The sequence below is a fragment of the Pestalotiopsis fici genome (assembly GCF_000516985.1).
Source record: "Pestalotiopsis fici W106-1 unplaced genomic scaffold PFICI_Scf_3, whole genome shotgun sequence".
Classification (NCBI taxonomy): Eukaryota; Fungi; Ascomycota; class Sordariomycetes; order Amphisphaeriales; family Sporocadaceae; genus Pestalotiopsis; species Pestalotiopsis fici.
In genome coordinates this window covers 3,263,765-3,333,758 of record NW_006917093.1, presented here as the reverse complement: position 1 = coordinate 3,333,758, position 69,994 = coordinate 3,263,765, and the positions used below count along the sequence as shown (strand labels likewise).

General features: G+C 49.4%; 12 protein-coding genes across 12 annotated transcripts in view; 6 read left to right on the top strand and 6 right to left on the bottom strand.

Annotated features, from left to right (window-relative positions):
- Positions 1 to 6,001: 6,001 nt before the first annotated feature.
- Positions 6,002 to 7,332, top strand: PFICI_05155 (uncharacterized protein; the record flags this gene model as incomplete). Its single annotated transcript, XM_007833736.1, has 3 exons — positions 6,002 to 6,045; positions 6,124 to 6,965; positions 7,019 to 7,332. 3 exons carry the CDS (start codon positions 6,002 to 6,004, stop codon positions 7,330 to 7,332), a joined length of 1,200 nt encoding a protein of 399 aa, XP_007831927.1.
- A 948-nt stretch (positions 7,333 to 8,280) lies between these two features.
- Positions 8,281 to 9,240, bottom strand: PFICI_05154 (Mitochondrial import inner membrane translocase subunit tim-21; the record flags this gene model as incomplete). Its single annotated transcript, XM_007833735.1, has 4 exons — positions 8,281 to 8,469; positions 8,549 to 8,603; positions 8,679 to 8,863; positions 8,968 to 9,240. 4 exons carry the CDS (start codon positions 9,238 to 9,240, stop codon positions 8,281 to 8,283), a joined length of 702 nt encoding a protein of 233 aa, XP_007831926.1.
- A 600-nt stretch (positions 9,241 to 9,840) lies between these two features.
- On the top strand, positions 9,841 to 11,488 carry PFICI_05153 (uncharacterized protein; the record flags this gene model as incomplete). The annotated part of the gene is made up of 4 exons (XM_007833734.1): positions 9,841 to 9,912; positions 9,977 to 10,112; positions 10,174 to 11,085; positions 11,148 to 11,488. The coding sequence occupies 4 exons, from the start codon at positions 9,841 to 9,843 to the stop codon at positions 11,486 to 11,488; spliced, it is 1,461 nt and encodes a 486-aa protein (XP_007831925.1).
- Positions 11,489 to 28,023: 16,535 nt separating this feature from the next.
- PFICI_05152 (uncharacterized protein) lies at positions 28,024 to 29,286 on the top strand (the record flags this gene model as incomplete). The annotated part of the gene is made up of 1 exon (XM_007833733.1): positions 28,024 to 29,286. The coding sequence occupies one exon, from the start codon at positions 28,024 to 28,026 to the stop codon at positions 29,284 to 29,286; it is 1,263 nt and encodes a 420-aa protein (XP_007831924.1).
- Positions 29,287 to 39,993: 10,707 nt separating this feature from the next.
- On the bottom strand, positions 39,994 to 41,136 carry PFICI_05151 (uncharacterized protein; the record flags this gene model as incomplete). The annotated part of the gene is made up of 2 exons (XM_007833732.1): positions 39,994 to 41,049; positions 41,122 to 41,136. The coding sequence occupies 2 exons, from the start codon at positions 41,134 to 41,136 to the stop codon at positions 39,994 to 39,996; spliced, it is 1,071 nt and encodes a 356-aa protein (XP_007831923.1).
- A 2,972-nt stretch (positions 41,137 to 44,108) lies between these two features.
- PFICI_05150 (uncharacterized protein) lies at positions 44,109 to 44,722 on the bottom strand (the record flags this gene model as incomplete). The annotated part of the gene is made up of 3 exons (XM_007833731.1): positions 44,109 to 44,465; positions 44,547 to 44,618; positions 44,669 to 44,722. 3 exons carry the CDS (start codon positions 44,720 to 44,722, stop codon positions 44,109 to 44,111), a joined length of 483 nt encoding a protein of 160 aa, XP_007831922.1.
- Positions 44,723 to 45,424: 702 nt separating this feature from the next.
- On the bottom strand, positions 45,425 to 46,132 carry PFICI_05149 (uncharacterized protein; the record flags this gene model as incomplete). The annotated part of the gene is made up of 1 exon (XM_007833730.1): positions 45,425 to 46,132. The coding sequence occupies one exon, from the start codon at positions 46,130 to 46,132 to the stop codon at positions 45,425 to 45,427; it is 708 nt and encodes a 235-aa protein (XP_007831921.1).
- Positions 46,133 to 47,552: 1,420 nt separating this feature from the next.
- Positions 47,553 to 48,644, top strand: PFICI_05148 (Deoxyhypusine hydroxylase; the record flags this gene model as incomplete). The annotated part of the gene is made up of 2 exons (XM_007833729.1): positions 47,553 to 48,025; positions 48,128 to 48,644. 2 exons carry the CDS (start codon positions 47,553 to 47,555, stop codon positions 48,642 to 48,644), a joined length of 990 nt encoding a protein of 329 aa, XP_007831920.1.
- Positions 48,645 to 48,816: 172 nt separating this feature from the next.
- PFICI_05147 (uncharacterized protein) lies at positions 48,817 to 49,121 on the bottom strand (the record flags this gene model as incomplete). Its single annotated transcript, XM_007833728.1, has 2 exons — positions 48,817 to 48,835; positions 48,892 to 49,121. 2 exons carry the CDS (start codon positions 49,119 to 49,121, stop codon positions 48,817 to 48,819), a joined length of 249 nt encoding a protein of 82 aa, XP_007831919.1.
- A 981-nt stretch (positions 49,122 to 50,102) lies between these two features.
- PFICI_05146 (uncharacterized protein) lies at positions 50,103 to 56,184 on the top strand (the record flags this gene model as incomplete). The annotated part of the gene is made up of 3 exons (XM_007833727.1): positions 50,103 to 50,316; positions 50,498 to 50,678; positions 50,805 to 56,184. 3 exons carry the CDS (start codon positions 50,103 to 50,105, stop codon positions 56,182 to 56,184), a joined length of 5,775 nt encoding a protein of 1,924 aa, XP_007831918.1.
- A 2,975-nt stretch (positions 56,185 to 59,159) lies between these two features.
- On the bottom strand, positions 59,160 to 62,966 carry PFICI_05145 (uncharacterized protein; the record flags this gene model as incomplete). The annotated part of the gene is made up of 5 exons (XM_007833726.1): positions 59,160 to 60,981; positions 61,031 to 61,102; positions 61,159 to 61,184; positions 61,290 to 62,578; positions 62,642 to 62,966. The coding sequence occupies 5 exons, from the start codon at positions 62,964 to 62,966 to the stop codon at positions 59,160 to 59,162; spliced, it is 3,534 nt and encodes a 1,177-aa protein (XP_007831917.1).
- A 4,419-nt stretch (positions 62,967 to 67,385) lies between these two features.
- The window catches only part of PFICI_05144 (pyrABCN), a gene marked incomplete at both ends in the record, with an annotated part of 6,819 nt that continues 4,210 nt past the window's right edge, over positions 67,386 to 69,994 (top strand). Inside the window, 2 exons of the mRNA XM_007833725.1 lie at positions 67,386 to 67,995; positions 68,047 to 69,994. The exon at positions 68,047 to 69,994 is cut by the window's right edge and continues 4,087 nt beyond it. Of these exons, the coding sequence (XP_007831916.1) occupies positions 67,386 to 67,995; positions 68,047 to 69,994 (2,558 nt within the window). The remainder of the gene's footprint in view (positions 67,996 to 68,046) is intronic.

The following is a 69,994-nucleotide window of genomic DNA, read 5'->3' as shown; positions in this document are numbered from 1 at the left end:
TGCCATAGTGAGGTCTGATATCGCCAGCGACACATACTGATGCTGTTATATGACCTGCTCGACGTGGCAGGCGCATGTTATTATTCAGATTTTCCTACCTTTTGAATAATCCTGGCGTGTCCAGATACTAGCACATCTGTGGAAGCGACGCATATGACACGGACTATGAGTTATAATCCATGCATGTAGAGTATATAAGATCGGAAAGTCATCTCAGCCATCTGCTGCAAGATTTGTCAAACCATTGATAGACACTGGAAAAACAAATTTTCGCCTTTGTGCTTCACACCATGATCATTTGTTGTAGAGGCACGACATCGTTATACTCCATACACCCATTCGTACAGAAGAACCCTAGATTGTTATGCCTGTGTCGGGTGGACGGAGCAGTCAAGATGGGACGCTATGCTTCTGTGGAATTCGTCTCCTCACCCGCGACGCCAGTCGCTTTGGAGTTAAGGTATGTTTCAGTCTGCTGCAAGATTTGAGCATGTGAGAAGCAGTATGTGCAAAGCACATGGTGCAATATCAAGTGGGCATGATTAAGCCCGTTGCAGCTTTTGGTATATCTGTCCGAGATGCCCACCATCTCGAGTACAAGCTAAACAAGATCCAGGAGATAGGAACATTATAGACGCTGCTTACCTGGTTTTTGGCGGTGCGGATAAGGTCTCGTCCACCGGGACATGATCCGGTCGGAACTCGCTGGTCTTATCGTCAACTTACCAGGATACTCCAAAAATGTCATAGGCTAACATGTCAACTTTATGGACTCATTAGCTCCAGTAAAGGTAACCGACAATATGGTAATGACATCAGTCCCATAGACGTTGGAGACTTGTTGCCAGTTTCCCCAACTCTGCCCTGGTTGATTCAGGGGCAGAATACGGCACCGCCCGAACAGTTCAAGATTTTCCACAAATCACGACCTTCAAACCAGGGTGTTCGCAGCAAACCCAGCAGGGCTGATCGCTGGGGAACCACACGAGATCTATCACGGATGGAAGCATATGATTTCTCAAAAGATGGTGTCACGAAGGCAGCCCAAGTGAATGATTTCGCAATTATAGATTATACATGGTAAGTTCCGACCAAATTGGATGCGAGTATTGTCAACCCCACACAAAGGAAGCACTCACACCATGAAGTCTAGACTGCCACAATGTCCATTCGGACAAATCATCAAATGCTACCCGATTGATCAATATTCGGGCTACGCCTAGGGGGCAGTCACACACAGTCCTACACACACATTTAGGACAATCGATCAATCCTTACTCTACACTGCAGAGTATGAGACGACTATCTGGTCTGCCCAAAATGGATATAGCAGCAATCTTTTTTGGTGCTTATAAACTCGCCAGCGAGACTCTTGACTAACTAAGCTGACCTAGGGCTTACGGCGACGCTTGTCCGCGATACCGAACGAGCTGGTGTATCGGCACCGGAGCATGTGTTTGCAGCCATAGAGTTCATTGGTGCAATATACACCCGATTAAACACAATACACTTTGGCTTAGCGCAATGAACCGCCGCGGTAGTACTTTTATCAAACATCCAAGCAAGTACACTACTACTATCCCTACGTCAAGAGCCTCATGTTATGATCCACATGTGCCGCCCTGGGGCCGCGGTGCAGTCCAACTACAATGTACCTAGGTTATTAGGCTACTTTGTGTTATCAAGCCGAGCTTCTCAGAGTGGCTCCCGACCACATGCCGTCTCATTCCGATATTAGAAATACAATTTCTATAATTCACATGTTCCCTGGTGGCTGTCAAGTTTCCGTTGGTAGTGCTCGTCCAAGAAACCTCGGATTCCGTTTCCGTGATAGATACCTTGCAAAAAAGGCAATTTCGTCAATGAGGTCAAACAACACAGCTAACTTGATAGCCTCGGGTAGAATTGAAGAGATAGAGAGAAAATAGATCGATCTAGAAAATGACCGGAGTAATGCTGTAGGTGCAGCCCCCGTTACATTCTTGCTGCATCCCTTGAGGGTCCAACTTCCTGCTTCAGCCGCGTGCCGCCGAGGCGATGTCTCCCTACCCCGGAATTTTGTTCAACAAGCGAGCGGCACTCGTTCGATGTGCCCTGGAGAATCCCTATATGCCCAAGGTTGCAACACATAACAACGTGAACCACACCAGGCACAAAGCAAGCAGGGTGTCAGTAGGGATGGATGACAGGGCCTCGACATCCGCGGCCGACTCGGTCAAGAGAGCGACAAGCTTTAACATCCCTGGTTGCAACCACACCTCCCCCTCAACGACCCGATCTCCGACCTCACCGTTGTCCCTGTTGCATAAACTACGAAAAACTTGACATGTTTTTTTTTTTGTTCCGATTCACTCACACCACCCCATAATTGCTCTACTCCGCACACTTCGTAAAAAGATTAATGCAGAATAACGTTTGGGGTAAAAGGAAAGGGGAAAGGGAGGAGAAAAAAAAAGACGATCCCTGCTCCGGTGGCTCTGTCTAGGCCAGACCGGCCACGAGGTGCGCATATTGATGCATAACCTTATTCTGTACCTTGACTAGATACTACGCTCTTATTCTTTTCTACTTTCTCTCATGTGTACATTTATCGCAGGTTGGAAACTCGGCCCGTGGGAGGGGTTTCTTTGCTGGCATAAAACAGAGTTTCATGGTTCTATCTGAACAAGTTGCTTGCGAATATCTCTACGGATTGCAGGTCCGCCGTAACAGCAGAATTAAAATCCCGTCGGGGAAAAAGGGCGATGATCTGATGTCGAACCGACGGGGCACGGTCGCCGTTCCTCCTGACCTTGTGTGAACGATACTTCTACTTCCCATGGCGGGCGAAGTGCCGGGAGGTTTTCCGCCTACGTGATTCCACCATCGACGTCGGCTTCAACCTCACCCTCCGGAGAATGTAGTCTGAGCAGGCCGGATCGGGTTGGCCGGGGAAAAAAAAATTGAAGGACATATCCCCTCACTTGTTATCTTGTGTAATGGCTCCCGGGGATTTGCTCGCTGTGGTCAAAACGTATATCTACCTTGTCACCAAAAGATAACGGGCGTGCGTGGACATCACTTAGTCTCACGTTTTACGCTTGGCTATGGGTTTTTTTCCCACCTAAACGGCGTGTGTGCAATGTACGGCCGGCCTAATTTTACTGGCGAATGCGACCCTTGACGGGGCCAACTTGTCCTGTTGGTGAGAGGGTATCAGCAACCATTACTGTTCTGCATCCGCAGGTGTGACGCTTAAAAGAGTCTATAGCCACCAATGTATGGAGCCTGTAATCGCCCAAAGACTGTAAAAGCGGCAATCTCTCCCAAGCTATAGCGTAGTAATACACGTTGCAGCTCGAATGCAAGCTAATCTCTGCTCTTGTCAGAGCTATTCGTAAGAGCCATTCCACCGTTGGAAACAACAGAATACCGTATCTTTGGCCACGCATCATGAATCGTGATAGCTAAACCATTACAGGGCCATTAAGAAGCTCCCCCTCACTATGTTGGTTGTGACAGGCCCGAGGAAACCGTGCTTCGACCTGCAATAGTTCATGAGGTCAAATCGTTCCAGGGACAATGGCCGGCCCTGGAGATATGATACTGGAGTGCACATATTGATTAATATAACAGCTTCTGTTAAAGATATCTCAATATCCCGTTAGCCTAAAACACAGTAGAACTCATGGGGTGGGATGGTTGAACAAACGCTGACTTTGAAGAGCTTGTCACATCCGTAAGAATTGTTTCATTCTATACATATGATACTTGTCCACGCCTGACAAAGTGTCCGAATGAGAGCAACATCTTGCAGTATACTTGATATTCAGATGCATATGGATACTAATCATTTTTGACATGCGTTTCATAAACATTATACATAAGTTTCGAGGCTCTTACTTTCAGGATACACACCTCTGTTTCTGTCAATCATGGTCCTATCAAAGTATGTAGATATGTGCTAATGAGTATTAAAAAACCACACTGATGATAAACCAAACAGATTGAAGGAGCCGTCAATGACTTATAGTCCTGTAACAAGAATGAAATGTCGTTGCAGATGTAAAGAAGCCAAGTGCCTCAAGAACTAGAATGAGATATGATTTCGAAAGTTCCACCTTCCTCAGCCATACATCTATAAGATAATGACGCATCCTGGGACTTCTGACTGGGTATAGTCTCAGGGTAGCTGAATTATCGGATAATCAAGAATTGGCGAAGAGATTGAATTACTCATAATGAAGTATAAGTTAAGAAGTGGTACCAAATGGTCCAGCTCATTATGGGACGAACCAGTCACCCTATTTATTAAACCTTCAGAACTAAACTCCTGGCTCTCATTGAATCGAAGACATGATTCATACTTCAATGCTCTAAATTATATCCAAAACAAATGACCAAGGTTTTCATGACTTGCTGGAAGACCAAGCATGGTGAAATAGAGTTGTATCAGTAATCTCGCTGAAGGTACTTCACTCAAGCCTTTTCACTTACCTGGTGTGTAATGTTACTTCGACGAGAAAGCCGACAAGATGATACTCTTATAGTTTCCATAAGCTTCTTGATCCCAATCGTGTGATGTATCCACCATGATCAACAGATATGCATCGCGATGCAGAACAAAAAATGCATGAGGATTTACTTTTACAGTGATGCTCAGTTTGTAGTCGCTGGCTTCACCACAAAATGCCTTGGAAGTTCATTGATGTGAACATGAATAATTTTTCCTCTCTGGGCATGATCCATTTATAGTGCCATGATCTCGTATTCACTTTGACGTCTCAGCAACTTTATGATTTATAAACTGGAGCTCAATGTGTTTGATGATCCCTGAGCCACCCTAACTACTATAAGAGTGTCGAAGAAAGATCCACACCCAGTGTATATCAAATGAATGAGATCGGTATAAAATTACAATTAGATTTCTCATATTTTGCAACTAGGAGCAAGGACAATGCATGAGGAACCATTTGTCCGAGGTAGGCTGAAGGGCTGTTTACAAAGGCCACTCACTTTGCAGACAGAGTATCTAGTAAAGCTACTTCTAGTATGGTGATAGTCTACACATAGCATGAGAATCATTATGATATCAACGCAATAAATACTTATCTTTGAGCCACATGAATTCATATGCACAAATTCAGTTGGTCCAAAGGGACGACGACGACCATGTTTTTGTTATTCATGACCATTGATTATTTTCCAACTGCCCAGCCGGGCGATTGTGGGGACGTGTTAGGGCCCGTGCGCTTTCCCGGGCGTCAAATCACCCACCCATAGTGGGACCGACCTCCCTTGTATTCCCGTACCTGGCCTCCACCAATGCCAAATGCCACCAAATCTCACAACCAACTTCAGCACTGCTTTTGCTGCCCACAGGCTCTCTTGTTGTTGCAAGAGCCAACATCAATATCACGACCCATCGCGCGGCGGGTACTCATCGTAGATTGAGGCGCAATCATCTGCGTAGATGCAACACCAAGCAGCGCAATCGAATTCACTGATTTTCTGATGCTTCTTTTCCGCATACACTCATTCTTTTGATAAAAACCACATTGCTCCAGGCTGAAGCTGTGCTTGCTACCTTGGTAGCAACGATTCACCATCCAAGCTAGGTGTAGTAGCTAGGCCAACTCTAGCAGTGTAGGTCCCCATCTCACAGGTAAGGACAGCCACGCTCATCTACCATCACTTTCACATCGCTGCCAGACGATCCAGAGTCAATTCATCTCATGAAGATGAAAGAAGGGGCTCTGAATAGCCCTTGATCATTGTGTTGCTCTCACTACCCTTCATTCTGGCGCGTCCTGCGAGTTCAGTATGCCAGCTTAACTTTATTTGGTCCTCACCATCGTGCCACATCCCCACACTTTTGCCCTCTGATCAAACTACAGCACGAGTACGAGTTCTATCATTCCTGTCATCCATTGACGCTCCAACTCTAGCTAACCTGCACATATTTGTGAGCTCACCAGACCCGTTTCGCAAAACTAACATTCTTGAAATAGGGACATACACAATGTCAGTTCAAGACATGGAGCAAGCTGCAGGCTTCTCCTGGCTGTAAGTTCATTGTCATCACTGTGGTGTGATTGCCCTCAGTAGCGACTACCGATAGCTAATTCTCATATCTTCCACCAGTGATGCCCACCCCATATTTGTCATTATTCTCGTCGGCCCCAATGAGAAGCCCTTTGGTATACAGAAAGACTTTCTCTGTGCCAAGTCATCGTATTTCCGCAAGTACTTTATCGAAAATCCCGACGACAAGGTCGAATGCATTGTGAAGCTACCCACCGCGTCCGAGGACACCTTTGGCCACGCTCAGAACTTCATGTACACTGGCAGACTTTCGGACACGGCAACCATGCCTGGCTACGATGTCCTGATTGACGCATGGAAGCTTGGCAACCAGCTTGATGTTGAGGGTCTCTGTGATGCTGTGCTGGAAGCCATGAATGAGTGTCGTCGTAACACCCACACCATCCCGGCCACCCCCCTTCTTGTCGAGGTCTGGAATGAGACACCTGAGGGGTCTGACATTCGTAAGCTGCTACTTAATTGGGCAGCTGAATATATTCGCTCGTCCGAGTCTCGAAGCGAGTTCAGCAAGTCCCTGCCGCAAGAGCTTCTGAGCGAGCTGGTTGTGGCCATGAGTCACTTGAATTCAGCTCCGGTCATTCGAGTCAGCAATCAGTCGCCCGTCAACGGCGGCGCCCAGCGCAAGAATGTCCACTATTTAGAAGACGATCACGAAGATGAACGCAGGGCCAAGGCATCGAAGCGCAGCCACTCGGAGGCGGGCTCACCCGTGGAACCAAAGCCCAAGGACGTTAAGCCTCGCGCCAGATCTTCATTACCCAATTTGAAGGTTGTGAAAAGCCGCAAGAGCCACGGAAGTACCAACGGCAACGTTGAGCCTACAAAGGAGGATAAGCTCGTTTTCTGTGCTGATCTTCTGACCCGAATGCTTAGTGGGCCGGGTAAGTTGGGCTGGCTGGCAACTTGATCAATCAATAATATTAATATATCACAGGTTTTTGGACGCGCCTTGTCGGTCCCTTCCGCGAGCCTGTCAATCCAGTTGAAGACGGCGTTCCAGACTACTTGGACAAGGTCCAAAAACCAATGGACCTTGGCACAATCAAGAAGAGGATGGACAGCGCCGGATACAACAGCGCTGAAGAGTTTGCCGCCGACGTCCGCCAGATTTTCAAGAACTGTTATACTTACTGGGACCGTAACACACCCATGTGGGCGACATGCGAGAAGTTTGAAAAGACATTTGAAGAAAAGTACTCCGGAATGAACAAGTGGATCGCTAAGTTCGATGGGGAGGAAGTCGGCTAAGCCACTCTTCTAAATCGTTTCGACCAAGTCATGTCTTGTTCAACTCTCACCAATGCAGGAATAAGCTTGCAGAGTTAAAGTTGTCTTGTCATCCTGCTCGTGTACCTGAAGATAGGCGTTTGTGGGTTGCAATTTTTTTTTTCGGTACGGATAAAGAAAGGCATCTGCAATGGACATTCGCCTTCTGCAACTAATGATCACCACGAAGAGTCATTGCTATACGCATTCTGCAATTTTTGTGGATGGGAGACAGTTTTCCCAAGGGGACTTCCTACGCCAGGATCAAAAAGCAGATGTGCCCAAATTAATCATGTATAGTAGAGGAAGAAAAGGTTCCGTCTTGGAGGACAGAGCAAAACTCATGTTCACGTGTAAACTTATAATATATGAGATTTGGGCATGAATTGGTCCTGTGGCTCGACTGGTGACTGTCTAATTGCTCAGATCCATATCAGTGGTTTTGGAAATTGAGTTGGGCAATTGATCCAATGACCATTTGTCTTGGCTGATTTGAGCAAAGTATGAGCCACCTTATTTCAATATACTAAAGACTAATTCATAGCGCAATCAAGGTTGGCGCGGGGGCCGTTACTGGGCACGTCCATTGACTATTGCATCCGTCAACTAAAATGCACGGCCGTGAGAGAACGACCCTGGTCTGCTTAGCATAAGTCAATTCTTGTTGTTGTGTCCATCTCACAGGACCATCTGATACATTGTGTTGTGGGCATATCCTTTTTTCAGTCGTGTGCGCCTCGGGGCACCGCAATCAAACTTGCAATGCTTAACGCATGGCCTCATGATTCAGTTTACACTCTCGCCACTTTTGCCAAGGTAAAGAGAAAGATGACGACCCAAGATTGACTTTGCGTTCTCTGGTCCGGGTATATCGGTCTTGTTCAATCCATTGTATAATACATAATCATACACGTTTCTCGTCGCGTAAATTCAGTTCCAATTCACACCAAGGAACTTGTACTTTTTCGAAGTCGAGGAAGACTTGGAATCGGCATTCTCCAGCCAGATGCGCTGATGTCCGGGTATGTCAAGGTAAAAGTACTTGTACTCGAACTCGGAGGCGCCAGCCCGTTTCGTGAGGTGGACATTAACCGTGGCTCTATTGCGAGGTCCCTCCATCTGGAATATGAATAGATTTCAGTTGAGACACTTTTGATTCTTTGCTCTCACTTGTCGGGGGAGAAGAAAGGCAACCTACGTAGAAATGCAACATGATGTGCTCGGTACCCTGATTATCCGTTGTGTGCGAAGATCTAAATAGAAGAGCAGAAATATCAGCCTCATGTTCCTGCGCATTCCCAAGGCATATACGTGAAGTGAATCCTTACGCGATCGGTCTCGCACGGCGCCACTTGTTGTAGGTTTCCTCTCCGTGAGCCGTGAGCTTCTTTGCGTCTCCCAGCAGCGTGAGACAGTCGGGGTCCTTCTTTATGCGGTCGACGGCGCGATTAAAGTAGGCAGTCTTGCTATCGGGAGAAAAGACATCTGTATAGAGGAAATATGCGACGCCGCCCTGTAAAAAGGTGAAGCACGATTGCTTATTAGCGCTCCGTTTTATACTTGATGTTTGATCCTTTTTTTTTTTCAAGCCCATGTATAGTAGAGGTCGCTTCTCACTGTCAGTACGGCACCGACGACGACCAGACCAAAGTTGAAGGTCTGTTGGGTCGCTCTGGCTGTCTTCTCGGCACCTGATAGGTCTTGCCAGGGCACATGACCGTCGTCGTTGAATGGTGTTACGGATCTTCGCTTGGACGTTGAGCCTGGATTATTCTGGGTCGCATAGCTTCTCTGAAAATGTAGCGGTCGTGACCGGGATAGCAGGGCAGCGGTGGCGGTGGCAGTACTACAACTACTACTGATGGCCGTCGGGCGGAGTATGAGCTTCATGTTGGAGATTGAGAGTCCATCTGAACCAAATGCTGTGGGTTGGGCAGATGGAGGTTGGCTGGTTGGTTTATTTGGTAAGGCCGGTGGGAAAGCAGCAGTTTTCTGCGATGCCGAAGCTTGTGCCCAGGTTCCCCGTCTAAAAAGCTATTTCCCTACTGTAATGCAAATATCAGTGCTCCCCAACGTACCTACCTACCTACCCACCCACCCACCTTGCTGCTTGGATACCTACGCCTTGTGCCTTGTGCTTGAGCTGCGCGATCGTCACTTTTTAATGTGGGGTGAATACTGCTAAGCCTTTTGAGGATTAGCTCAACCTTTGGGCCTGGCCTTGGGTTGGTGGGTATCAATTCTTTGAAGTGGGTGGCATTTCCGAGTGAATATCTGGCCGAACTCCTTAATCAACCACCAGACTACGACCAGCTACTACTTGTTAGCAACCCTCCTCTTCAGCAACAATCCACCGCCAACAGCATTCTTCCCCCGGTGCCCTCACGCATCTCTCCCAGTCTACCAAGGAGAGCGCATCATTGGACTCAGGAGCGCGCAATCTACAACATCAATTAGCTGGGCAACACATCCCAGACCAACACCTTCACAATGAGCGGACTCGCGACAAAGCAGCAGTCGCAAAAGCTGTTCGAGAAGCTGAAGACCAAGCAAGCAAATAAGGTATGATTATGGGACTCGCATGCCCCTTTCCAGACTCGCAATGCTAATAGCGCACCTCTACCAGATCTGCTTTGACTGTGGCGCCAAGAATCCGACCTGGACATCAGTGCCCTTTGGCATCTACTTGTGTCTGGACTGCTCCTCGAACCACCGAAACCTAGGTGTTCACATTTCCTTCGTCCGATCAACCAACCTCGACCGTACGTACTGCAACCATATCCCGGGCCATCACAAACCTCCGTGTATACTGACCAACTGTAGAATGGCAATGGGATCAGCTCCGCATCATGAAGGTGGGCGGAAATGAGTCCGCCACCAAGTACTTCCGTGCCAACGGCGGCAGCGCTGCCCTTGCCAGCAAAGACCCCAAGACGAAATATCAGTCCCCAGCCGCTACCAAGTACAAGGACGAGCTCAAGAAGCGCGCAGCAAGAGATGCTCTCGAATTCCCCGATGAGGTCGTTATCACTGATGCTGCCGACGCCGATGGCTCATCCACACCAGCTGGCGAGCCAAGCGACGACTTCTTCTCCTCTTGGGACAAGCCTGCCATCAAGAAACCCACACCGCCCGTTTCAAGGACCGCGACACCTCCTGTAGTCGGAAGGACCCCATCACCATTCCTCACTGCCGGATCAAACGGCAAGGATATCTCGCGGTCGGCTTCGCCACTATCCAAGACTGATGCAACCGACGCCAAGCCAGCTGTCAGCCGTGTCACCACATCTGCCGCATTACGAAAGACTACCACTGGTGCCGCTGGTGCTCGCAAGACTAATGTTTTGGGAGCCAAGAAAAACACAAAATTGGGTGTCAAGAAGGTGACAGGCGATGTCATCGACTTTGACGAGGCCGAGAAAAAGGCAAAGGAGGAGGCCGACAGAATTGCGAAATTGGGATACGATCCGGAGGCAGAGGAGGCAGAGACCAAGAAGGCCGCAGCTGCCAAGACCGAGGCCAGCAACGTCGTCTCCCCTGCTCCCGTCAGCCCCTCGTACGGATCTGGCCACACGAGGCAGAAGTCGGCAGCCGAGGTTGAGCGTCTCGGCATGGGCTTTGGTAGACTAGGCTTTGGCCAGGTTGGTGGAAACAAGCCTGCCGCGGCGCCGCAGACAGCCAAGAAGAATGCTGGCGGGTTTGGATCCGTTGGCCCCGTAAAGGCTGCTGTCGAAGGTATTATTGTTCTTTCCCTCCCTTTGAAGTATATGGAAACTTGAAACTAAACATTGTAATAGACGACGGCGAAAAGTATGCTCGCAACAAATTTGGTACTCAAAAGGGTATTTCGTCAGACGAGTTCTTTGGCAGAGGTAGCTTTGATCCCAACGCACAGTCAGAGGCCAAGACACGTTTGCAAGGCTTTGAGGGTGCCAGCGCTATCTCTTCGAATGCTTATTTCGGCCGTCCAGAGGACGAAGAGGCTGCCGAAGATTATGGTGACCTGGAGACCGCAGCCAAGGACTTTGTGCGCAAGTTTGGTATCACTGCTGGAGATGACCTCGAAAACCTTACCAGTGCGTTGGGCGAAGGAGCTACGCGGCTGCAGGGTGCTATTCGAAACTATCTCGGCAACTAATTGTCGCAAAACGAATCAAACGATGCTCTTGTAACGATTGCTTTCTGTAGAGAAATTGAAGCACAAACAGAGAGCATCGAGATAACACCGGCCAGTCTTAATCGGATTTCCAGCCGTGGAGCACATTGAAATACTCCACCAGATCAGATATCAGAGTTAAGGAGTAGTCATCGGAACGACGTCAACGAAAGTATGAGGCGGATGGCAAAAGCAAAGTGTGCGATAGGGCAGAAGAACAAAACCAGGAAATTGCTCTGCGTCGGTTTTTGGGAATTAGATAGAGATGGGCGTCTTTTAATATAATTCATGTATTCGCAGCTGAGGAAAACCAAGCCCCCGTCTTTCGTCAAGATGGCATTGGTATTCCTACGTAAACGGGAGAAATCCCCCCTCACAAAACCAGTAATATGGATATGGGAATATGTTATCAGAAACAAGGACTCGCCAGTCTCGAGAGTTCTTCACGCTCACTAAATCAGTGGCCGGCATGGCCCAAAACCACACAGGTCAATCTCAAATCTACCGCTACCAAAGCCTCACGTTTCGGGCAGCCAAATAAGAAGACATCATGTTTGGGCGAAGCCAATCGGGATACCCTATCATACAAGACTCTGAAATCACTTCTTCCGCCGAACCATCTTTTCGCCCGGCCAGAGCTGCGATGACGCAAAGGAGCCGATGACATGTAGTAGTTCCAGTCTAGGTTGAACAGGAGAAAACAAGAACTCTGAGCTAATATTGGAACTACGAAAGAAAAGAAAAGGAAAAGAAAAAAGAGAGAGGCACATGGCCAGGCTGGTACACCTAGAAACAGTGGGCGCTGGCAGGTATATCCCCCTTCACCATCTGTCGATGCTAGGAAATGACTATGCAAGGTGAAAACCCATCGAATGAGCACATGAACATCATGTATAATACCCGGGATAAACGCCCATGCCCAAATTTCACCAGGAGACAAATATGCCATGGTAGAAAATTTGTTTTCTTTTTCTCTTATCAAGACTAATCACATGGAAATTTGCAGACATAGGTACGAAATCACATCAAGACGGACAGTCTGGGTGGGGTGAACACTGTTTTTGTCCTCGGATTGAAAGATTCGCCTTCTCGGAATTATCTGTTTACAAAATACAAATCCTCATGAATTTTTCTTTTCTTTTTTCCTTTACAACAATCCGAGTCAAGCATGGAGATAGTGTATGCTGACTTTTGCAATCACGTCCTTTTGTCATTACAAGTACCGAAAGGAAATAGCGTCATTGTGATGATGCTTGTTTTCGCAAAGTACTACGCGCGCATGGTGCACAATAACAATAGAAAGGGGCCCGCTCGATCCATTTTACTGCCAGATGGAAGTCTACATCTAACCTGCAGGTTTGACCTGGGCATTCTCGTGGATTTCGATCGGCTGTCATAGATGCTCATGCAGAACGGGCAAGGCTAGTTTCGAGAATGCCTATCAAAATCTTTCAACACGAATTTCGGTCTCTATCTCGGTCTGCGGGTGGTAATGAGAGAGAGGATCGACACTAACTATAACGGACAACAATAACAACAACAATATACTCGGAGTAACCTCATTGGGTCTATATATTTTGACGGGAGGGGCGGCAACGTTTCTTCTTTTCTTAATTTTATTTCATTTTAAAGAGGAGAAATATACACCGAAAATACCTCTACAATGCATGTAGGGCCCAAACGAGTTTCATAACTGAAGCAGTAGCTACTGAAGCTGTGTTACTGGGACTGTATAAATATAGACTGGCTACATAGGTCATGGAGTTGTGGTGATCGCCAATGATAGATACCTTATTTGCCTCCCCTTGAACCATGCGACAGCAAACCAGACGGACCATCCTAGGGGAGACGGGACCGAGTGTGTGCATTTTGGGGGGCGGCGCGTATGGCTGCATCTTTCCTGTTTTTGAAAACGAGGTGGCACACAGGAGCACAGGGCCATGTCCCTCCTGCTGGGTTCAATCATGATGACCTCGCAGATCTGGAGAGATGGAGAGAGAGAGATGTGGAGGGAGTGTGTGTGTGTGTGTATGTGTGTGTGTGTGTGTGGTAAAAAGTACGGCTCTCTTGTCTCCCTATGGTCCGGGCAGAGAAAAGCCCTACCTTATCCTGTACATGCAAAGACATGCAACGCCCCACCGGATTAAGGTTCGCGCATACTCAGTGTTCCCGTTCGTCCATTGGCCGCCAAGCGCCGTATGGCAGGGACGTCAACATACGACTAGAACTGCAGGGTCTATAGGGTGGAAGAGATGACGAGAGATAAGTTTGGGGGAGTAAAGGTGCTGTAGGCTGAATAGGTATTCCGTGGGGCTCGAGAAGAAGAGCGATCACGTTACTTGTACATGAGTGATCTCACATTGGACCGTGGCAACTACCAACCGACATCAGTTGAGCAGGCATAGAGTCGGAGTGGTAGTGAGAGTGAGGGAGTAAGAGGGAAAGTAAGCAGAGAGGCAAAACGGGGCGATCACGATTCAACCTGCCGGGCCCGAAAGACATAATTGCGTCTGCCCTACATCCATGACCAAAACAGAAGGAGGCGGCATCCGATGCTCATCTTCTCGACACGAGTCTGGGCACTTGACTTGCTTCACGATGTCTACCCGTCTAGTTTCAATGGCCAAAGCTTTTTGCAGGAGCACTAGGAAACCCACTCTGCACCTCCTGCACCGGGAATTCGCTCGCATTCTGTTGCTTGCATATAGCAGCGAGGTCTCGGGTTCTGCTGGACGTTCAATGGCCGTGCTCACGGGACTTGCAGAGGTGAAATGTAGAAACCATTGGAGCCAAGCCATTCTCGTGAAGTAAACAGCTGCTGATGAGTTTGCTGCTGAGACTTGAATTTTGTCTCGACGACATGGTCGATAGCCGGGAAGTTTTACTAAAAGCCCAGTCTCGGTGTTGCTGACCTTGTGCAAGGATCAGGTAATGATCTGACGTTGACGGTCATTGAAGTCGAAGTTTCTGACGGAAGAGTCTCCGTAGTAACATGAGCTTAACGAGGGTGGAATCGGGTAGGCATGAGTGTCAAGGAAAAACAGTACTGGTACAAGACACCAACCGTAGCTCAGTAGAGATACAGCGGGTTTTCCAGTCCCCATAGATACTCTTGGACTGTCCATGTTTACCTACTTTAGATGCTCTCACTTGACCACCCTAGACTCCAATACAGCCATGTTAGAGATTTCTGACTCGCAAGACTTGCATAGTGTCGTTGATTGGCAACCACAGATCTCATGGCTGGTTCGGGTCCGAGCATGAAAGACATGCCAAATAAGCGCCACCGTGAGTTGGGTGACACTCCAACATTTGTATCGGCATGAATGGGACAAATTGATCATCTTTTCGATAAGTGTTGGTGATATCTTGTCGAGGCTGCATGATATTGCAGCTCAACCGGCATTTATTGGCGATCAATATGACCTAGTACGTAGCGTGGATTGCCCAGGGGCTTGTTTTGGCCGAACACGGCCAGTTCACGACATTTTCCGGCCCAAGTAATCGTATGATCCTGAAACTCACGCTAAGGGAGATATAGATTAGGCCTCCAGGCCTGAAGCTCAATCAATATATACCACGTGCAATGGCCATCGGCAACGGCTGCCTTCCGAGTAGTCATGACTCTTGATCGTTTTTGAGACCATGTTGTACTTCTGTGGCAATCAACAGGATTTTGATAGTTCAACTTGACTGCATACACTATTCTCAAGCTACGCTTCGTCGATCTACAGCCAGAAGATATGAAAATTCTCGGTGGATGATTCGGTTCCTGGGAGGGTATAGTGCCTGGAAGAGTACGTATACTTGAAGTAAGGTCTGAAGAATATGTTTTCTCGGAGACAGTAGCATGGCGAATCCATCGGCAACGCGCGTCTTTGAAAGCTTAATGACGTAAGGAGGTTGCTGCTGGAGCATTGCGGACCGAATAGCGCGACCGACTTCACATCGGTGGCTTTGAACGGCATCTACTGTAACGGTAGTTCTGGTAATGCTGACGATGGTAGGTGATATCTGGAGACACCGAGTCTATAGGCCCTTCTGGCTCCCTACCGCAACACTTAGCGTCCTGGAGAAGCATGGAGAGCTTGACGTCAATATTGAAGGAGCGAGAGGACGTGTTTGTCCTACGTTACAAAAATCTCTAAACAGTCATGTCAGATCGCAGGCAGTTCTTGTTGGTATCATTACCAGCCTTCGGCATTTGAGGCCCTGGGACGCGAGTTTGCTTTGAGGAGCAAGACAGACGTGCTGGGAGCCCCTTGCTACCAACCAAAGGTCCATTGGATCCAAACAAAAGCCATATATCGCCACGTATTTTTTTTATGCGCGTCATAGGCCCGTGTGGATCATCAGTGTCGTACAGCAAAGCCGGGAAGATGAAGCTCAGAATCGCCCAGCCCACTGTTTCCACCAGAAACTGAGACTTCCCAGCTACCTCCAAAGGATGGACCTTGAGGGTTGCTGAGTTCACAGCATGAAGAAGAACGATCTCAAGGCTAGTAAAGCTCCACGATGGCCGGTGAGAAATTGGAACTCCTAGGCGGACTGGAGCACTTAGATGGCCCCAATATGGAAACGGGAAGCGAACGAATCCGGAAAGTTATTCGCTTGTGAATGTACGTTTGATGCAAGTAGAGGATCTTGAGGAACGTCAGGTACCAAATGACTCTAGAAAGTCTCGTGTGACATATGTGGTCTCCCCGAGCCTCTCCTAATGACTGGTGACCGTAGTTCAGTATGGCGGAATGAGCCGTTAATGCAATGGCAAGCCCGGGAGTCTGGCTGAATGCAACTGGCAGCAAACCGTGCTTGAGGACAATAAAGAATGAGGAGGAAGCTGCCGGGAAACAATTAATACGAGCGCCCCATGGTTCGGAAGGGCTGATTACTTATTCCCCGCGCTCACCTTTGTTCCAAAGCAAATATTATGCCATGCTAATATGGTAGCCGTCGGAAAAGCCACAAGCTTCTATGGACATACAGTGGCAGCAGCGAATTCGCCGTCGGAACCCCAACCACTATCGTACCATGAGGTTGAGGTTTAAGTAGGTTATGCCTGCAATGGTGGCTTCGGATAGTGTTCTCTCGGCCACTGGGCCATGATGGGCGGTCAGAGCATATTATTCTCGAACATCTTCCGAGCATAGTTTAGATGTGATAAGATCTAGCCTGATTCGACGACGCACATCTGCAAACAGTCGAGGATCATACTTGACCCAGGCAATCATGTTGCCTTGCATTTGCCCCGTGCCCAATGAATCCAAAGCCGTCAGATTTTCCCATCCTCAGACTCTCAGCCGTAGCCAACCAAGTCTAGGATGATTCGTTGAAATATTCGGCGAAAGACAAAGGAACAGGAGTCCACCCCGATACTGACCACTTGAGTACCACTAGAAGTTGAACAGAGTAGATATTCCTGATAAACAATAAATGCATAGGCTTGCATCTTGTCACAAAATAAGTACCAAGACTTATGCATCCATATGGCAGTAAAAGGCCCAAAATGCACAAAGGAGTGCTCTTGTGTACGAAATATGTGTTGAGAATAGTAGCCAAGTTGGCTGCGCAACTGATCGGGGGCTTCGAGCCTCAGTACGCTGTTGCACGCGACTCTGTCAGGGTGAAGAATAAGATGTAGAGAAAGACCTGGGACGGGACTTGGGGGGACAGCCCTGTCAGCAGTGCACGCGCAGTCGGTACTCTGAAGGGGGCGCGGAGGTGTGAAGCTGTGCTGTGAAACTGAGGGATGATTGCATACCAAATTGCCACTCGAGGTCATGGTTCGGCGCCTGAAAGATGCGAACCATTGAGCGGCCAGAGTTCGAGTCTGTTCCCAAGGCGGTGTTTCACTTCTTGGCTTGGTAGATGGCCTATTTTTTGCCCCCAGTGCTGCCGAGATAGCAAATTCTTCGTCATGGGGAGACCAGGCTTCAGTAAAAGAGGCCCCTATTCGATAAATAGACATACTATAGGGGGGTAGCATGGAGAAAACTGAGAATGATCAAGGATAATCACGTTGTAGAGTGACTGCTGGGTCATGAATGAGAGACTTTCCTGGCACGTTGAACGGAGCTCTTCGCTGTGAAATTTGAGCTGCGGAGCTGTAATGCTGTAGAGTAGTGCCGTGGGCAATCAGTAACAAACCTGGGTATTACTTACTTGGTTGCTCCCTTGCTCATATGATGTGGAATTCGTTAGAAGGGCTCGCCTTGCTGTTCCCCAGTACCCGTCAAGCATAAGGCATTGGCCCTTGTTGTTTGAGCACTTAGTGGTAAGACTAGAGAATCGAAGACATCATGCTGGTATTGATTAGGTACCTGGCAGCAAACAAGATGTCAGACATGGATCAAAATCCCATGGGGCAGGCAGACCGCCTTTACCGAAAATACCTGTTGGAAAATGCAATTTGCGGAGAAGGCAAGAATAATGTTGTGATTTGCGCAGATAAACAGATGAAAGGACAATTACGGGAAACCAAGAATCAGCCAATAACGTGTGGTAAACGAAAAGGGGGTTGGCATCAACTCGCTGAACACCATTCAAAAGAGCGAAAACAGGCACAACCAAGAATCAAGGGGGGGGAGGGGGTGAAGGGGGAACTGGAGCGCTCGTCACACTGCTAGAATCAGTTGATCTCATCCTCGGTGGCTCTTGCTTAGAATCCAATACCCGGCAGGTAGGTAAGTTGTGAGGAAGGCACGAACTCGTTTGGGTCTGCCCAATTTCATGTACCTTGGGAACAGGTATCCGTTTTCCAAGCCCCAGCCCGATTGCCAACAGAGAGTATGTAATTCGGAGTCTTTGGGGGGTAAGATCGACTTCTGTTTTCTTGATCTTTGATGGTTTCTTTTCTAGGCCTGCTGCTTCATCGAGGGGACGATAGTATCGTCTCTATTGCAGTTGTGGCTTGTGTCGAGAGGCTGTATGATTTAATCAACCTGTGATCTGTGATTTAATTTATATGCATACATGAGAGCAGCCAACATGATTGGAAATCATCACGGTAGAAGCCTGCAAATTCTGGTATTCGATGTAACAGGCCATTTTCGGGGTCCATCCGTTGGTCGTCTCCCAGGTCAGTACCTAGACAGGTAATTTACCTGGCGTTGGATTTACCTGTACGCAAGATGGAAATTGCCTGCATCAAGCGCTAAACAGACTTATTATGTACTGGACAGCAGTTGTGGTGAAAACTCGAATGACGTGCTGCTCGCGTTGAGCAATATCATACCTACTTGTCCAAGTAGCTTGTCCAAGTAGGATACATTAGCATAGGTAGTCATCTTTACTGGCGCCAGGTGACATGTGGTATTGGGTTATACATCACGCATTTGATTGAGCCCGTAGTCGCGGGCGCTCTCCATGCCCCGTCTGACTTAGCGCAGATAAAATAAACTATGTATACCATAATGTAGTAGTATGCGGGACGCATCTCGGCACCAATCAGCCTGTCTAGTACTTATTGGGCTATAACCTAGGACATTTCGGCGGCACCTAGAAATAGATTGGTGCTAATACCACCCTCAGGCGCTGATGGCCCTGGAAGATCGAGAAGGGGGGTGAGAAAGAAATCCAACTAAACCCGGTCTGTGATCCGTTTTTGACGGATGGGTGTTAGGGATTGGCGGCAGGGCTCCGACCAGGGGTGGGCTGCTGATGCGGCAGCCGGTCAGAGCACAAGACAGCACCGAGGAGGGCCTTCAATCAATTCTCCACCCTAAGGTATCTGACCTAGCTACGTAGGTACCTACATTACCTACATCAACATACATCATTGATACACACTTCTTTTCAAGGTCGATTATTTGTTTTACTATATGCATGATACGTACCGTACTCGCTCATACCATTCGCCATTGACCCTGGAGCATTCGGGGCATCCATACACTACGAGCTACACGCTGAACAATGAATGGGTCGCAATTTTCAGCGTACATGCATGCTCATGTGCCTCCGGATCCTCTCCCAAAGCTTTGGGCATCGAATGGGCTGGCCGAAATGGTTGCTTCCAGTCTGGCTCGGATTCCAAGAGCTGTTCCAGCGACCTACATCTTATACTACTTGACTTGTCTCTCGCGGCCAGTTGACGACAAGCTGAGTTTTGGGTCTAGAGTTGAAGCATGTCTTCTTGAACCCTCGTTGGGCGTAGTGGGATGCAGGGCACCCTGCGCTGTACAGTCGCCCAGAAGATGCCGTGAAAGTAGGAGATCCTGCCTCGCACCGGGCCCATGGGCGGCTGTGGTGTATGTCGAAAAACCTGTAAGGTACCGGCAAAGAGGGAGAACCTCTAGTATGCCATGTCTGTCTCAACCCGCGGTTACACTTCCATGTGATACCCCTGTTGCGGCAAATAAACTGCATGCATCCACTCGCTCCTGGCCGGCTTGCTGAGTACTCCGTACGCCATATATCTTTGTTTTTTTCTTCAGGCAAGTTGCTGATGTAGGACGTGGCTTGATCTGCTTACTACCCACCTACAGCCTCCACTCACAGGCAGGCTCAAGTCGGAAGCCACGGAAACGGAGAACAAAGGACCCATGAGCCATCCAGGCGGTTCTTAACCCAGAACTTCAATAACTTGTCATATCGTACAAGATCCAGAAGACCTGCGTGACAAGCACAATGACTTCGATCTGTCGAAGCCTAAACCGTTGGTGACAGCGTTCTTCGGGCAGCCAAGGCCTGCGGCTCGTGGACGTGCCATACGTGACGATTTTTCTGCCTGGAACAAATGTCGACCTTCTCGGTACACTCAGCTGCTCACCACTTTTCTTGGAGCAAGATTGGTGAGGGTGCCCAATGTAACGGCCCGATCCGATACGTGTTCGCCATCATGAGGGCGAGGGCGAGGGCCACCCCCTACGGCCTTTGGGGCCAAACCATGGAGGGCGCTTCGGATGGGGCATGACACCCCTCAAGGACTCCAAAGCGCTTTTACTGGCCAAGGTATAACGAGCTCGCAATGATGGTATCTCAGCAACTTCATGGACATGCACTCCGAAAGAACAGTTCCTGCAGTTAGTGGGCACAACCTCGAGCGATTTGCCCATCGTCTAAACATGGACCGCGGCATTATACATGCTGTGAAGCATGAAACGGCCTAAAAAGGGTCGAGATCTGAAACAGATGGAACATGGACGAATTTCGTTTGCGCCTGGACACTCGCAAAGATTGGTGGTTGGACCATTCGAGGAGTGCATGGCAAAACGGCAACCTGCACAAGAGAAAATTGTAGCTTTTGGCTGGAAGACGCTCGTAGGGACCCGAGATTCTAGGGCCTTTGACCAAACCAAACCTGAATGACGATTGACACAATACATGACTCTACGGGCCACTGGCTCCAATGAACCGCACAGCAGCTGATCATTGTATGGACAGGATATCATCCCTCACCGGAGGCGACTCTTCGGAACCCAGCCCCAAGTCTCGGGTATGGGTGACCCTCATTGGTCCATCTAAACCAGCTTATGCAGCAGTGACCGTGGACTAAGATGTTGAGGAATCTGCTGCTCTCCGCACTTTATCTGACCAGACCAGAATGCCTACGTCAGGGTACTCATCACAACGGATGGCACTGACACTAGATAACACATCAGCCAGTTCGATACGGTAGGAAATTACTTGCTGGACAGCGTGATTCGATCGGAAGCAAAATATCATTGACTAAGGTGCAGATGCTAGCAGGAATCGGCATGCCCGAGCTGGTCCAATGGAAGCCCTTTCCAAGGCTCCGGCATGGCGTTCCGGCCGACACGGTGGCGCTCGGCCGTTGCCTTCTTTGACAGGAACTCCATCCCGCATACTTCGCGCCTATGAACCATTCAGGAGCCCTCCCTCCTTGACATGGCATTGAGTGGCGGAGGAGGGCAAGTCCACAGAAAATGGTTACAGCATGGATATTGCCAATACTATGCCCGTGCCTGAGGAGTTCAAGCACACTTACATGACCGGTCTGATGCGCTCAATCTGTGACAGGCACTTCTAACGGGCACAAACAAAGCCTTGTCGGCGCCGCTTATTCGTTACCGAAAAGTTTGCCTCAACAGGCCTATTTAGACTTGCGTGACAAAAGATCCAGTTTGGGGGGAGCAGCCAAAAGCGCTTAGATCTTCTGGTCCAGGTAGGCCCGAAAGCTAAATAATGTTACCAAGTAGTACGATACGCGAGTAGACGCTAAAGTAAAGAAGAATGTAAAATGTTCAGCTAAATAGGTAGGTACCCTGCAAGCAAGGTGAGGCTTTTCGCGCTTCCAAGTACATATTGTATATTCTCACCTTCAACTCCCTATACTCTGTTACAAGCGTCTAAACCTTGCCCAGGCGTACCGTGAGATGACTAATGTACTCAAATGCGCACAACGTCTCGTGAAGGCTTGAACACATAATCGTTCAATGCTCCACGGGAAGTATTCCGGAGGTGATATCGTGCCAGGCGGTTATTTAGCGTCTGCTAGACAAAGATGGATCTTTGTTTCTGCATCCTTTACTTGAAGCTATATATTTGTGCAAACGCTAAGCCGATTTGTGCCATGATTATGACGGCTTGGAATAAAATGGTGTTAATGTGCAAGTGGTGGATATATTCGGCAGAGCATGCAGACTTTCGGCAATTATTTCTCTACGCTGAATCAGAGCGGAAAGAAGTAAACAAGAGCACAAACTGTAACTTATCTCGCCTTGTCGACTCCATTGACTGACTTATCCACCCCATCTACGCAACTATCTACCGACTTCACCTACAGAGAAACATTACCTTGACAGACAGGACATTGTGGGCTAAATAGGACTGGCATTTGGATTCACGTCAGCACAGTATGCAGGTTGCCGCAATTTGGACGCTGCCTTGCCCAGGCGGAACCCTTCCAAAATACTAGCAATGTTTGTGGCGTCTCGTAGAGCTCATTGACGGTAGGGTAGCTGCAGATTCTGACGCATGGAAATCTGCGGAGTCTTCCAAGAGTCGCAACACACACACAAACATACGTTACAGACTCAGCATACATGATCATGTATCAGGAGCTGCCAATATTCGAATGATTGGGCAAACGGATTGATTGACGCGTGAGCAGGAGATCGACCAGCTTAATCAGAAGGAAAGAACAATAGCTTCTGCATCCATATCGAGGCAATTACACAATGAGAGAAGCAGGTCATTTGTACCTTGCGACAGCTCGTCTAAACCTGATAGTCGTCCTTCAATGGTGATCTGGGTCAAAGCTCGGTGACAGCACTTGATATTTGCGCTCATTGGCTATTGGCCCCCGGCATATGCACCACATGTCATCTCTCACCTCTAGGAGTCTGGGACAACTGCCTACGAAGTGATACTAGATCATCCAAGGGTCAATGGAAGGCAGTCTTCTCGGCAATAATTTTCCATTAGGTACCTGCTTTGTCGTAATCATTGCATTAGGGAACCGGATACCGAGGACTGATAATCATCCATATTGGCAGCCACGTCCAAGATCAACGAGCGCGCCGAGGAACGATCGACGCACAATGCTCTCCTTCTGCAGTCAGTCAGGAGTGGAATTGACTCATTTGGTACAGCTATCGTGGACCTAGGAATAACTAAAACAACCTGATGCGAAAGGCCATGCATCGCGACGGCTTCTTGCCTTGATTGCTAAAAAAGAACACTGGCTAGCATCTGCCCAATGCGCCTAAGTTCCAGGACAAGAGCCATCGAGAAGGTCATGTAGGCATGCCTTCAGATAAGCAAATACTTCCAATCTTCTTGCTTGTATTTAGTGCCTACATTGCATTACTGGTCCTCCCAGTCTTGCCTTGCCTCAAAATACTTGATGACACTGCTAAAAGGCATTGGTCATTCACCTTAGCTCACCTCATATCCGGCCCCCTCTCGCTCATCACGCTCGTCTTGTCTCGTCTGAGCACATCCACAACACAGCGCCCATTCGCTCATCTCCTGTTGGGTGCAGCTCGATATTGTACTGTGGTCGAATTCCAAGGCTAGGCTCTTCTGGAGATACTGCATCTTCGAGTGGAGAGCCACATGTTGTTTTTCTTCTTCTTCGTTTCCGGGAGTGCTTTTTCTTTTCACACGCCCGCATTTGTTTTATGACTACCCCCTTCACTCAGTGGTTGTGCATCTACTTCTCCCCCATCGCCTATCTACCTCGGTCAGCAGTTCTTTGCTCATAAAGATCAAACCCAAAAGACAATAATAAGACCGAGACTATCTCTCCACACTTTCCTCGACTGTCAGATAACCGCCGCTGTCTCAGTGGCTTCAGCTTGCACTACCGTCTTTCCTTCTGGCCAGTCCAAACAGGGAATAGGATCTCTCGCTTCTCGCGCCTCGGATGCTTGATCAAAGTTGTCTCCGACTTCTTCATCTGGTCAATCACTCACCGGACCGACCCTTCCTGGACTACTCTCTCCCCAGTACCATTTGGAGCTCTTAGTCGAGAGATCCGTATCCCACTTGTGGAACAAGTATCCCAATTCTTGGACCGTTTTTCTTTTTTTCTTTCTCTCATATTTGATTCCTTTACATACTTCCCCAGATCCCTTTCCCGTACCGCAACGTTAAGTAGAATCGAGACCATATCTCCGGCTATATAGGCACCGCTGGATCCAGAATTTGCCGGCAGACTTCAGACCGGATCACTTGACCAGAACGTCCCCTCAACTCTTCCCGCGAGAACATATACATGCTCTTGCACAACACATACAACCACCGTTCTTGACCTGAGTGTATCAGTTCGGATAAGCGGGGATACTTTTCATTAAACTTCCACACCTCCCCGAGAGCGCACACTCTCCTCTCACAGAGCGGAAAGGATTCGCTTACTATAAGCTGCCTGGATCTCGCCTGTGGATAACCACCACAAGTGATTATTCGAATCGCTGCAAGGTGAGTAGCTACAACAAATACGACCACTCACCATTTCTCCAACTCCGAGCTCGCAGGCAGCCTTGAGCTCCAGCACATTTCCTATTTGTCGCGATCAGCTGTGGCGCGCAGTGTTCCCCCTGCGGTCGGCATCGTTCAATCAGATGTTGACTACCATCTCAGCCTACATAGTATGTACTGATCATCTCGCAGCAAGTATTCGGAGGGGTTTTACAAGGGTTAGTGTGCAATCGTCTTCCCGAACACCTGCAGCTATCGGATCGCTCGCTGCAGCCACATGGCGTAACGAGAGGGATTCAACAGTACACCACCATCTGAGAGAGAGAGAGAGAGAGACTGAGAGAGAGGGAGGGAAAGAAAGAGGGAGAGAAAAGGAAACGAATGGAAAGGAGCCTGTCGGGTATCACGCCGGTGATGATCTCTCACTGGAAGATGCCAAGACGAGCTTTGCAGAAAACAAGGCTTTTTCATACTCTCTCTCATCTTTGGGCTCCAGACGCGATGTAGCTCGTATTTTGACCAGCACGACTTCTGAGCTGTTCAAAAGTAAATCGGGCAAGCAGAGATCAATACCGCCGTGCGAAACGATCGATATTTCCCCCCCCCCTCTTCCCTCTTCTTCTCTCTCTTCCCTCCCCTCTGCTTTTGTGTTTTCCCATTCATCTCATCGAAACTCATCGACGGCCCCCCCATGTTTTGGATAATGGATCTGCTGACGACGGAATTGTCCAGGAGGAACAAGCCTTCGGTTCTTATTCTCAAGCAGGAGGCACACAATCCTGTGTCGTGATTGGACGAGGACGGCGCAGGGGAGTCCAAAGTCTCCAGCAAGGCGCAGCTCAGGGCAGATCCCAGGATTATTATTACCATCCTTACCTACCACCCTTTGCGGGCCCCTCCCATGTGCGTGCCTTACCCGCGTTGCGTCTTCTTTTCTCACCTACCTGGGCTACTACCTACCCATCTACCTACCTACCTAGCTACCTACATACATTGCGTCTACCCTACCCTACCTACCCTACTGCTTGGTAGCCATGTATCTTAAATTCCTTCCCTCCCCCTCCCCTCCCCAAGGCTTTTGCTGTTGTCGCTACTTGCTCTTGCTGCTATTGCTAGCGGGTTGGCTGGCTGGCCCGGCCTGGGGGGGTGGGATGGATGATTTGCAGCATCCCTGCCGACACGGTCCAATGAGGCCCTTGTCATGCATGAAAAGTGCTGACTGACCGTTCACAGAAACGGAACCAGACCGTTTGGCCCGACCGAACAGACAGACAAACCAGCAGCACCTCACACCAGACAGACCTCGCAGGTTCTCCCAAAGGCCGGTGACGCCTCCGCGTGAGGGACTGGCAACCTCGCTATTCATATGAATTCCTCACTCCCCAAGGTAATGCACTCTTGTTTTCTTGTTATTTTTTTTTTCTCTCTCCCTCTTCCCTCTTTCTCTCTTTCCCCTTTTCCTTTCTCTTGTTGTTTGCATACATTACAAATCAACGCCAACGGTACGTCGTCACCGCCGAGAGAACCCTCGTCGACCCGACCCGACCAAGACCATTCAGCCAGGCTTCCCGTTCGTTCAGCACGCCGCATTGGAAGCCGGCTGGAACCAGCACCAAGCATCCGCACGCCGCGCCGGATGCATCCAAGTCCCATCGTTTGTCCATGACTGCCACCCGGCGCTAGCTGCACTCCCGTACAGCGGATGAGGGTAGCCTCGATAAACTTGAACATCGTCCGGCTTCTTGCTTCCCTTTATCCTTTCCCTTCCTGGCACGGAGCAGCACAACCAACAGGTCAGTTACTTGCTTTTCCTCATACTTTGAAAACATAGGACTTTGTTTTACAATTCACTGCCCTCGTTCATGCCTCGTTCGTCGGGTTTCGTTGAGGTGCTAGTCTGTCGCGGATCATAACTTTGTCCCAATGAGGTTGCGCAAAGCCAGTTTGGTCACAATATACCATTCATCAAAGGCGGCAACAGTAACCCAAGAAAAAAAAAAAAAAGTGTTGGCACCCCAAATCACCCTTTCCACCTACTACTTGTGTTACCTCAAAAAGGGTGTTGGCCCCCCCAGTAGCATAGTCTCACCTCCCGCGCATGCTTGAGCGCCTTCTGTTACCCTCCCGTTCCTTGTCTTTCCACCCCAGAGCCTGCTTGTCTACCTACATGCCTGCTCTGTACTCTGTTCTGTTTTTTCTCGACCTGCAACTCATTGTGTTTATACATGTACTACATGTCGAGCGCGTAGTCCAGTTGACTTCCCCTCTAGTCACTCATGTACTCAAGTATGCATTGAGTTTTGGAACATCTCAATTCTTGCTTGTATTTTTTCATTTCTCAAGATATAAGGCATTGCTGACATTGAATCACTTTCCTCCCTCTCAGACGTTCGGTGAATATTCGAGGGCTCGGCCTCCGAGAATGACGACAGCCTTATAACGCAGCTTATCCCGGGACTTTTGGATCACTTCCTTGATAGGGCTGCCTTGGTCGTTTACTCATCGTGCTGATATATATGGATGCTTGTAGCAGACCTATGAGCCTCCGGCGGCCTCTTGCAATAGCCTGGAGTACATCAATATTCCAGACGCACCTGATATGAGGTAAGAAGAAGCAATCCAAGTCAACCCACATACTTGTGCCTTTTTCCCCCCCCCTTCTCTTGAGTCATTCTCATGATACTGCTACACGAGCAGCTCGGCCTTGCGCGCCTTGAATGCATATCAAAAAGCCCCATAGTTGGCCCCCTCCCCCCTTCTTCGACCCCTTGTTCGAGGATCGTGGAATGTAATGTGGGACTAGACGAACCCACGTCCCCCAGCCCAGGTTGCCCAGAAAGTGGCCCCCTGAGATGAAATTCCGCCGCCGAATGCGCCGCTGTACATCTCTATAGGTGCGGGGGCGCTGCGTGTCAGGGTGTGCGTCCTCAACAGCCTTGGAGGTGCTACATGCGCTCCTCGCTGCAGGAAAGTGGTCCACGAACCTGACCCGATCCCCGCCGCCCCCGTCACACTCGAGCGTTGGCAGTGTCACCACTCGTGGTACTTGAAAAAAAAAAAAAGGCACTCGCACGGGGGACAATAGCAGGGCCTATTGTACAAGCCTGTCTGACAAGCAATTCACGATCTTCCACTTTGGAGGAATCTCCTGCTAATAATGTATTTGACAGCTATAGCCAGGACTCAAATCCAACCTCATTGACATTAGAAAATCAGTCCTCGTCACAAGTTCTTTTCACGGCACCACTCTATGTTTCCCCCGACGCAAGCTCAATCTATCCCTCAGGTTTCCCCAGCATAGACCCGAGGCACCGCATAGGCTCAAGGTACGTTGCACCGCTCTCATCGTGCCGTTGTGTGTGATGAGACCGTCCCATGCGGCCGCGACAGTGCTCACCAGAGTATGTAGTAGCAGCAACTCATCTACACCCATGGCACCGGGCCAACGCCCCATATCGTTACCAAGCCCGGCATCCTATAGCACAAGAAACCTCTATCAACAAAATCCACCTTTATACACGAGAGTAGATCAGAACCAAAGGTCGCCCCAGTTTCAGGGAGCTGTGCGGCGTAACCCGCTGTCACCCACACCCAGTCCAAGCATTGGTTATTCCGCCTCCTTGGCGTCTATCAGAATGGACAATAGCCACTACAATGCTGGCAAAGGCCAGACCAACGTCCCGCCTCTACAAAGCGTGACTACTCATGGTCATCTGACCTACGTTAACTCTCATAGCCAGCCCACTCCCGTCGACAAGATCGACATTCAGGGCACCATTGACAAAGGCTTCTTCCTGTCCGAGGGAGAATGGACCTGCTACCGACGAAACTACTTTTCGTGTATTTGCTCCTTCAGCCTCGACCCCCCCAACTTGCACAACCTTCCAATTCGATACACACAGACTGCTTCCGGCGTAACATACGATGTATTTGATTTCGCCATGACCATTACGGCTGTGGTGTCTGAGAGCGACGCACACACGATTGATCTGGTCCAGCACACACCAAAGCGTGACAAGGGACCTACTTCGCAGCCTGAAAGGGTCAAGTTGTCGCCAAAACACATTGTGCCCAGCAGCCACCCGCTTGGAGCGGGTATGTATGCGTATAACCGTCTCGCTGGCGGTGGCGCAATGGGCGCTGGGTATGGAGACTACTCACAAGCCCAGGGCGCACATCCAACCGAACATACATTTGAGCGCATACAGTTCAAACAAGCGACTGCCAACAATGGCAAACGGCGAGCAGCACAGCAATACTACCATCTCGTGATTGAACTCCATGCCAACGTTGGTGAGATGGGAAGAGGAGTTGCCGACCAGTGGCTGAGGGTCGCCCACCGAAAATCCGCCAAAATGATCGTCCGTGGACGTTCACCAGGCCATTATCAATCGGAGCGGCGAGGAAGTGCTAGCAGCGGCCCTGGTGGCTCCAGTGGCACGCTTGGGAGCTATTCAGGACAGGTCCCCGACTACAACGGCGGGTCATCGATTCTGACTCCAAGTTACGGGAATCAGACGTATGAGACTCGACCAACACACCACTACGGCACCAACCACCGCCACCATGAAATGCAAATAGACCAGATCATGTCGGCAGATCAATGCAAGTCCATTGACAACACCAAAGGATATCAATACTACCCTGGTGCCATCTACGAAGGCCACGATCATAGAGACGGCGGCGGCATTCCCTGCTTCCCGCGCAATGACCAGGATACAATGATACCTTCTCTCAGCAGAAATTCAGACTTGTCAATATCGAGGCTGAAGCACGAGAACGAAGGGCAACTGCCGAGTCTGTGCATTCCAGGACCTAACTATCTTGGCCCAGGTTGTAACCGATATGACGGCAAATCAACCTCTGCAGGCTATTACCCCATTTCTCAAACATCCTAAACAACCCATCACAACGTCCAGAAATTCTACATGCTCGAAGGAGGAAGGGGTGAAACAAAACCAAGACCAGATTCCACCAACCGAGTGGAGGTTTCGTCTCTGTGCAGCATTTTGTTCTGTCTTTGTTTCTTTGCTTCTTGTTTTTTTTTTTTTTTTTTCGCTGAAGATTTAATCGGAGCAGCAAGGCTTAGGACGGTACGGAAAATACATTTTGCATGAACTGGAATTGGGACGACCGGCACACGGGGGAACAGTCTGTCTGAACGCACGGATACCAGGCTATATGAATTTGCATGAGGATACGACATGGAATAGCGCAGATCGGTTGGGACAAGGGAGTAAGGATCAATCGGATTGTTCACTTGAGCAGCTCCAGCTGCTCAAGACTAGAGATTTTGTTACACAAATTGGGCAATGGGCTCAAAGTGCGGATAACACAGATCATGTCACTCGCACCACTCCACTTTACACGGGCCCATTCCAGGCTATATTGTTCTCGTGGGGGATGGCGAAAGCAAGGGTGGTATGCAAGACGGATGGGGTGGATTGGATCAGGCCAAAACAGATGGTGCATGCTTTGCGATGCGAATCAGCTCTTGGGTGGGGAGGCTTTGCTTGAAACTCCCGGAGAGACTCCATTCCCGCACTTGCGTTTCCTTTGCCGGACTATGGTACCTTGGGAGGGCGGCACTGTATTAAATCTCCTACGTCAAAAACATCACGGTCCAGCACAGATACCACAGAGCATTGAAGAAGCAGTTCCGTACAGAGTATACCGGCGACATATGCGACTTGCTAACACCTGATGACCATCTGATAAGCGACAACCAAGCTTCTTGTGCGTTTAATTTCTGCGGTGTTTGACATCATTCCACATGACACCTTGACCAGCTATGTCACTCTATGGCCGGGCTGAGCGAACGCCGAATACGGACGATCATCAAGACAGAAAAGCGAGAGAGGGAAACCCCGGCCCCCCTCCCTCTTAATCTTCCCATCAACGGGAGTACAGTTTTTAACGCTTGGCCAACAAGAAGAGGGGGTGAAAAGCAATCAAGGACGTTGATATCGACCCAAAGGGCTGCTTTAGCAACAACACCCAATGCAGAGATTCCGGGCTAGGGGGTGACGAAGAAGAGGATCATTGAGGCTCTAGCCGAATAGGGCGCTGATTTTCGTCTCATCCGCTAAGCACTTGAGGTGTGGAGTGGGAATGGAGACCCACAGCGGGCGCTAAACTAGCGTGATAGCAGCCCATGTGTATGTACTATGATCATTTTTAGTTTACTGCTTGGAGGTACTTGCATGGATTTTGATGCCAATCAATGGAATCATTTTGTCGTGTTCTTTTTTTTTTTNTTTTTTTTTTTTTTTAAATTCGCTCCCCCGGAACCTCTGCGTCCTGCCTCCCTATGTCATGTATTGCATTCGTATACATGATGCACATCACTTCGATAATCCCTATGTAGATCATGAGTTGAGGCGGAAGCTCGATTCATCCAAAGTGCAAGGCAATACTTCAACTACAAACTGCCAGGAGACTCTCTTTTCTTAGAGGTAGCCGAGGTGGCCTCTTGTTGCTGGCCCCAACGGGACTATGTATGCAACACTGCCATGTTTTCAAATTGAGTCAACAGTATCGCGGGAAATACTTCTTCTTCTTCTTATTGTTGTGCGGGACGGGTCACTCATCATCTTTCTCGAATCATTGGGCGCAACTCAGTACTCCTCGTATGTGATCTGTGTACTGATGCTTGGCCAGTAAGCAAAGAAGAAAATAGCTGCGACGATCATGAGCGGATTCGGGATTCGTGGTCGCAACTCTGCGGGTCAACTATGCATATACCCATGCCTAACACGCTGCAATGGACATGGTTGAGTACCTTGCGAAATCTTAAAATTTGCCTGTCGGCTGGGTTTCAATCCACCATTTAATCAAACAAACAAACATGGAATTTTCTTTCTTTCTTTCTTTCTTTCTTTCCGGCCAGGTTTCGCGCTGTACCGACTGGATGGGGCGCGGCGCTCGGCAACGTCACGACCTGCTGCGATTCATGCGACACACAGAGACAGACACACACTGCAGCAAGCAAATCAATGGATTCCAGAGCTGGTAGAGGTATGATGAAAATGTGTGCCCTCTCGAGCAATGTAACTACAAAAGAAGCAACGACGGCATTGAACCACCTATGATTGTATGTAGCTGCTCATGTTTCGAGATCGTTGTGAACCCCCAGTTGCGGGAGGACGACCCCCTATGTGATGTAGGTACGTAAAGTAAGGTAGGTCGCTAGGCACAAAAGGTTGTAGCTGGTTGATGACATCCATGGCTGGACACCAATCAATATGTAGACCGGGAAGGTGCCTAACCTGGTACCCATCCTAACTGCTAAGTACATCACTGGCCTTGTCTGCCCACCTACATTACATTACCTACCTAGCACATTTTTTCCTACCTGCACTGAGGTAAGGTTACTTGCATTCGCCTGCCTTACTTTTTCCCCTTTTCCCATTTCAGACCGAATATGAGATGTCAACCACATGCTTTCTATTTGCCTAGGTACGCCGCGAGTATCCCATTTCATCTCATGTGTGAGGAGTAGTGATAGTATAATGCCAGGCTCTTAGCTTCATCTACGTTAGCTCGACTGTGATTCCCGTCTTCTGTTAATCAGTTCATCGTTGAAGTCCAGTCCGGTTACAGTGGATGGGCCTATGCACATACACTTACAAACTCCCCCATGGCCTGCTTGTCACCACTACTACAAGTCGCATCCTGCGCTGGCTACGTGCCCACCTTAGTTACCTCTCAGGTATGTACAACAATCCTTGCCCTGCCTTGCAGTACGACGAACAAGGCGCTCGTTTTCTCCTCCTGTTTGGCAAGGTACCTACATACCATGCATCTCTTTGATGCCTCCTCGCTTCCCTTCTTACCCGTCCGTGCTTGCTCCTCTCCTTGGACGCTCGCGATTTCCAACCGGTGGTGATTCACTGACACAGAATCCCCGCTAATAACCATGGATCCGTTCAATTGATTAAAATCCCTTCCCTTGAACCAACCAACCAACCAACCAAATCAACGGAATCGCCAAGAGACAACCAACATTGAACCATTTACATCCACCAACTTCTTTCATCCGTTTCAACATGGATACTGACAAACATCCGACGTGTGCCGTCACAGCAAAAAGAATTCAAAACCCAACGGGGTGTGTCCATGGAGGGAAACGTCCGCGTGGTCCGATTAAGGTTATGTGGAGCTAAGCTGGCTTCAGATGAATAGAAAACTCCACGCCACGGGCTCTGTTTAGCCTGGCTACGACCTGTTCAACGGTCTCCGTGCAATCCGCTACTACTCGTTTGTAGGTCAGCTTACAGTCTGTCGATTTATAAGCGCAGAGGGAACTTTATTTCTTCTGCCTGTCATCCTGGGGATGAAGCCTTTGATCAGGCTGGGAGCCGCAGAACAAGCTCCTTCTGGGTGTGTACCTTGAGTGCGTGTGGTACTGCAGTATTTAAGTGAGTTGTGTGTGTGTGCGTCTGTGTACAAAGTACATCAATCTTACCTACCAGTTAACCAGGGACCCGACCACCGAGGAGATAGGATATCTACAATTCTCCGCAACTGGTCTTGGCATTCTGACAAGGACAAATGGGATGAGGCTTCATTATTGCCTGTCGCACAAGATTGAACCACTGCCGGGCTCCCGGGAGATAGCCACTTGCAGCTGGTTCATCGAACGGCAGCGTTTGCTGCAGTCATACAGCGAAACTAACTGAGCTTGACGCCTGCACAGTAGTAGTTTGGCTTGCTTGCTATGTTGTTCGAAACTGCTGCTCATTGTCGCTTTCGCCAATCCCACTCAAGCTGACCACTAACTCTGTCCCAAGGTGCGCGAATACCCTATCGATGGCTTACAACATGCAGCACAGCCGGAGACGCTCTTGTCTACAGTATACTACTACTACCTACAACCTGCGGGTAAAAGTCTTGTTTCGACCTACAAGAAAAACATCCCCCGTAGCTTCACAGTGCTCGAGAGCGCCAAGGTGAGGCTACAGGTACAATGGAATTTCCTCCCTCGCCCCTCTCCGGCTATTCATGGCTACAGAATTCCGTACAAAGCAAACAATCATTGACTACCGGCTCAAGTTTGGGGCCGATCATGCGTATTGCAAAACTCGCTCGATCGTCGTAAGCGCGCGGTCTAGCCAGTGGATCAACCTGGTCAAACAACAGTTACTTGCATCGATATAATATGCCCCAGGCTCCACGCATTGACCGGTTTCCCAATTTGATGCAAAAAACTACCATTCGGCACATCGGATACCTGGTAACTTCAAGGGACTTCGATTCGGATGATGGATCTGGGCGGGGGTCACTGTTCCTGGCCGAAAACGTCAAGTCAGCAGCAAGCCTCGTGGCTCCGTTTACCTAGTGTCCACCAGGACTAGGACTAGGACCCATGCTCGACGGAGCCGACGGACGGTTGTCTCTCGGTTTTTCTTTCCACGTTTGGTCGCAGTCTATTCACCCACCCTTCTTCCTCTGCCGTTTCTCCTCCCACAGAATAGAAGAAGAGCCAGAGCTCGGGTCGGATCGCAGGCGTAAACTAAGTAACTAGAACTAGACACCTAGGTGCCGCTCACCACCTCTCTCACGCACACGCCACCAGCAGGACTCAGACTGGCTGCCCACCAAGCGGCACATTCAGCATTCAGCACGCGGCGCCGCGCTCAGCCACAACATACCCACGTGTGTATTGATGCACCGAAAGTAATGCATTCGATTGTGAAGAATGGAGGGATATTTTCAAATCGGTAACTCCTGCACAAGAAGATCCATGCATTTCAAAAAAAAAAAAAAAAAAAAAAAAAAAGAATGGCCTCACTATTCTTAGCAAGGGATTTTCTCATGCATTGTCCTTCTTGTAGCAGCACGGCTGTGAAAGCACCGGTACACCCAAAACAAGAACATACGCGGAATCATGAAGATCAGTCTTGTATTCTGCGAGTACAGCCAAGGATCCCACGCCTCGGCGTCTCGGTGACTTTAGGATGACCGCAAGTGCTGAATGATGTGTATCCTTTTTTGTTTTTTTTTGTTGCTGGGAACTCAAAAGTGGCTGTGGAGCTTCGTTACACGATCATCCCCCCCGTCAGTCAGCCCTACGAGATCACTAGGCCTGTGAGATGGGCGACTGCGGGTACCTCAGGGAGCAGCCGTCTCTTACATGCGTCTCTTCTTACTCAGCCTGTGACGTTATTCTCTGAATGGCAATAAGCATGATAGCATTCTGCATTCAGCTCGGGGGCAGTTTGCATCGGCATGAGCAGTCTTGACAGACCCAAACTACGCGGTATGACTTGACTTGCCGTCCCGGGTACGCCCCCAATGAGCCTCCGTACTACTTGACTGTGCCTAGGGGAAGGGGAACAAAACCCCCCCTCTGCCAAGGTACGTTTCGCAGGGTATAGGAAGATCAGCGTTCTCTTGTCTTATATCATGATGACCAAGTACACGGAATAAGCCCTTGCCACTAGAATGCTGCACATACACGGGTAGTGCTAATTAATGGAAAGACAGGATAAGCCAGCACTTGACGCTACTACAAGCAAGATCGCGAAATAGGGCCCCATCTTATCAACCCTTCTTCTGCCAATACCAGGCTTTCATCACGCCAATGCACAGAGGCCAAGGCGCCCTGTTTGTTTGCACGCACGACCGAGTACTTTGCGCACACCACTTACACACCACATGCGCCTCGAATAGGCTACGAGTCCCTGACCGGTTGGGCTAGCGTCGCAATTTAGAGCAAGGTACTTTTGCTACCGGTGTAACGATGGATACTCAATATACTCTGTACAAGCCCATCACTCAGTCAGTCAGTCCACCAGTCCGTCGATTAGTATACCACCTATAAGTTCCATAAACTATCAAAGGCTTGCACTATTGCACACATTGCCAGACAATCTGCAAACACGGCAAGATTCGCACATTGCACCTTGGGACAGCCACCTCATTCGCAGCTTGCTCTGCTCGGCCCGCACCACAACAACAACAACAGCACCTGATATCCATAGGTCGCTTGAGAGCTTGGCGTTACCGCTCCTTGTAAGCAGCAGTCGGTGCCGGTTCCAATCAAAAGCTGCGGCCTCACCGGATTTTCCCGCCAACTCGTTTCCTCTCAACGTGTAAATGAACTTGTTGTCATTCGTGCTATCATATATTGTTCGTTGCGGTCTGCACCAAAACAAATCGCACACGCTCAGTCCAAGTGTCCAATCAATCAACGTGGTGGTAAGAAGGGGAATTCCAATGCAGGCACGGCGTGAAGACACTACTCCTCTTGTCAGAGTTGCGGCGCAGTCAACTCAACGTCCGAACCCGTGAATTTCTGGCTCTGGCCGTGTCTCTTTGTTCGCCGCCAAATCTTTCCGAAGAGCTGGGTCCGCGGATCCTGGCTTGGTGCTCCGAAAAAACGCAACTCGATGGAGCCGAATTTGGTCATATCATATCATCGAATTTCTCTCCTTCCAAGCATTTCCCGTTTGAGCAGCTTTGCATACAAAAGAAAGAAAAGAGTGACGGCGTGCTTCGATCCAATGCAAGGAGGGGGTTCCATCATCTCATCACCATGCAGCGAGCTATAACATCCCTGCCAAGATCGGCTCCCTTGCCTGCTGTCAAATACCGGCGAGCCAACTTGCGATAGGCTTTTATTTAATTTTACTTTATTTTGGGACTGACCGAAGACTCACCTGCAGAAAAACAACAGACTAATGATGGGAAACTACTCCAACTCGGCCGAGCCTCGAGACTTTGTGCGTGTACGGCCATGCCGCAAATTGAAATTGCCAATGAGGCTTGGATGTTACTGCCGTTATCAACTGACTGGTTCGTACGGAGTATCCCAATTTGATCTTCGGGGCCTTGTGTAAACCGGCTGTGTGACTTGGTTGTCGATGAGACGGCCTCCTTTGGCCCCAAAAAATCTCATGTTTCCAGTGGCGGCACACTTTGCTACCTGCCTAAACGCGCTTACAGTCATTCATTGAAGGAGCTTTGATAGTCGAGGCTGTCATCATCATATGGCCCAGGTATGACCCTTATACTCACACCTTTAGCCGCTGTGGCTTTTTTGACTTTGACGTTCGGTACTTCTGGGTGGGCAACCTCAAAACGGAGAATATACTATCTGACATCCATCTACCTAGGTCTTCAAGGTCTGTAATATATTGGGCCAGAGCCTCGCCTATTTCGAGATGAGGGCACATGCGAGGCAGACTAGGGTACACCTAGTTGGGAGGGAAGAAAAAGCAATTCAGAGATCCACATGTCGCCAGTTCTCTGCAGTGTCTCAAACGGAGGATGGGAGTGGAGCGTCGAGACACATAACGTGAAAATACCCAAATTGGCGTCGCGCCCGATTGACTGCCTACCTGCCTGACTGATCGACCAACCGCTCTTGTCGAGGCGGAATCATTCCTTCGAGCGCTGCAGAAGGAAAGAAAAGACAAAACACAGCCCAGGCATATTCAGAGAGCTTGGTGTTACGTTCGGTAGTACTCTACGAGCTAGATGGGCCTAAAGAATGTGCCACCGAAACGGTCGCCGCTTTCCTGGGAAAATGATGCATCTTTAGCGATGTCTCGCAACCCAGTCATGCTGTAGGTAAAGGTTTGGCCCCTCGTACTGCAGACCGGTCCCGGTGACACTGCTACTACTTCTGCTGCTGCTCAGCTCTCTCCACTCTCATTACCTCTTTAGGTAGGGCGGTCCCCCAAACATCATGTAGGCGCGCCCAGTGATAAGAGGTACTTGCGTGCAAGATGTAATGAAATAGATCCCTTATGGACGTGTATATATGACATGAGAACACGCGGCCGTTTCTCGTGTTCTTCGGCTTGGGTCAAGTCTCGGAGCCGAACCTCCTGCAAAACAAGTCACCATGGTGCCAAAACAAAATGGTGGGAGACCCAATATGAATAGATTACCCATCATTGGGAAGGAAAATGAAAAAGCAAAGTAGCTACCCAGAGGCGCCCCAAGACCTAAACGACTAGGCCGGACTACTGGGTCGCCCTATATCTGGTCTCCTCTTCTTTCATCATCGTCAAGACCCAATCCCTAACGTACTGATGCCTGACTCGCAACGAGTAGCCATTCTTGCCATTCTGAAAAAGATTGCTCTTTGCGGCATATGCAGTTACGTCTAGGGTATAGGAGCTTGTTTTTGTTTTTCCGTTTTTCTTTTGTTTCGCTTTCTCGGCGACCCAGCGTGCCGGTAGGTAGGGTTCTTTTCCTGTGTAATGTAGCCATGGTGTTCTAGGTTGTTTGGAGTGTACGTATGCGTGTGTGTTACTGTCACAGCACCTCAAAAGTCCCACCCCCCTCCCCGCGTTGCAATGCTTTGTCAATGTCGTACACCGGTTCGTACGGCAGTGTAATCCTGGGGGGCTTTTTTTCTTTCTTTCTTTCTTTCTATCTAGGGAGTGAATTGGACAAGATGGGTTTTATGGTAAAGTTTGAATAAGCGTTTTCAAAAAACAAGAAAAAATTCAAGGTCTTGTCCAACTCTGCATATGCATCTCGTTTTATTCATAAATGACTTGAATATACAGAGTACCGAGACTCTGGGTGGCCCTCATATGATTGTTTGTGCATAAGTGCCCCATTGAAAAATTTATCAAACAGGACTACATAGGGATACCTAGTGACGGGATAAGGATCGCAAAGGGTGTACGGAGGAGACTTTCAGTCTAAATTTTATGAGATTTATACACATTTGCTGCTTCTGTCTTGTTCTGTGAAACATTAAGGTTATACTCGTGACTATTTGGCGAGTTGATTGTTCATGATGCCTTGGGAAAGTTGGCAAAATTTTGCAAATTGAGTATAGTCTTGATCAAACAATGTAATACATACTAGGAATCTGTTGGGTTGGTAATATTGACCATGATTTTTATTCTACAAATGACGGTTCTTGAGACATTCATAAATTGGATTTTCTCAAGATGATAAGTGTCGACACTTTTAATAAAGATGATATTGTTAACCTCTTTTCGTTTCCAAATTGATCTACCTTTATGGACTTTATCGACCATGTGGCTATTCTTGTATGTCGTCACGGTCATACCACCATTCAGACGGCATGTTTTTGGTCTTCAGATGGTGTGAATCTGGCAGGATTTGGAAGCCTTCGTGATCTTATTCAGTACTGCAGAGAAGGGTGGAGATGAGCAGTTGCTTGTTGTGGCTTGTACAGCAACATAAATCAGTGTACCATTGGAGAGAAAAGTACTCGTTGTTCTCGGAGCCTTTGTGATTTGTTACTTCCATGTCATTTATGAACGCTTATTCCACTTTCCAGAGGCTGCCCTTGTGCCTATTCTCTCAATGATAACTCGAGTGTTTGGTCAATGGACATGCTCCATCTCGGCTTACTTGAGTGAGACTGCAAGCTATCAAGTCTCAACGCTGTATGAATTTCCATGGTTGGCTGAGACGAGGTCACCTTTCCAACCATGGTGCCGGATAAAGCATGATGATTCTAGAGCCACGCAAACTCTTGCGACGATATCAGTCCTGATTGCTGCCTGGTGCTTGGAATATAGGAAATGTATTCGGTCATCATATCGAGAGAATCCGGGCTTTGAATGCTAACGAAACCCAATAAACTAAATGGGACGTTGGACCTGGAGTCGTCGTTGTTATGAATCATCTTTATAAAGACAATTTGGCCCTTCTCTAACTTGGTCGCGTTACAAAAACAAGCAAGAGCGTCAGTCAATCGTTTGAGTACTTGGTTTGTTGTTTTCTTCTACAATACAAGTCGAGCGATCATGTACCAGGAACCACAAGTCACTCGTGGAGACGAGTCCTATATTGTTGACTCATTCCACCCCCACTGAACAATTTCTAATGAACAAGATGTGGCGACAAGCAGTGGCAAATCAAGGGGCAAGTGTAGTGATACCTTTCTCACTCTCCTCTTCTGCCAGAATAAGCGGGCATTTCATCATAAACAGGACAATAGATAACGTTCAAAAATCTCTAGAGGACAAGTATACAATCATGTTTTTTTTTTTTTTAAAAAAAAAAAAAAAAGCGGCAGGGAAACAGAAGGGTATGCCTTGACTCTTGTCTGGATATACTACGGTCTGGATTATCGTATGATCAAAAACCATCACGGGGCAGGGGTTCATCCATAGACGGCCGAGTAGAAAGAAGGGTGAAAAGTTGTACGGCCGAAAGCTTTTCCTTCTCGTGACTTTGGCTGCCGTGCCGGCAGGACTGGCTTGGGGACTTGATCCTAGGCTAGGAAAACACAGCTTAGATAGCTCAAGTTTTGATATCATCTAGAGACGCATATGAAATCAATGTAACCATGATGCCTCTCAAGGATCGCTCGATATGGTCAATAGGTCTCGCGTGGATGTATGAAGTATTCAGTTGATAACAAAGTGGCGGACTTTGATTGCTCCAAGACATGGTAGACGGAACGAACATGTACGAAACATATTTTCAGAATTTGCCTCACCTGTTGATAGGTGGGGAGAGATGGCCATTTTCGGTTCGAACTGAGTGCATTTGTCTAAGAATGAAACCTATGTCATTATGTGGTGAACCGAGTCAATGAATCTGCTACTTCTTTTTCCATAGAGTCTTCCCCATCACCATCATCACAATTATTTCCTTGGCTATAGGAAACCAAACTCTGACTTGACAAAATGGGATTTTGAGTTTTGATTCCAGTCATGCTTCGGAGACTCTCGGCTCTCTGGGAACTGCTGTGATGTGTCCGCCAACTCCTGATACCCGTTTTCTTGAACCCTGGCGGGAAACCCATTCTGCTGAGGATGATTTCCTGGCGCTAGTGGTGTGAATCCATTGTCGAGCATTCCGCTGTTGTCAATATCTTGCCCAGAGTCCAGCTGTGTTGACCAAGTTGCCGAATACGTATGTGCGCGTCTCTGAGATAGTTGGACCGGCCTTTCCATATAAGTATGAGATTGGGAATTTTGGTTATCATGGAGTGGAATTGATGAAATAGGCGATATTTGAGGCGCTTCTGTCCACATGCCCGTTGGATCAGACACTGCTTGCCGTGATAGATGCATAGTTGGCCGAGGACTTTCTGCCTGGAGTGGTAGAGGCCTAACATCAAAGCCCTGCTTGGGATCCTCCACAAATCCAGACATGACATGAGCAGAAAAACCCTGTGTGTCGTTGTTCACGACCAGAGACCCATAGGTTTGAATAGCCGCAGACTGCTGTACCTCGGGCATCGACAAGGCGAGATGCGCGTGGGAAGATTGGCTCGTCAGTGCTCCGGCACCATACGATGCACTACTCCGACGTGATACCGGGTCAAGTCCCGTGGCTTGCGTCAATGATGTGCCAGTAGAGTCGAAACTGGGGTGCCGCGAAGCCAGAAGATGATCGAGCACTTGAGAAACGCTTTCTCCGGCCGCAGCCGACAGCCCATGAGCTGGAGTTGCATTGGGCGAGTGGAGGTAGCTTTCAATGCTGCTCTCATCGACCCCTTGTTGTGTAAGTAAAGCTCGCAGCTTTCTGTTCTCTTCTGCGACTTTCCGTGCCGCTTGTTGAATCTCTGTCGACGCTTCGATCCCCTGCTGTTCATACACCCTAATCCGTTGTTCCAGCTCTTGCAAATATTCCTTTCTCCGTGCGCGTGAACGTCTCTGGTTTTCCCGTATTCTCGTCAGATTTGCCTTGTCCTGTGCGGCTTTATCCTGTTAGAAATAGATTAGCCTGGGACAATGATGCACTGAAAATGTATTTGCTCTTATTTGTAGTCTACTTACATCCGTCGTGGGCATATTCAATACATGCAGTCAAGCAGAAATATGTTGGGCTGTGATCTGAAGCAGAATGAGCCTGGAATACTGATCACCTCATCATGGCAAACTTACCCATGGATATGATTGCATATGATATATAATCCTCGGCAATTATTGTTATGAGCATTGTCTACCCCTTGGAGAAAGCCCGAAATGAGATTAGGGAATGAGCGTTTGGCGAGACCTTGCCTGACATTAATACAACCAAGCAATCAACCTATCCCCATAGAGAACCGCAGTAAAACGATGGCGAAAAGCAATGCGTGGCTTTGGGGGAATGCATGTGTGGCACCACTTTGCCGATTTATGATCGAGATTGCATCTTGTCGCTTGGGAAGGGTCTGCTCAGCCTATGGTTGTTCAAGGTGGATCATTGATTATAAGGGGTTACGATACCTACCTCAGTATCGAGCACGGGTTGCAACGGGCCCCTTTCTACAGAGTTAGGGTTATGTCTCGAGAGAACATTGTCTCACAAACTGCAGCTGTGTGGCCAATTCCCTGAAGGGACTATAGCGTCACTAGTTGATGCAGGGTACGAGCCACGATCGCCGCCAAGAACCGAGGTATAACCAAACACGGAGTAAGATTCACAAGAGGGAGGGAATCTCTTCTTTACTTAGCATCAATAAGTGAGGTACTGCTTAGAAAGAAAAAAGGACTACACCGGTCATTTGACCGCTCGCTCTTCTGGAATGCAGCAGCTCTGGCAAGTGTCGAATAGGCGAGTCCAAAGAAGACGGGCTTTCAAGCATATCCGTTGCTGCACAGAATCTGCTGGAAGATTTGCTGCCAGCGTTGACGCTGGTAGCACACGGAAATAGAGAGAAGAATTGAGAGGAGCAGTGACGTCGGTATGATTGTATTCCCGCATTGAATAAAATGTACGCCGTGTGTCAGACGGAAAATCAGCGAGCACGGCGGAGCGGCCAGTCGAGATGGATAGGGAAAATGTGGCTGCATACAAGGTGTCTGCTGTGTGCAGAAGACGATGCCTCCGCATACTGGTTGTGAGCGAGAGGTATTTCTTGGCACGCACGTCGTTGAATTTGCGTTCTCTTGCAGCGGCAGCTAACGGGTAGATGATCGATTAGCGGACGAGACCCTGGAAAACCTGGAATGACCCCGGTACGGCTTGCGATCCATGACAGGCTCGCTTTGGGACCCAAGCCAGCCTGCCGCGACAGAGCAAATCATGTTGCGATAGGCGAGAGTACGGCATTCTGTGGCCGACACTAGTGTTGACACGCGAGCTCCGAGCAGCTGTACGAAAGCCAGAAAGTAATATTTGAATGTGTCCGTATGCATGTTTGCACTTCCACCCCAGCCGCTGGCTTCGGAAGGCGGGAAATCCGAAGAGGGTCACCCAGCAGGGTCAATCTTTGGTCTCTTGTGGTTCTGGATGATGATTCGGTGGTTTTGTATACCATTTCTCAAAGTATACAGACTGAGCATGTGAGGCTGATTGATCAAGCAGGGGTCAAGAGAGCCTCTTTGCATGTGTGTCGCGGCTACTAGCATCAGAATTGAACCATGTAGTATGGATAAGTGTCCTTGCAGCAGGCGGCGTTCCCCAAGAGACGACGATGGCCGACGACAACGACGTTCACCGCTCAGTTCAGTTGCATTATAACCCAACGAAGGGCCCCGGAGCCGGTATGAAGCATCTCACGAATCAATACTGCAGCAGCGGGATGCCCGGGTCAAGGGTGACGACGAACCTTGTACCTTGAGCCATGCATATATAACAATGCGCCAATAGGCCGCCAAGGGTCAGCCACGATCCCCATCGGCGATCCTATCCGTGCTTTTCAATGGGCGGTAGGTTGACAGGGTAGATAGTGTAGGAATGTAATAATTTCTAGCGTGCACGGTGTGGTTCAGCTGCATTTTGCATTCGGAACGCTCCGGCGCCTCTGACATTCCATGGAGGCGATAGTCTTGTCTTCTGGCAGCTGGTGGTGGGAAGTACGGAGGTTACGTATCGCAGGCCCGTGGTTGTCGATCTCGAGATCTCTTCCTCTTGTTTTATTTATTTTTCTTTCTCCCGCCACGCCGCTAGTCATGCCGTCTTTTGCCAGGCCGGAGTTGGTCCAATGGTGAGACGGCGGACCCGGTTACTGGTAGTCTCAGAGTCACAGTGTCCGGGTCGCGTGCATATCGGAGAACCAGCCGTGCGCTATGCTGTACACCGATTGGCAAGTATTTGGCTCCTAACGATATGCAGGGTCTCAAGGGTCCGAAGCGCTCTCCCGTGCAGATACACAACAGGAACCCTGTCCCCAGAGTCAAAAGTTGGGTGATTGATGTCACGCCCTGGACGTCACGTCACAGAGCTGGAAATGGGTTAGGTGACGGACGGACGATCTGTGGTCCCAAGCGTCGAGAGGAGAACAGATATGAGTAATCGGAAAATATGACAGCAAGGATTAGTGGACGGCGCAGAGAAACCTCATGGTTGATTGACTGGCCGAGGAGAACTGCATGGTCTTGCGTGTGTTTTTGCATACCTAGTGGTAACCAGGTAAGCAGGTGTGTGGTTACTTTGAAGTCTTGAGGTGGTGGAGAGGGTGAAAATGTGACGATTTGATTTGCTCCTTCCTTCTGGAGTTGCCAACCACATGCATGTACTCATGCCCGCCAAAATCCACAAGATTGGAAACATGGCACTCGTCTTGTCTATAGGGACTAGTCAGACCAGCTTTTCTTTTCAAAATCATCCATTGAGAGACACATTCAGCGAGCAAAAGAAATGTCGAGCACAATATATGCAGCGTCAGTTATCTCCTCCTTGGAGACTCTTGCATTGATTGACACGTCTGTCTACTAGGGTACCTATCTTTACTTTTGCGTCTCCCCTCTTGTCAAATCATACCAGGCTGCGATACATTTCTACGCCAGGAACGAAAATACTCCGGCCATGGACAAAGACAATCCATTGGCAGTCGAGACTACTGCTCATCCTTGAGGTGGGAGCAGGTTCCAGCGCTGACAGAAATGATGTAGTGGTCATCAGTGGTGGACTTGGAGCTTCCACTGACCAGAAACTTGCTCGTGTCCGACTGCTCAGGAGTCTCGCAGTGATCGACGACTAGGGAGACCTGGTCGGCCAGATCACCGCTCTTGAAGGAGAGAGTCTTGCTGTCGGTGTTGCACCACCAGACGACGGCGCCATTGTCACAGCCGAGGTGAATGCACTGCTGGGGATCGGTGGACAGGTCATCACCGGCATGGGCCTTGAGGTCGGAGACAATGTTGTTGACCAAGGAGACGTCGGTCAGCTGAGCGAACGAGCAGGTGACGAAGGGCTGTCATGTTGTAATCTGTTAGCTCTACTGGTGGTTGACAGCACATTCATGCAACCCAACAAGAAAAAGAAAATCACTAACCTGATCACGGATGCGAACGCGTCCTCCCGAAGTGACCTGGTTGGCTCCAGCAAGGGCAGCGGCAGAACAAGTCTACAAGAGACAATTAGTATAGAAGGGCAGTATCCAACAGCGCCACGTACCTGGATGGCGACAGAGAGAGTGGCAAGAGCCAGAAGACGAGAGTTGGTCTGCATCTTGAAGAAAGGATTGTCGGTTGCTTGGTGTACGTGTTGTGAATTGGTCTTTGATCTGTGGAAGAGGATGAATTGAGTGGAATTGAAATACTCAACGGCCAAAGTTGTTGTTGGAGTTCGGAAGAAGAAGAGGAGGAGGAGGAGGAGTAAGGCGTTTGATTGTGGACAGCTTTATATCTTGGAAAATTCTGTATTTGCCCAGGCTTCGTTTGTATCTGGCAGCTTTGAGTTCTTTCCAGTTGAGTTTCAGGTTTCAGATTGGAGTGGTGATTATTGATATCTGGAGCTTGAATTTCCAGATTGATACAATGGCACAAACGAGCCCGCCAAGGCAAGAGCGTTTGCATTTCACATTCCCTTGCGTCTTCGCATTATTTGAAGACGACGGACCTAATCATCTCAATGACCACGGATCAAGACATCCCCTTGAACAATTCACACGCATGATTTTCTCTTGCTACTTGTGATTATCCTCAATAATGTCTGTCTAGCAGACGCCTAATGTTCCAGCCGCCTTGGTGGAATGTATGAAATGGCCCTGTAAGCGGGAAACAATCGGCATATTCCATATTTACGGAGCCAATATGCCCTGATCACATCATTCACTTGTGAGATTCAAAGTAGGAGTTACGAGAGATTGTAGCTGGCAAATTTGGCCAGCAAGGCACCAAATACCTAGACGATTAAGATATCTTGTGTTAGCTATGGACTCAACCTTTCAAGAGACCACTCATCCTTGCCATCTTCCTTTCTTTCATACACAAATCTGTCGTGCAAGCGACTCTCTCGGCCCTGCCAAAATTCTATCGATTCGGGCACGATCCTCAAACCACCCCAGAACTCGGGGACCGGGATCTTCTCCTGATCACGAAACTTCTCTTCCGTCTCCGCGACCCAGCCCTCGAGCTCCTTCCGTCCGTCGTCTCCTTCTGCAGCTGCCGGCTTTAGCACCTGACTCTGCCGACTGGCCCAGGCACCGATGCGGCTCCCCCGCACTCTGGTGTCATAATAATTTTGGCTCTCCTCGGCACTGAGCCTACTCGCTCTGCCCTCGACCCGGACCTGGCGCTCCAGGCTCTCCCACCAAAACGTCAGGCTGGCCCAGGGGTTCGTGGCCAGGTCGGCGGCCTTGCGGCTCGTGCCAAAGTTGCTGTACACCACAAAGCCCTTGTCGTCGAGCTCCTTGAGGTACACCATGCGGGCGCTCACACGGCCCGACGGCAGCGACGCCGTCGACAGCGTGCACGTCTCTGGGTGGGCGACGCCCGACCCGGCCTGCTGCGCTGCCCCGAACCAGCTGTGAAACTGGCGGACGGGCGACGAAGGGTCCAGGTCTGCACGGGTGAGGTGTCCCTTGACGAATTGGTCTGCCTGTCCGTGTGCTTCTTGCCCAGCAGGTGCAACTGACATTGGTGAAAACACGTAAGTGGTACGGTCCAAGGAGGGGCGGGCGGGCGTTGCGGCACTTACAGATGAGTTTGGAATCCTCTTTTGCTGCGTGGAGAGCCATTTTGGTAGTGTAGCTCAGAAATCTAGAGAGTGTTGATTGCATTCAAATGATATTGCTCGTTTTGTCCTAGGAGATACGATAGGACGCTGCAGATTTGGATTGTGTGTTTGTTGTTGGCTGGTATAAGACAAGGTGTAAGTCGATGATCGAAAGTTCATGACGCATCCAGCAGAACAAATCGCTTGTGTTTTGTGGGGTCCAATTTCTAGGCCAGCACACGAGAGCAACTCATGTGTTTCACCACCATTCAGTCAGTGTTGGATCTAGAATCATGCAAATCTTGCATTAACTAAAGGTCAATTTATTCAAGCTTCTAATTTCTATTTCTCCTTGCACCAAATATAGATACAGGGTTACTTGTCCAATTTTGAGTGAATGACAATCGAGGGGAGATTGGAGAGCGGATAGTCAAGCACAGCAGTTTACTGCCTAGCTTGATGTATAATCTACCGGCACAGTCGAAGCACTCTTGGCGCTCCTTCTAGACAAGACTCACAAAGCGATGGAACTCAAAACTAATATGTTGATTGACATAACAAGAACGAGGCTTAATGGGAACCCCAAAATCATTTCCTCAGGTACACGAATATAACACAATACATATTATATCGTACATTACTCGAATTCATTCCCCTCGAGCACATGAAATCCATCTTTTTCTCAGTGCCAGAATTTACTAAGAAGAAGGAAGGTGAAAATGAAAAAAGAGAAAGAAACAACAAAATCCCAGTTCCTTGACCAAAAACCCCAAAAGAAGAACACACGAATTCGTGATGGAGTTAGATGACAAAAACGAGATACAAAAAACAGGTCAGTCGGGGATTCGAACCCCGGTTACCGGAAGTCACGATGAAGAATCAGAATCCGATGTGATAACCAACTACACTAACCGACCATGAGGCTGTAAACGCTCGCTATGACATCCAATTTCATTAAAGCAGTTTATGATGTTAACGCAAAAACCATTCCTTGCGGCTTCGGAGCGCGGCGATAAGATAAGGTGCAGTTCTTGGGAACTGCCCCTCCATCAGGCCTGGAAAGAGAAAAAAAAGTTGTCGGTCCCACAGTGGGGGACTGGGTTTTTATGCCACCCTGCGGGACTCTCAGGCACCACGAAGCTGGTCTCGCTCTGGCGCTGCTGGCTGCATTCGTCGCCGTACTGTACCACACTTGCAAAATAATTATACTGCGCTTGTTGGATACAACTCCTGTCAGATTAGAGTTCCAACATTGTGTATGGAAATTCTATAGCATCCATTTTTAAGATACGGCCACTCCTTCTCCGCACTCTACGTTCCGTCGTCCGACACAACCACAAATATGACCGCCGACGCCCCGGCTACCACCATCGCCAGCCTGCGCGAGTCCCTGTGCTCCGAGGCCACCCCACTTCCTCTGCGTTTCCGCGCCCTCTTCTCGCTCAAGCATCTCGCCAGGCACGCTGAGACCCCAGCCGAGTCCCAGGAGGCCATTGATGCCATCGCCGCCGGTTTCGCCTCTCCCTCGGCCCTACTCAAGCATGAACTCGCCTATTGCTTGGGCCAGTCCGGCAACATGGAGGCTGCCAAGCCCCTGCGCGCCGTCCTGTCCGATTTGCACGAGGATACCATGTGCCGCCACGAGGCCGCTGAGGCTCTTGGAGCGCTAGGCGACCTGAACAGTCTGGCCCTGTTGAAGCAGTTCAGAGACTCCAAGGATGAAGACGTAGTCATTACCGAAACCTGCGAGCTCGCAATCGACCGTATCGAGTGGGAGAACTCCGAGGAGAGAAAGAAGGAGAAGTTGCACCAGAGGTTTGTCCATTTCTCAAAATCTGCCATTGATCCCTCTCGCACGAGTCGGGCTCAGATCCCATTATGCTACCTTTATGAGTGCTCATGGCTAACCGGATACAGCGACTTTGCATCGATAGATCCTGCCCCTCCCATGCCTGAGACGTCGCAAACAGTCGACGATCTTGGAAAGACCCTCATGGACACATCCGCTCCTCTCTTCCTCCGATACAGGGCCATGTTTGCTCTCCGCGACCTCGCTTCGCCTCCGGATTTGCCTACTGCAGTCCCTGCCGTCCTTGCTCTTGCCAAGGGTCTCGCCGACTCGTCTGCACTCTTCCGCCATGAAATCGCCTTCGTTTTCGGACAGCTCTCCCACCCTGCCTCGATTCCAGCACTGACCGAGGCGCTCTCCAACACTGAAGAAGCCAGCATGGTTCGACACGAGGCTGCCGAGGCTCTGGGTAGCCTGGGCGAGGAAGAGGGTGTTGAGGAGATCCTCAAGCGTTTCCTCCACGACAAGGAAAAGGTTGTGCGCGAATCTGTCATTGTTGCACTAGACATGGTCGATTACGAGCAGAGTGGTCAAGCAGAGTATGCTCTGATTCCAGAGTCAGCTGAAGCCACCGCGGCGGCATAAATTGGGACGGTCCTCTTGGGTGATGAGTTTTCAGGCGTTTGAGCGTTTGTATTGATATCAGGTACCAAAAAAAAGAGAATAGAACGCGGTGATGGTTTTGGGATTTGGGTATCTTGTTATTCCGTCGCATACGAGAAGTAGTAAAAGCGTCGCTCTTAATGCGCATAGTTGCTCAGTTGTTGTGGCTCCATCTGCAAGAAGACTGTTTAGCAAGTCATACGTTATTGGGCGGCCTGGTGGAACGTACTTGTGACCACATTCGCATGTATAAAAGTTGGTAGCACCTTCATCGGCACTTCGCAGCTGAACGCTGGTGAACCGGACCTCCTTGCGACCACACTTTTCACATGTCTCTTGGATCAAGGCCTCAGTCTGGACCTTGTGTCTCTCAACCGTCTGCGTAGTGGAGAGTTTCTGGCGGAGCAGGGAGGGAAAGTCGGTAGGCTTGCTCGTGGTGACAATTGTCTTGGAGGCCATGTCTATGAAGTTTGACAAACGTTAGCCTCATGCATAATCTCTCAAGTCTGCTTTACACAATGCGAGGCCATAGTGGAGCGTACCTTGATTTTCGGCGCCGCAACACTCGCATTTCAGGATATTCTTTGCATTGCCTTTGGATGCAGGTAAGAGATTACCGCAGTCGGTACAAAAAACCAGGGAACCAATGGTGGTCATTTTGGTATGTTGGAATAGCAAAGTCTGCTGAACGGGATTGGAGAGAGTCGGCAGAAGCGATGTTACCGGTAGGAAAGTTATTTTGGCAGCTTGTCCTTCGTCCAAGTCAAGTATTTAGCAAAATGGCAGAAGATCCAAAAAGTTTTGGACCAGTAATTGCGACTCCAAAATTTCGAGCTTGAACCCACCCGCGTTAGTTTGTACCGAAGCCACGGATGTCTTATCGTTATCAGCAGTCAGTACGTACTCTGTACATTACAAACAGCCAAGGCAGCGACCAAGGTGCACTGACCATAGCTTAATCAGTCCTTATCCCTCGCGGTCTGATCGGGGGCAGTCTCAGGCCTGCCAGGGGGTCACTTCCGGGGGAGTTGAATTGCGATGCCAATCTGAGCTCCGTTACCCGTCTAATGTCATCTGTTAGCGTAAGGCTACTGTGCCTTACTGTTACCTCGTCAGTGTGAATCTTGTGAATCGCGTAGTCCGCGACATCAATTTTTGGCGACAACGAATCAAGAGATTCTTCCATTTCCTCCGTGATTTCAGTCCAGACTATGCAGCTCCGTCTACTGTGCTCAGCGATACTCCCAACTTCCTAGACGCGCCCTCTGCGAACCCGATATCCGGTCGACGCGCATGGCAAACAACCTTACAGCATCGTGGTATTAGCAGGGGGAGAAGAAGGATCCTGCCTACGGCGATGCGATTGATGATTGCAGTGGGATAAACGTATGGAATAGCAGGAGGGTATGTGAGGAGGATAGGCACACACAACGCGCAAGCATGGCAGACCCAAGGACTCTCGTCCAAAATGGCTTCGCGCCGCAGTATGAGCAGCAGCAGCAGCAGCAACAGTTCATCGACCCAAGTGCGTTGCAACAATCGCAACAGGTCGAAAGCCATGGCCGAGGACAGGCACAAAGTATACCGAGGCCGTATACTTTGGACGAAGCGCTCCCATTCACACCCTTTACCACGGTGTTTCCCTTCGAAACTGGTAAGTGCGACTGCCTATCGCGCACCTTCCCTCCAGAACTCGCAACCCAGAGAGATTTTCCCTTTTTGCCCTCATGTATCTTTTTAGCCTCTTGCCATTGGGTTCTCTTTCTCGATAATGGAATTTCTCTCCCTCTCTACGTCCAATTTATTTCTGACCACTTTCTTTTGCAATTCCACAGATATCATCAACAATCCCACCATTGGGTCAGGTCAGATCGCGCCCTCTATCCTTGGTCTTGTCGAACACGAGGATTACGATGCCCTGAACAAGGAGGCAGAGAATTCTAGCAGCTCGAAACGGCTCGAGGGAAGCTTAGAATTTGTGCAAAATTTATTGAAGCCCGAGAAGATCACATTGTTGTAAGTTTTGCCTTTCTGCGATTGTTCCCCGTTTGGCACTTGTGCTGCGCTCGGTAGACAATCACATTGCAATAATGTCTGTTGGGATTGTTCTAGCATCATTTATTGACAATTATTCGATCGCAGTCAATTCAAAACAGCGCCCGTCTCAAACTCTTCAAACAACACATCGAAATCGAGTCTTGCTCGTGGCCTGTCTCCCCTCGCTCGCATGATCTACGAAACCACCAACATCGGGTTTAAAGACCCTTCAACTGATACGATCAAGTCACAGATGCCCAGCGCAAACGGCACCAGCATGTCGCCAAAGCCGGTAAAGAAGTCGCCTAAGGCTCGCAAGCCGGAGCCACACAAGGTGGTCAAGCACAACCCGTCATCATTTAATGCCCAGAGCGTGACCAAGAATAGGGCCTCTATTGAGATCCACCTTCCATCGCGCCGAGACCATGAAGCTGCAGCCTCCATGTACAGCTCACCCAAACCAGAACCCCGTGATCAAATCGCTCTAGCACCTACTCCTAGAGTCTCACAAACCATATCTCCAGCAGATCTTGTGCTGGCTCCACCGACTGCACCAGTATCAGTCAGACCAGCCGAGACAGAGCAGAAAGATATCAAGCCCGACCTCGACACTCTTGATAAAAAATCTCTTCCACCGGCTTCTAGAAGTCCATCCGAAGCTGTACCTCAGATTCCAACAGAAAAGAAGCCCGCAATTGAAGCATTAGAGTCGCCCAGCAGTCAGGCTCAAAATATTAGCGGCATCACCATCGAACTGCCAGCTGCAGGTTTCAACAAGGCCGACTACATGGTTGTGGATGACTCGCCTGCTGCGCCTGCAGATCTCTCCAAGAAACGCAAACGCACTGAGCTGGACAACGCTGATTATCTCATTGATGGCGGTCTCAATAACCGGGAGCGCGCAAACACTCATCTACGGGAGCTGGAGAGAAGTCTCCAAGAGATTCGTCATGCTGAGAATGTGGCTGTCAACTCAAGGACATCCAACACCTGGATCACGCTGACTTCGGACGAAGACGCTACCATGACCGTTTCAGCGTACAACAAGGTCATGAAATTGATTTCAAGAACTCTTGAGTTGCAATGCTTCAACATGGTCCCATTCGAAGATTTGCATAACATTCAAAATCTTTGTACTCCCTCGTTGAAGCGTGCCGAGGTCCTAGAGGTCAAGGTCGATCAGTCATGGGCAGAAGTGGATGTGAATATGTGGCTGCAATTGCTGCCCGACATTGAGGCAGGCCTGAAAGCAGCACGCCTGGCCCTTACGATCATGACTGGAGGGAGATCCGAAAAACAGCTGTACTCTGAAGGCCTGATAAAGCGAGGGCTTAGTCTCTTTAGATCGGTCTTGGAAGGTATCATTGTACCCATTGCAGAAATGCGCAGCTCGGGCCAGGACGGCTTGTTCAAACTTCTGTCTGCGCAGAGAAAAGCCATCAACGTCGTTTTCATGGCTTGCCAAAAGCTCTTTGCTTTGATGACCAATCTAATCTCCAGCATCGACCTGTCCGAGGACGTTGTCAATGGCTTAGAGGTCGCATCTTCCCAAATCATATTTGTTGACAATGCGCTCTCGGAGCGAGACTCCGTTGTTGGTGTCCAGAAGTTCGATGGGCTTCGTCTGGTCGCCATGGATATGCTATCTCAAATCTTCCTGGTCAACCCGTCACAACGACGAGGCATTTTGACAGATATCTTGACCTCTCTAGAAAAGCTTCCAAAGGCAAAGCAAAGCTCCCGACAGTTCAAGCTCGCCGACGGCGGCAGCATCCAGCCGGTCTCTGCATTGATCATGCGTTTGGTGCAGGCTAGTGCCGGCAAGGTCGAGGTTCGTGGATCGGCCAGTGGTCAAATCATTCAATCTTTGGAAGATCAAACTGGTGAAGAGAAGCATCTACCAGATGGTCGAGGAAAGCCTGGGCCTTCATACACTATTAAAACCGAGGATCATGCTGCCATTCAACATTCTGAAGCAGTACAGGAACTCGGTGGCCTCGTGAATCCGCTCTTCGACACAGCTCGGTTCAACAGTTCTTTTGTGATCAACTTTCTCGTCAAACGTGCAGAGAAGTCCACCAAGACTGGTGATACACCATACCGAAATCTACTGGACAACTTCATTGAAGATTTCAACCTCTGCCTCGACTCGCCTGACTGGCCTGCTGCCGAGCTGCTTCTTCGTACCTCAATGTCCATGATGCTCGAGCTCATGAAGGGCGAAAAGACGTCGGCCCCGGCGAAGAACATGGCCCTAGAGCTGCTTGGAAATATGGCTGCAGCCATTTCCAAATTACGGTCGCATGTGCGGAAGGTCGCCAGTGCCTTTGAGGGCAGTGATGCCGATGAGCTTGGCCGTTGGCTTGCTGACCTAGCTTCAATGGTATTGGATCGCAAGTTCTATCCTGAAAAGTTGACCAGTTGGCTCGGTCCTTACCGAGTTGTCCTAGAATACCTCGAGGACCGCGTCAAGGAGGACCCACATCTAAGAAGTGCCATTTCTTACCTAGTAACAGATTGGGCCGTAGGTCTGTCCAATGCTTACAACGAGGAGCAGCATGAATACCCCGATGATCGGGACGCTGAGTATGGCCGATCAGCATATCGACTACGCAACATGGTCAACGACCGTATGTGGCTATCTAACGAGTACAGCTTCAGATCGGTCGTTAGCAACCATGCCAGACTCTCTCACTCACTCATTCTACTGCGCTCGCCATTTTGCGACTCCTTCAAGGGAATCCTAAATATTCTTCTGCATTCAATGACCACGGATGCCGCAACGGTGCGAAGCAGAAGCTTGAAAAGTATCAATTCTGTGCTAGAGACTGATCCTTCAATTCTCGATGGTGATAGCACCGTCATCGATATGATCCTGCAATGCTCACATGATCCTTCACCACAAGTGCGTGACTCTGCTCTCAGTCTTGTTGGAAAATGCATCAGCATGCGGCCTTCTCTTGAAGAGAGAATGACCCCAACAGTCATTGAACGATTCATGGATTCCGGCGTTGGTGTCCGAAAGAGGGCCATGAAGCTCGCCAGAGATATTTATCTCGGTAATCAGAGCAAACAAGTTCGAAGCGATATCTCGAATGGTCTCCTAGTTCGTTGTCAAGATCCAGATGAAGGCGTTCGTGAGCTCGCGCGACAGATGGTGGAAGAAATTTGGATTTCTCCATTCTACAAGGCCGACGACTCAACGGCCTACAAGCAAGCTCTGACGGACCACATTGCCCTGATCGTTCAGACGGTTGCCCAGAACAATTCGGCCACAACCCTTGAAAAGGTCTTTGAGACCATTCTGTCACCACAATACAGACTTGCAGACGCGAACAATAAGGTATGCGTCAGGCTTGTAGCAAATCTGTTCGACTTGATCCACAACCCGGACTCGGATGATCCATCAACACCTTCCGGTAAAGATGCTTTACAGGTCTTGATGATTTTTGCCAAAGCAGATCCGAAACTGTTCACATTCGAACAAATTCGAATGTTGCAACCTCGCATCTCGAATGTCGGGACAAGTGATGATCTGGCCAGTTCGAGAGCTGTGGTGGTCATCTACCGCCGTGTTTTGCCTCAGGTCACCACAGTTCACTCGCAGTTTCTTGCGGACATTCGGAAGGACTTGATGCCAGTCGTCTCCAAAGTCAGAAGAGCCCTACTGGATGATGTCATTGCTTGTTTGTGGATCATCAGTGGTCTTTTGGGAACTTCTGAACATTTGGCCCGTCTTGCTTGTTCCAGCTTGGTGGGAATCCAGAAAATCCGAATGATATCGATCAAGGGATCTCTAGATGAGCAAAAGATTCGACAATTTGATCGATACTCTCTCATCGTCGGCATGGTAGGAAAGCATTGTAATCTCGATGGCCACGAGCAGATATTCAAGTCACAATTCCAGAAGTGGTCTGGTGGGCCGGTCTCCAAACTCATGGTCGATACTCTATCGCCCTTGGCCAGCCCCTCACAGCCGGCAGAAGTTCGTAAGTCAGCCCTTGATGCGATGGGTCTAGTTTGTCAATCCAACCCGCGGAATTTTGTTGCTGTCAACGTCTACACCGTATTCCAGCAAGCCTTTGATGAGCAAGATGCAATTTTGGAGACGATGATACTCCGCTCCATCAAAGAGTTCTTGTTCACCGAAGAACGACGTTCCGAGCAGGCCTCTGCTGCTGCTAAGGAAGGCAAGGAGGCTTCGAAGAAGGACTTGAAGGTCATGGGATCTACCAGCTTCGATGACGTTGCCAGTGCTACTACAGTTCGATTTCTCAAGGATATTACTCGTATCACACTGGCCTCAAAAGATGAGCACGCTTTCTTGGCATTGGAGGTCCTGGCTAGTATCAATCGGCAAGGCTTGGTCCATCCCAAGGAGACCGGTACTACCTTTATCACACTCGAGACATGTCCTACCCACCAGATCTCTGAATTGGCGTATCACGAACACCGTTCCCTGCACGAGAAACACGAAACGGTTGTGGAACGAGAGTATGCCAAAGCCGTTCAATCTGCTTTCCACTATCAACGCGATGTGATCAAAGACTCTCGTGGCGCGACGACTGATCCCTTCACTTCGAAGCTCCATCTTCTTCTCGATGTGCTCAAGATCAGCAAAGGCAAGAATCGAAAGCGATTCTTTGATAAACTGGTCAGTCAAATTGAGTTTGAGCCATCAACCATGGAAATTGGCCAGGGCATGCCAGAGCATGTGGAATTCTCTCGCTTCCTCATCGACAACATTGCCTTCTTCGAGTTTGTAGCAACAGATGAACTGCAAGCCTTGGTGACGAGCATGGAGAAGATGGTAACGAACATTGGTACGGGTCTCGCGCAAGCCATTGAATCGGACATCTTCCAAGTACGCGTCGATGCCATCGTGGGAGTGCAACCTACAATGGACGGCGAAACTGCGTCAACTCTGCCAGTGGAACCTCCGGTCGACATGGATCGCCTGCGTCAGCTTACAGCTAGCGCGATGATACTTCTCGCACTTTGGGAAGCGCGTACTCATCTTCGTCGGCTGTACAGCTTGAAGTCAGCCCGTGAGACTAAGGTCAAGGCTGGGACAAAAGATCCCAACAAGACGCCTGTCAAGGCGCAAGGTGTGACTGGTGACAAATTCTGGGAGAACATGGAATATATCATGTCAGGCCTAGAATCTGAGGCGCGCATGAAGGAGACATGCCGTTCTTTCGTGGAGCTTCTCAATGTTGACCACGAAGTCAAGGTAGCAGATGAGGACGATGAACTGGATGGGGATGGTGATCCACGGACACCAGAACCCGATGATGATGAAGAAGGAGACTCGTTCAACGGCGAGACACGAGGCCGCAAGAGAAAAGCTAGTGGCACACCCGGAGGCAAGAAGAAGCGACCCCGTTCGAGCTCGAAGCCAAGGGGTCGTGGTCGCCCTAGAAAGAACCCGCTCCCGGGGGCCGAAGTCGACGCCGAAGGTGACGCTGATTTTGACGACTTTTAATGCTCGCGGCACGCCCCACCACCCTGAGTCGGAGGCAAGGATGCCTGCAAAGTTATCGACATCATCAGCTTGGAATGTATCACGATAGATCACGGTACACATTGCATCGGGTCACATTTATCTATTAACATTGAAGCGACTGCTTCTCGAGAACAGCAGGGATACGGCGTTTGAAGAAACGGAGGGACGGGCAAAGGATTGTCATCAGGGCTGTGAAGAAATGGGTTTGCTATTTATGATGATACCTCTTGCTTTGATCATGGAGTCTCGGGCAGCTCTAGGCCCGGACTGATTGTTGGCTGACGTTTCAGCAGCCGACTGATAGGTGAATAGAGCTCAAACATTTCAAACAGACACTGATAGTCGTGCCACGTTGTGTTTACACTTGAACTGCAAATGGGAACGAGTATCAAAGGCCAGAAGCAGGCCTCGGTAGAATCGCGGTGCCTTTCCTCACGGGGATTTTGATATGTATACATTTGAAGTACACTGGCAAAGCATTCATCTGCTATTAGTTGTGGAGTACTTGCTGCGTTTACGTGGCTCTTTAGCTCGGTGTCATATTGCACATACGATATATCGAATGATGCTCAACATGTTGTCGAGGTGAATAAAGCCAAATCGCCCTTCGCCGACACTTTCCTATCACGCACAGGATATATGCAGCTATCAGCTGGCCCAGCCCGATATATTCCGGCCAGTGCTGCCGCGCCATACCCGGCTGTTTCCCCATGTTTAGGGTTTCCTTCAAGGTCGACCAATAGCGGAGCTCGCAATGCCTGTTGTGCTTCAGCAGCTGTTCTCGGTCCCTGGGTCTGCTGCTTTCTTTGCCTTCCCCGCTGTAAGCTAGTGAAACTCTCCTTTACCCCAGCTCGCTCAGTGCCAGGGCCTTTCCCGTTGTGATCGCGTGTTGCTTTTCCCGACCAGGCTTAGGCCCTGGACTGGGGTGGCTACATGTAGCGTAGGGCGTTGGGCAAAGTCCAAACATTACATTAGATTTTACCTCCATGCAGGCAAAGGGGCAAAAAAACAGAGTTGGAGCTCAACAGAAACAACTCGATGGGGACCTGAAAACAAGTGACTAAATGGTGCACTTGTATGACATAAAGCGCATGAGCTATTGCCTATCGATCTCATGGGGCACAGGGCAAGGTACACATCTTGGTGGTGGACCTTGATCCATCCATCTCGCGGGGAAAGCACGTAGACATTTAGCATATATAACTTTTACCTTTGCGTGTTGTCTTTATTAGCCCTTTTCCCTCTCCTCCTTATCCATACATCATCCATCGTGCCCTCGCCAAAAAAGACCCAAGCTACAAGTAGTCTAGAGGCCCATACAGTGAAAGCCGAGGATATAAATCGAGACCGGGACCCTTTTCTTCTTTCACCGCTCTTTAGCTCGATCAATCACGAGGAATTGGTGCTTGATTCCTCTTCAAAAGTTCCCTCATCAGAGATAAGATTAAAAGCAGACGGTGTTTAGAGTCGGCCTTCTCCGCCCATTTGTCCGATAGAGCACATTCAACCAGAAGCCATTGACACTTCGATTATTCTACACCACTCTAGATACCTCTTTTTTTTTCTTTTTTTAAACAAACAAACGAAAGGCCAAAAACATGGATCCCGTTAGACCTAATGTTGGTGGAAGCGGTAGCCGACCTCTTCGTCCGGTGGCATCGTAGGTTTCACTCTTCTCTCCGTTGGGCTTGAAATGTTTCCGCTACGCCGACAATCTCTTCATCCTTTGCCAGAATGGCGATTACATAAACAGCTAGAGAGAGAGAGAGAATGCTAACATATCTTGATTCGCCCCAACAAAGTCGTCGTCCTGGCTTGGCTATCCTGACCGCGGCCGTCGGCGGCATCGGCATGGTCTTTTACGCCAAGAATAGTTCCAGTAAGCAAATCTCTACTACATCTCTCATTTTTCTTGGTTTGTCTCCACGAGCAAACATTTCCCCCGATCTGGTGCCATGAGAGAGAGCAGACTCCGATGAATTGCTTCAAAGAGCTTTACTTGAGAAACTCGTTTATCCACCTGAAAAGGCTCATTGCTAACACATGTTGTAGTGCGCCGCAATGAGCTGGCACAGAAGCGGGAGCAGGGCGGATATTATGTTAGTGTTGACCGGAGCGGCGGTGGTGTCTGAGCAACTCTGCAAGAAATGTCCTTTTTTTTCCCCAGCCGGCAGTCTTTCTTTATGCCTTCTCTCGGCGGACCATGGTTGGATATGAAATCTATAGTGGCTGGGTAAATCGCCTTTGCATTGCTTTCATTTGGGTTTGGGGGCCCTTTTTGCCATTCTCAAATAGAGGAGACATCTGTCAGCTTTTCTTTCCCTCGTCATTGAGGGTTTCCTCTGTTGGACGGGAGAAGAGATTGATACAAAGTGAGATTTGGTGGCATGTCCAGGCAATTACTAGATTAGAAGACCAAGATGGTCGAGGCAGGGCGGCACATGTCCAGAGTCAAAAGACTTCGATGAGGCAACAGCATGTACTCAATCTTGGAGGTCACGAGGCTACCATCCATGGTGGTGGTTAGATCGGCGTTCTGGTCAACGGAATAAACGAACTTGTTGCACAATTCAGTAGTCACGTTAGAAGCGCAATTTTGTCTCTCGCTCGTTCCCAATGCATGTGTTCAGTGGGACAGCTTTTGTCAAAGCAATTCTCTGGATTTGTCAATCACACGCACGGTTGCATGTCGTTCGGTCCCTCTATTAATACACATGTACGTCTGTGAATGTAGCTTCATTCCGCGAAGCGCAAGCAAAACGGCAAATGCCCAATCCAATAACGCCGGCCGGTGCCAATAGCAGTGGTATATCGCAATGCACGGGAATGCAGAGATGAGAACAACATAGGCCTCGCTGGGACCCGGGCTTCCCCATCCGGGGTTACTGTAGCCCTTCGTTCATATGCAATCTGACGGAAGAAATGTCCAGAGTATACCTCTAGACGTCCCAAAATCAAAAGGAGCTTCCTCTTCTGCGAATTCGTCTCACTTCCTGTGCGTCGTCACTGCTCTCATCGGGTTGGATGATTGCTTTACCCTTGCCCTTCTCAATCCGCTGTTTAGTACTTCTCCTGCTGGAAGTAGGTCGCTCCTCTCTTCCATTCACGGGCAGGAGCCTCTCGCTCTTGAACCGTTTGTACGCCGTGCCTGGTCGTCTTCGATCTCTGCTAGCAACTTCGACTGCAATGGTTCCTGTTGCGCTGCTGCCACCTTTTGAGCTCTTATCATCTGCCGAGTTGTGTGCGGTGGGGACTGCAGAGCGCATGACTTCAACGACATTATCGAATCTTTCTTCCAGCGCTTTCATTTTGGCCAACATGAGGCGAGTCAGGCGGTCCGAATGCTCTTGATCTTGGGTCTTCCGGTTCATCCCCTTCAGCTGGCCCGTAGCCCAGGCCATTTGAGTCTGGAAAGATGCCGGTATACCGCTAAACTCCACATTACTGGTGTCCAGACCGAGTTCTGAGTTGAGTTCCATCTCGTCGTTGACAGCAGGGCGGCGACGGCTCGCTGGGGCACTCAGCAGCGGTGGGCGCTCAGAGGTTGTCCTAGACGGGATTGGAAGAGGTCTCGTAGGCGGTTGTATATAGACTGCGCGCCGTGGCGAACGTGGCCCGCTCGAGGCTGGAGTTGCTGCCACTGTGTTTTGCCGACTGCTTAAGGGGCGGGAATGAGGTGCCGGCCCCTGTTCTGTCTCTGAACTCGATCCGGCATTGGCCAAAGCCTTCCTAACTTCCTGGGGCGCATATAGAATCGTATTAGTGGACATGGTGCGGCTATGCAGACCCTGCCGACGGGTGCGAGGCGAAGCCGTTGCCGCCGGGATAGAGGATCGAGTTGAAGTCAGTGAAGCAGGAGCCAAGACTCCGAAACGAGTCGCGACTGGAGTTGTAAAGTAATCCTCCTCTTCCTCGTCTCGTCGGGACTGAACAGCCCGCTGATCCTCCGTCGCAACCTCATCCTCATCGTCATCGTTTGTCACAAGCTCGTCGTCTCCATCCGCATCAGTTTGGTCCTTATCTTCTTCTGGCTGTTGCCCGGGAGAGAATGCTGAAAAACGACCAAACGGTCCACCCGATGGGAATCCACTGTTCGAGATGAGATCTGCAGGGTCACTTGCAGCCGATCTCACATCAGATACGGTTCTGAATCTCCGAGTAAACCGACTGCCACCACTGCGTCGACTGTCCATGGTCGGCCAATGTGATAGAGGCGGGCCCTGATTATCATCGTTCTGATCCATCCAATTCCTAATGGCAGTCTGTGATTTCCTCCTCTCTTGCCTCCGCTGCTGTCGGAATGAGCTAGCATCCGGAACGCGCCAGAATACCTCAGCTAGAGCTTGATCTTTTTGCTGGCCAGCAACGGACCCTTCAAAGGCTCCAATATTGGGACTGAACAATGCTGTTCTAGAAGCCGGGTCGGCAAAGGAGATCATTCGGGAGCGATGACGGCCTTGGTTTTCGACCAAGTCTGTTGGTTCGTATATATCGGCTGTCAGGAAATATTTCTCGTAGCAAAAGATTCCGAGCAGAAGAGGCCAGTGAGTCAGCTTGATCGCGGTCCTGTTCATTCGAACAAAGTCACGTATCGGCATGACGTATCTCAATGGCATCAAGAGCCATGCGATGATATTGCCTGGGGCGACATAGCTGAAAAGAGCATCATTTTTGACCATGGATATGGTGTTGATCGCAAATAGAAACTGGTGTTCCTGCTGGGCATTGGAAGCGATTGCCGTGAAAGAGTTGGTCAAGACCGTGATCAAAATCGTGCTTATGATTGTCAGTGGAGTTACCAATACCAGCACCATGAAATACGTACACAACGACAAAGTGACAAATGATCAGGAATATGGCTAGAAGGACTCTGCCGAGAGGATTGTATTCTGGCCAGCTAAAAAAAATTTTCATTAGTCAAATACTTATGAATCTGGCGTTGGCTGAACTCACACATCCCAGGCAGCTGGCGTAAATCCCTGAGGAGAAAATTTCTGTTAGCACTACTAGATGTCCATGATTTTCAACTTTGTCTCGAGAGGCTGAATTACGCCGCACAGACACTATCAGAGCGCAGAACTTACCATGAGAATCTGGAAAATCTTATATGCCACCTCGCCAGCATCATTATTGTTTCTCGATAAAGTGAAAAACACAAAGAATCCAGAACAGCTGATGAGGATCAAGATGAATACAGCAGCCAAGTCGACAGCCATCAGTCGAAAGGCAATCAAAAGCTGAGAAAAGTACTGGTAATGATCAAGGACACTGAAGATGCGGGGCAAGAGCAAGATTGCATTTGCAGCCAATACATCATACGCCATATCATTCCAGCCCTTGGCCTCCACAAGAAACACGCCGTAGATCCTCATACAGTAGAAGATCACCAGGAGCAGTAAAATACCAATGTCAAAGACATTCCAAAAGCTCATGATGTAGAGAGAGAACCCCTGCTCATTGAAGCCGACCACCTCGTCCAGCATGAAGCCAGCGCTCCAGAACCAGAAAACCAACTCTAGTGAGGTGATCCGGTTGGAGCGTTCCACAAGAACAGCTAGAAACAGACAGATGAGTATGAAGAGTGAGCAGGTCGAGAAGAATTGACGGTAACGCGGCACTCTTAATCGAGACAACTTCATTGGGGATGCGTTATGTGGGTTGTAGAGGGCTACAGTGCGTCTTATAGGCACCTCAAAGAACGGCAGCCGGTCTCCACGGCCTTGATCCTCGTTCTCTTTCAAACTGGGGGCCTGGAATCGGAGGAGAGGCGTTCTCGCATCGGCGGGCAGTCTGCCTGCTGGCGACCTAACTCCATTTTCAGCCGGAGTCTTTGGTGTTGGCGGTTTTCGATGCAACTGATCAGCCGAAGAATAAAAGCTGATTGATCCATTCCAAATAGCTTCAAGCTGCTGCACCACAAGGGGATGCGACAAGAAATGTTTGGCTGAAGCACGAATTGCGACTTCCAGAGTGGATGTTCTGGCAGCAACTTGTCTGGCTGAAGTCCGGACGCCGCTCTCTGGCGCACCTTGCAGTGGGTAAAAGTCGTAGGAAAGCGCGTCGATCAGCTCTCTCGTGTTGTACTCCTTCAACAGTTTCAATGCGAGAAGCTCGCACACTTTGGCTCGGGTGCTGCTTGTTCCTGCATTGGCGGGATAGAGTTCGCTTTCTGTCTTGAAGCCTAGACAATTTGCCATTAATGCATACAATGTTGCTCGGTTCAGGTGGGCATTTCTGATCTGTTGCTGCATTGGCTTCATCAGAAACTGCGAAACTTGGGGGGACTTGAGCTGTTCCCACGACAGGCTCGTTTCTGTTCGTGTCTGGATAACGATTCGAATGGAATGGACAAGGCCATAGATTGGCAAGGAATCTGCAAACAACATTGTTAGATACAGACACGCCCAACACAAACTCTCTGAATGTCTCAACTTACCTAGATAGCTTGCAGAAAACAAGGGGAGCGTGGCAGTCGAGTTTCTTCGTGCTTCGCCGTCATGTATACCACCGCCATCATACCTGGGGCGCTGAAAGCGAGGCAGTTCGCCGACATTCTCGTCCCCTTCGTTCGACTCTTCATCCTCCTCGTCTTCAGCTTCTGTAAAGTCGGCCGTGGCATGTCGAGGCTCGAGATATTCGCGTCGGCTGGCTGGGCCAGGTGAAGGCGTGTTGGGGTTGGAGTGAAACATGAACGAGTCGACGCGTCGTCGCTTATCTTTTGGAGCTGGCTTCTTGCTGGAGCGCAGCAACGTCGACAACATCTCCCGCGCTTGAGTCGACATGGCGAACTCGGTCCCTGGCGCCAGGGACAGGTGCGAAGGTTATAAGCGCATTAGGTTTGGCAACAAGGAACCGTCAGCTTGACTCGTCACGGCTCAATGGGTTGCGACAGACGGGACCGCGAAGTGCGGGAAGCAAGCTAGAGACTTGAATTAGGTACAGCTGCTTTTGGGGAGGAGACGCTAATGAGAAAGAATAAGGGTGACGATCTCGGGTGGATGCACGCTAAAAGCACTGACCTAGATGGGCCACGGACCGCTAAAGACTTCACCAAAAAACAAGGATTTGGTACTGCTCTGGTGGGTCGATGGAGGCAACCCGTTGCGATTCAATTTGACGTGCTTCATGCGCTGAGAACAACCCAGCATGCAACGACCCGCCCGCGATGTGCCCGCTTGTAATACTCGGTCATTGATCGTGAATTATGGTGGTGAGAGGTGCATGCCACAAGGTCAGATGATGCAAATGACTAGTTTATCATGGACGGCTCGCCAGAAACATTGGGGCCTCGTACATGTAAGACGAAGAAAGTCACCTGGAACTTACATCTATGAGAGATAGCAGTGGACGTCTAAACTATTCGTCACACCCGACACACGAGCTGGTATCCATGATCGAAGCGAGAAAAGCCCATCACTCAGCCTCACGTACGAAAGATTATTTAGATTGCATCTTGACACATTTGCACTAATTGCCAAGTCTGGATGTTAGTGGTCGGCTACATGAATTATACCAGACCTGATCTGGTATACTTTTTTCTTAGTAAAAAGAACCACTGGACAGAATCCATTCCGACTGTTTCACTTCTCGATCATCGTGCGATCGACGACCATGAGTTTTGTGTAAAAAGTGCCTCTTTCGTCTCGCCTCTGCCTCGGTAAATGGACCGAGTTTATATAGTACCAACCATCCCGCCTCATTTCGATTCTTTCACCACGACCCACCTCATGATTCATGTTATGTAGTTACCGGCTACACAAAGGCTCGATCGCCTCTGTCGCGAGTTGAGCACACAGCAGGCGGGCACCTGGAAAGATAAGGGCCTTTTTTTCCCTCCTCTCTCTCTCACCTAGTGGTGTGCATCCTTTCCCTCTAAATGTAGTCTGTCACACCGCCTACTTGCTAGACTCCTCACCGGCTCGATTTCTTTTCCTCTTTCAGATGCAACATCTTGCTTTCCGGTGTTGGAGGGCAAAAAGATTCCCGACCTACACCTTGCTGCTGTCGAATCACGATGCCCAGCCGCTGCACCTCCCATATGCAATGTAAACTCCCTGGCCCCCTGTACCCCGTGGAATCGCTAAGGAAAGCGATTGTCTCTGATTGGCAACCCGGAGCCTTTTCTCAGAGACGATGCATCGCATCGTGAAGTCGAGTAAGACAGGAATCCACTGCTTGGCCATTGTTTGCAAATTTTCCGCAACAATTCAATGTTGTTTGCCTGTTGTAGTTCTGCTCCAATGTACTAAAGGACGTCATACCGTCGCAAGTAGTAGTAGTAGCACGTTTGTTGTACTATTGTTGTGACACCAAGAGCTCTTTTCTGCCTGGGATTGTGTATTTTAGTTTGTCTCCCCCAGACATCAATTGCAACGCTGATACTGTGTATTTTAGATAACACTCTATTGCACCCAGTTACCCCGCTGTTTTCTTGCATTTGGAGATGCTTCTTCATTTCCTACCCCTACCGCCACATTTTGCAATCATATGCAGATGCCTTCCTTCACCGGGGATAAGGCCGTGTCCCTATTGCAACGACGGAGCTCTATCGTCAATGTTGCTTCACACGAATCATTGGCGCTTTCCGAGTGATCTGAAGTCTCGAGCTGTATAACGCCCAACATGATTGTGATTTTGTCTCCAGGCTCCTGTCACAATGCTACAAGCTGGAAGAAGTACAACATTGCGAGAAGCAAGGAATGGCATTACTCTTTCAGCCGTTCCTTCGGCGCCAGTGCTTATCTAAGGTTCGGCATGCCCTATATGGCCATCGGGCGGTCTTCTCGGAACTGTCAGAAGATCTTGTCAGGCAAATCAAGTCATCTGACTCTTGGATGACATCTGGACTTCCTGCTTTTAGCGTTAGTCGTCATGCAACCCCACGCATCGACCCCCCAGATTTCGTACATATCCAGGAGCAAATGACATGCTTCCAGTAATAAGTCGTATTGTTTATTTATACCAATGATCCAGGCGAGTCTGCGGCAAGGAAGAGCACGTACGTATTTGTGATCCACCTTCAACCAGTGTAGCTCATACTGCCTGTTTTGCACTATTAATCCGCTTTTTACCTGCCCTCGTCTTGTTGGCTCGTTGTTTATAGAGTGGCTGGCTTGATCGACAAATGTAAACAATATGGAATAATTTTCCCACTTGCAACCCACCCAAGCCACGCAGATTCAAGCTGTCAGCCCAATGTACAGGAATCAACGCTGCCTCCATCATCAGATTGATCTTATGCCTCGTCGCATCGGCCACCTTATAATTTTTTTTCCCCCATTTATTGTCTTGTTACTTGGGTGAGCCAGATATAATTGCATCGCTGAACAATTTTGTAATCCATCGGGAAGCACGACCCGCGGGCAGTACTGTATTGTGCACCTCTTATAGTTCGACAACCGCCATTCTTAAATGATTGCGGGACTGCCATTAGTCGCTTTACTGAAGAAGCCACCTACACGGACTGGTAAGGGCAATATCGCTTCCTCTGCTATATACTAACTTGTTGTCATGAGAATAATCCCCATGGAGAAACTTTTGGGCGAATGGATATTCTTGATTCCCCCTCTGTTTCGTGAACAAACTACTCATTCAGGAAACCGAGCCCCTCTATGCTAAGTTATCCAGAAGAGAGAAAGTATGCGCTTTGTATACACAAACTTTATGGAAGGGCTGATACATGTATGATGCTCCCCGTAACACTATGTCTCTCGGCCATACAGATTTCCATAGACAGTTCCATACGTGCTAGCAGACTGGTTCTTCGCAGTGTAGCAAGATCAGACACAGGCGGTAGGTATATGCGTTCATTTGTACGAAGGTACCTTGTTAACTTGAGAAGCTCAGCAAAGCAAACAACGCCTAGAAACTAGCGCCAAAACTTTGAGATGCTGAATTTGCTAGTGCCGTGGTAGAATCGTCCAGGATGTTGATCATACCAATGACAAACCACGCAAAAGAATCATGAATGGTGTACAACCCAAGTGTTTTAAGCTAGATTTACAAGCAAGTCCCTTGCTCCATACTGTGAGTTATTATTACCGTCACCGGGTGTTGACCCAGAACTACGGAATGCAAGCAGCCTGGCAGTCCGAATCCGCTCCCGGCCACTCATAAATAAAAGAGCCAGCGAAATTCTCAAAGATCAGCCTCAACATTTCGCGTCGGATCCGGCGATCATTGTAGAATTGATATTTTCTGCGTCAAGATTCCATACCTATTATGCGATAGTAACTCCGCCCAGTCCCATCCTTCAATCACTGGAGGCTATATTCGTAAATATTTTTCAAATAGCGGTGTTGGCGGTGCGTAATAGCAATCGAACTTTGTGCGGGTTGAGCGGGCTCCCATCGGCCTTATGCTTATCGATAACACAGTTCCTTTATGGTAGAACGTCATTCTGCCCCGCGTTGCCCACATATGGCTGAAAGTATATGGCCAATGCTGTCTCGGTCCTATGGAAAGGCTTATTATTCGTGCCAAGCTCGTCTGCATCATGCTTCTCTCACTTTTCTGGTATATCTCTTGATCCAAACCGCGACCTGCTAGCAACTGTGCGATACTCGGCCAACAATTGGTGAGCTCAACCAGGAACAGGTGGAAGGGAAAAAATTGTTTTACACGTGCAGCTGGCCCAGAAGCTGACTATTGAGGTATCTGACTGGTAGGGCTTTCGTGGCAACTGGCCAATGGGGCGGGCGACTCATGCACCAGCATGCCGACCTTTTCCTCTCTCGTCCGGGCTTGGGGTTAATCAAGAGTCTGATTGGCTGAAGCTGTCGTAGATCGAGAAGATTTCTGGTTGGTTCGCCCCGCCCTTAGTGCCATTGCGGGGACCGAAGCAGGAGCAGGACGAAAAAAAAAGTTTCAAAAGTTGAAACCTCGATTGCACCAGAGACTCGCTGAAGTTTTTCTTCTTCTTCCTCTTCCAATCTTTTGGAAGCCAATTCCATACTGCAAGAGTCGCTCATAAGCTCAGCGGCGGCATGAGAACTTGAAGCCCTGACGAATCGCAGCAAGACGAGTGCTCAATTCCACGGGCTACTGAGCTGCAATCTTTTCTTCCCCCCATTCCTCCCCATTGGGGCCCTTCGTTCTCTACCGAGAGTAGCCGCAGGCTGAACTCTGTGTGTACTTGAACCCATTGACACCTCAATCAAGATCACAAGATACCCATAATCATGGAGGTTGTTCACCACCAGCCCGCCACTGCGCGGGTCGAGACGAGCGACGATGGCCTCGTCTGCCTCGAGCTCGAAGATGGCTCGACCTTCCAGGGTTACAGCTTCGGTGCTCAGAAGTCCGTTGCTGGAGAGCTAGTTTTCCAGACCGGTATGGTGGGATATCCGGAGTCTGTGACGGACCCCTCCTACCGCGGCCAGCTTCTGGTCATCACCTTCCCTCTTGTGGGAAACTACGGTGTGCCCTCTAGAGAAGCTGTTGACAAGCTCCTCGAGGATCTCCCCGAGCACTTCGAGTCCAACCAGATTCACATTGCCGGTCTCGTGGTCGCATCATACGCCGGTGAGACCTACTCACACCATCTTGCCACCTCGTCCTTGGGCGCCTGGCTCAAGGAACAAGGCGTTCCCGCCATCTACGGAGTCGACACACGAGCCCTGACGAAGCGGATACGAGTCGAGGGAAGCATGCTTGGCCGCATGCTTCTGCAAAAGAACAGTGCTCCCAACGGAGTCAATGGCACTGCAAGCCATTCCCAGAAGTTTTCCCGGGATGACTTTGAGACAATTGAATGGGTCAACCCCAACGAGAAGAACCTGGTTGCTGAGGGTAAGTCGCCGTTTCACTCATGACATGGAACATGAGCTTACCATGAATTAGTTTCCATCAAGGCCCCCAAGCTCTACAAGCCGAGCCCTGAGACGGCTTTGAAGCACCCCTCGGGCCGCACCCTGCGCGTCCTCTGCCTTGATGTTGGTATGAAGTACAACCAGCTTCGATGCTTCCTCAAGAGAGGTGTCGAGGTCATGGTCTGCCCCTGGGACTATGATTTCTCCACTGAGGCTGGAAAGGCCTATGATGGTCTGTTCATCTCCAACGGACCCGGTGACCCTGCAGTCATGAAGGACACCGTCAAGCATATCTCTGCCACCATGGAGAGAAACCAGACCCCTGTCTTCGGTATCTGTCTTGGTCACCAGCTGCTCGCCAGAGCGGCCGGAGCTGACACTCTGAAGCTCAAGTTCGGTAACCGTGGTCACAACATTCCTTGCACCAGCATGGTCACTGGAAAGTGTCACATCACTTCTCAGAACCACGGATATGCTGTGGACGCTGCAACCCTGCCTTCGGGCTGGAAGGAGCTCTTTGTCAACGCCAACGACGGCAGCAACGAAGGTATCATGCACGAGAGCAAGCCATACTTCAGCGTGCAGTTCCACCCGGAGAGCACACCTGGTCCTCGTGATACTGAGTTCCTGTTTGATGTCTTCATCCAGACCATTGTCGATTGTGCCAAGGACTCCAAGCTCCTGAATGCCCCAGTCCAGTTCCCCGGTGGCACCGCCGAGGAGAATGACCGGGCCCACCCCAAAGTTCACGTCAAGAAGATCTTGGTCCTTGGCAGTGGAGGTCTGAGCATCGGTCAGGCTGGAGAGTTCGATTACTCCGGTAGTCAAGCTATCAAGGCATTGAAGGAGGAAGGGATCTATACCGTCCTCATCAACCCCAACATTGCTACCATCCAGACCTCCAAGGGTCTTGCCGATAAGGTCTACTTCCTCCCAGTGACCGCCGACTTTGTTCGCAAGGTCATCAAGTACGAGCACCCTGATGCCATCTACGTCACCTTTGGTGGCCAGACCGCTCTCCAGGTCGGTATTCAGCTCAAGGATGAGTTTGAGGAGCTCGGTGTCAAGGTTCTCGGAACCCCCATTGACACCATCATTACCACAGAGGACCGAGAGCTCTTTGCCCGCAGCATGGAATCCATTGGCGAGAAGTGCGCCAAGTCCGCTTCTGCCTGCAACATTGACGAGGCCATGCACGTCGTCAAGGACATTGGCTTCCCCGTCATTGTGCGAGCTGCCTATGCGCTTGGTGGTCTCGGGAGTGGTTTTGCCAACAACGAGGCCGAATTGCTCGACCTTTGCAACAAGGCCTTCGCTGCCAGTCCTCAAGTCCTCATTGAGCGCAGTATGAAGGGCTGGAAGGAGATCGAGTACGAAGTGGTGCGTGATGCTCAGGATAACTGTATCACGGTTTGTAACATGGAGAACTTCGATCCCCTCGGTATTCACACCGGTGACTCCATTGTCGTCGCTCCTTCGCAAACTCTGTCTGACGAGGACTACAACATGCTCCGTACCACTGCCGTCAATGTCATTCGCCACCTTGGTGTTGTGGGAGAGTGTAACATCCAGTACGCCTTGAACCCTGACTCCAAGGAGTACTGCATCATCGAGGTCAATGCCAGATTGTCCCGATCTTCCGCATTGGCTTCCAAGGCCACGGGTTACCCCCTTGCTTTCATTGCTGCCAAGCTTGGTCTTAACATTCCCCTCAAGGATATCAAGAACTCGGTCACCAAGAGCACTTGCGCATGCTTCGAGCCTTCCCTCGATTATGTCGTGGTCAAGATGCCCCGCTGGGATTTGAAGAAGTTTACTCGTGTATCCACTCAGCTCGGCTCTTCCATGAAGAGTGTGGGTGAGGTCATGAGTATTGGTAGAAGCTTCGAAGAAGCTATCCAAAAGGCCATTCGCTCGGTCAACTTCAGCAACCTTGGCTTTAGCGAGACCAAGGCTCTCATGTCCATTGACGATGAGCT